This window comes from Ochotona curzoniae, unplaced genomic scaffold (genome assembly GCF_017591425.1).
Source record: "Ochotona curzoniae isolate NIBS_2020 unplaced genomic scaffold, NIBS_Ocur_1.0 contig_3622, whole genome shotgun sequence".
NCBI classification, from domain to species: domain Eukaryota; kingdom Metazoa; phylum Chordata; class Mammalia; order Lagomorpha; family Ochotonidae; genus Ochotona; species Ochotona curzoniae.
The window spans coordinates 8,742,120-8,809,880 of record NW_024465926.1 but is presented as its reverse complement, the minus strand read 5'-3'; the positions used below and the strand labels follow the sequence as shown (position 1 = coordinate 8,809,880).

Below are 67,761 nucleotides of genomic sequence, written 5' to 3'. Positions count from 1 at the left end.
GCAGGAATAGAAGTTCAGACTTGGGGTTTCTATTTTGTCCTGTGGAGTGGATCACTTAATGAACAGAGATTGGGCACGGTGCGATAGCGTAGTGGTTAAGATCCTCACCTTGAATGCGCCAGGATCCCATAAGGGCACCGGTTCTAATCCCGGCAGCTCCGCTTCCCATCCAGCTCCCTGCCTGTGGCCTGAGAAAGCAATTGAGGACAGCCTAATGCCATGGGACCCTGCACCTATGTGAGAAACTCGGAAGAGGCTCTTGGTTCCTGGCTTCAGATCGGTGCAGCTCTGGCTGTTGTGGCCACTTGGGGAGTAAATCATCGGACGGAAAATCTTCCTCTGTCTCTCCTCCTCTCTGTACATCTGCCTTTCCAATAAAAAATAAATAAATCTTTTAAAAAACATAAAATGAATGAATGGAGATTTCTTTCTTGCTGGGAAGGCCAGCGTTGAGTTGTCACCCTTAGTAAAGACCTCCTAGATGTGTCATGTTGTGGCAGAAGAGAGGTGAGCTGAGGGCTGAGAGCTTGTGGGAACCAATGTTGCCAGCCACCGCCTCCAGCCCTCTGTAAACGGTGTGAGACCATACCCGAGAGTACAGCTTTGAAGGTGTCATGGGACACATTCAAACTGGCACAGCTGAAACCGAACAGGATCAGGCAAAGCCAGGACCACCCAGTGTTGCCAGCACATTAACAGCAAAGAGTGAAGGCCAAGAGAGGCTGTGTGGAGGGAAGAACCTCTAAATCAAATGTCATCAGACACCTGCAGTCTGCATCTTGAGTCTTCAACATCTGAAGGATGATGTCTATGAAGAGAATTGAGAACTGCCAATACCAGCTGGGTAGGGGAGGACTAGTAAGCAGACATCTCCATTCTTTTTAGTGCGTGATGATGGCATTATCTTTAGGCCTGATACATGTTTGACACCCTCCTGGGATGTCTAGCGCCCTCTGGAAGGGCTCCATGCAGCCAAGGCTATTTTCATGTGTGTTGTTGTGGCCTTATGCTGACGCTGATACTGATGACAGAGCAGTTGGAGGGCCATAGTGCTGGCGCCAGCATCAGACTGCGCTAGTGCTAAGGTGAGCCTTCATGTGACATAGAATTTTGAAAAATCCACATATGCTTCCTGGTACTTGAAGCTTCTCCGATGAGGCCACTGGTGAGTATTAATGTGGCTGTTTAATACTGTGCAATTCAATGGATCAGTGTTTTGCAAGATCTGCCTGGCTCAGTGAACCAGTGTTTATCAACTGATCAAGGCATGATGTCACAGAGCATGCCCAGATAAAAGCTTTATTCAACGTACAAGGAAAAAAAAATCAACGAGTTTTAATGTAACAAAGGACAAAACCTTCATTGATGTGATCATGTGTCATGATCCATGATTGTGCCACATGGTGACCTCACTTTTGCAAGTAAATAAACATGGAAAAATGTTTGTGACTATCCTATGGACAAGCCCCATTATTGTTGACACTTTGAGCATTCGCTACACTTATTGTTGAGACCTATTATCATTACGGTCTCTTTATATCCTATAGTGTCACCCCAGCAAGCAGTGGGTGGTGCAACAGAAGTGGAATTGGGGGTGTGGGCATTTAGCTATGAAGACATCTATGCCCCTCACCAGAGTGGGCTCAGTTTTGGCTCTGGCTGCAGATTCCAGCTCCCTGTGGACACAGACCCTTGGAGGGTCTAGAGGATGGCCCAAGTCGTTCAGCTCCCACCACTCACGTGGGAGTTCCTGCTGGAGTTCGATCCGGAGTTCCTGCTGAGGATTTCCACTTCTCAGTGTCTGCGTGCCAGAAAGGAGAGTCAACAGCCACTAGGGCGAACAGGACGAGTGACCGGAAGACACACTGCTATCTTAGCGGGAAGTCAGTCAAGGCAATGTTTAAATACCCACTGGTTTCCAAAAACAAAGCAAAACAACCAACTTCCTTTATTTCTAAAGAGAGATCAAGAAAAAATGTGATTGTAAGTGGTACAAAGTCTTTAAAAAAAAAAGAAAGCAGGCCACATGCAAAGTGATTGCTTAGGGTTTGTCTGCATAAGGTGCTTAGGGGAAGTCATGGGGGGTGTGTGTGAGAGAGAATGTGTGGGTGGAGGGACATTTTCCCTTCATTTTGAATATTTTAGTGTTTATTCTGTTAAAACATGCACTTTTTTTTACAGAACTCAGATCACACACTTACATATTCTTGTGTGATCTGCAGTTTTTGATTTCTCAGTGGATTAGACACTTCCTTATGCGATTATTACCTGTCCTCCTCTCCAACAGATCCTCCAGTTCTGCTTGCTGTTGCCAGTTTATGTCGCTTAGACCAGCAGTGTAAGGAATAGCTTGTGCACAAGATCCAATGTGAGGATCATGGACCCTGTTACATTTTAATATAATGAATGATTTGTAAAGATTTTGATTTTACAGGTCGATCTGAATTGTGTAAACGTGTTTTTACCAATTATTCCTACCCACGGCATTATTACTCTTTAAGTGCTGGCCATCTGGTAGGTAAAAACAATGTTTTAATATTATGATTTTTTTTTAGATTTAGTAAAGATAAACATTTCTGATAAATATATCACTCTCTGTATTTCGCTAATTGTATATTCATATGTGTAGCCTATTTTTCTTATCGAAGGCCTTGTTTTTCTTTCTTTTTTTAAATTACAGAGCTAGAACTCTCACAACAATGCCTCATTTCCCCGACACTCACCACAGCCAGGCCGGATCAAGCTAAAACCAGGAGTCAGGAGCTCTGTCTGGGTCTCCCGAGCAGGTGCGGGCAGCCAAGCACTTGGGTTATTGCCTGTCACCTGGGCTGGTTAGCAGGCAACTGCACCAGAAGTGGAGGAGCCAGGAACTGAACCAGGCACCTGATACTGAGGCAACTTCTCATTCCAGTGCCTTGTTTGAATTCAAAGCCAGCTGACACCACCACACACACACACACACCTGTTAGAAAGGTCAAATCCAGAACCCCGACATCAGCAAATGTTGGTGAGGACACACAGGGCTCTTTGTTTGTTGGCACTGGCAATGCGAGATGGTATAGCTACTTTGGAAGATAGTTTGGTCATCTACCACAAAGCCAGACCTACTAACACCATCCCATCCAGCAGGCAGGCCAGAAACTTACCCAGATCAAAACCTGCAAGTAGGGCCCGGCGCGATGGCCTGGAGGCTAAAGTCCTCACCTGGAACACACCAGGATCCCATATGGGTACCGGTTCTAATCCTAAGCTCCACTTCTCATCCAGCTCCCTGCTTGTGGCCTTGGAAAGCAATTCAGGACAGCCCAGAGCCTTGGGACCCTGCACCCGCATGGGAGACCTGGAAGAGCTCCTGACCTGACTCCTGGCTTTGAATCGGGGCAGAACCAGCTGTTGCGGTCACTTGGGGAGTGAATCATCGGAGGGAAGATCTTCCTCTCAGTCTCTCTTCCTCTCTGTATATCTGGCTTTGCAATAAAAATAAATAAATCTTAAAAAAAAAAAACCTGCAAGTAGGTGTTTATGCAGAGTGGCTAGTGCTTGGATGAAAGCAAGATTTTCTTCAGTAAGAGAGTGGATAGACTGATATGTCCAGAAAGTAGAATACTATGCAGCAATATAAAGAAATGAGGTAGCAAAACATAAAAAGACATGGAGGAAACTTAAATGCACTTTAACCCATGAAGTCCCCGGTTTTCAATTCTGTGCATCCTTTATATAGGCTGATGGTACTTATGGGTTCATCAGTGAAGGTAAAAAGCTACATGCTCCAGCCAGTTGATAGTATGACAAGGCGGCACTAGGGAAACAGGAAAAAAATGAAGAATGTTCTAGATGACGTGTGTCATCAGCCATTTGACAAAACCTACAGCGACGTCTGTTGTGAAGCTTCCTCCATTGTAGCAACAGTTCCACTCCAGTGTGAGATGTTGTGGGTGGAGGGTTGGCTTGTGACTTTGTTACAGCAAAGGGGGTACTTCTGCTGAAAACTCAGTAAGTGCTCTAACAGTTGAAACAAGGGTTTGAGGGTGGGGAGAGGGGGTTGTGGGCCAAGGGATGTGAAGTCTTCCAGTACATTCTGAAGCCCTAATGTCCAACAGGTGATTGAGGTTCACCTTGTTTCCCTTGAATTAGCTCAGAAACTCTTAACTGGTCTCACTGCCCAATACACGAAAGTGGTAATTGTGTGAGGCGGGGCCGTGTTCATTACCTGTGGTATTTCACGAGTTGTATCAACTGGTCACCTTGTACACCTTAACTATATAATCTATACTTGGCCACTATAACGCTTTGTAATCTAAATCATAAGGTGTGCACTTTATGTAACAGTCTACTCTGCCTTCATAAAGCTGGTGTGTTTGAAAAGAAAGCAGCTGGAGCACGTTACAGCCAATTTTGTTAAAAGCCTGTGAGCCTAACGTCAGTGCCTCTGGAAAGCGCCAGCACGCGCGATAACTTGCTTCCTTATAGTTTCAAATGGAAATACAACGTTAGCTTTAAAAATGTACGATTTTTGTAGTTTGAGAGGAGGTGGTGGGTTGTAAACTCCGCGGGAAATGCTCACCCCGCCCTCTAACGGAGGCGGAGACTTTCCTCAGTGTCCCTGACGCGCGACCCCGAAGACTTGTGGGAAATGTAGGCCGAGGACCGCCAGACCCCTCCCCCGGAGGACCCTGGGAACGGCGAGCCGCCCCGTCCTGCGCATGCGTGGCGTGGCAAGCGGGCCGCGGGCCGCCCTTCCCCCGCCTCCATCCGCGAGCGGGTGACAGGGCCGCGGGCCCCGCGCGTGGCGGCCGCTCCCCGCCGTGACCCTGCCTGGCCTCGAGCCGCGCGTGGAAGCCGTGCCCTGCCAGGTAGGAGGGAGCCCGCGGGACGGCACTGTGCGGCCTGGGGCTGACGGGAAGGGAGTGAGGGATGGCTTCGTGCCCGGGCGGGGTGGGAACCCAAACTTCGGGCGACTCGCCGGCGCGAGGGACCCTCGGGGCGGCGTCCGCGGCTGCCCCGTGCCCTCCGACGGGCGGAACCGCCGCGACCCGCCCGGCCGGGCATGCGGGAGCGGGCGCGGCGCGGCGGCCGGCGGCTGCGAGAGAGCTCCCTTCTGCCCTTTGTCAGGAGACGTGCCTCCGACGGGCGGCGACGGGCAGCCGGGGTCCGGAAGCCTGGGCGGGCGGGACCGAACCGGGTCGAACCGGGCCGGCGGGAGCGGGACCGCCTGCCTGGCCACGCCCCGGATGCCGCGCTGCGTGGTAGACCCGGGAGGATAGCAGGTGGCGGCGGGTCCCTGATGCCCTGGACGTAACCCAGTGCGCTGGAGCTGCCGGCGGGTCCCTGATGCCACGGCCGTGCCCGGTGCGCTGGAGCTGCCGCCGGGTCCCTGATGCCACGGCCGTGCCCGGTGCGCTGGAGCTGCCGGCGGGTCCCTGATGCCACCGCCGTGCCCTGTCCTCCGCCGTCTACCCTGCGCCTTTTCCGTGTTTTATCAGCAAATGGAAAAGCTTCAGAAAGAACGACTTCCCAAGATCACGCAGCTGCCTGTCTAGCGCACTTGCATCTTTTTGTAGATTCCAGGTGGTTTCCATTTTTTAAATATAGACTTCTTAGAAATGTATTTAAAGATTGGTTTTGAAAGACAGAGAGGGAGAGACAGATCTTCCATCCTCTGGTTGCTGTCTCAAGACCTTTCAGTTTAAAAGCAAAAGGCAGAAATGCTTGATACTTTGTGAGCTCATTAATTGTCACGTTAGAGGTATACTATTCCGTCTTCCTATACTCCCTGTTTTCTCACCCTCGACCGTTTATGAACTTACTTTTTCTAACATTCATTTTATTTGAAAGGTAGAGTTAGAGACTGAGAGGCAGGGAAGGGTCAGTCCCTTAAAGGTTCTTCACAAATGGCGATATAGCTGGGGCCAGGCATCCACTGGCTGCTTTCCCAATGCCTTAGCAGGGAGCTGGATTTAAGTGGGGCAGCTGGGGCTTGAACCCATGTGTGTGTGGGATGCTGGTATCTAAGGTGTCAGTTTCACTGCTGTGCCACAACGTGACATCTCTACAATTCAAAAATTTTACTTTTCCTTATTCTTGTGTAGCATGTTACCACTCCCCAGGTCATTGGTTTTGTATTATTTTATCCTGGGCTTGCTGGTGTTCTCACTTTAGTATATTAGGCATTTTCTCCCTTTTGTCTTAAAGGGGTACCTGGTTCTTTATGGTGGCGGGGTACCTTCTTAATGTCTGTAACATCTATAGTAATGTCTCCTGGACTGTTTTAGAACACCTAGAGGTTTTTTACTTCTATTAATCTATTCTTATAACCAGATTGTGGGTTCACTATATTTCTCCATTGGGTCTTTTTTTCCCTCCTGGTTTCATGAGGTGGTAGTTGAAGCCATTCATTAAAACATTTTTTACAGGGCCAGTGTGATGGCTCAACTGGCTAATCCTCCACCTGCAAGCTCAGGCACCCCATATGTGCACTGGTTCGTATCCAGTCTGCTCCACTTCCCGTCTAGCTCCGCTTCCTGTCTAGCTCCCTGGGAAAGCAGAAATACGGCCCAAAGGTTTGAGACCCTGCAAATGTGGGAGAGACCTGGAAGAAGCTCCTGGCTCCCGGCTTCTGATGAACTCAGCTCCACTGCGGCTGTTATAGACATTTGGGAAGTGAACTAGCCAGTGGAAGATCTTTCTGTCTATAAATCTGCCTCTCCAATAAAAATAAAATAAATCTTTAAAAAAAAACAAAACATCACACACTGAAAATGTATAGATTATAAAATAAAAAGCTTGTCATCAGAGAAAATTAAAATTAAAAACAATTTTTACCAATATAAATATTCTTAATATTTAAAATGTCTCTGTAAAAAAAAAAACAAATAAAATGCCTCTGTAAATCTGTTTCATTATCATTCAGTTTTTTAAAAATACTTAAAAGATTTCTTGGAAGAGCAGAGTCACAGAAAGAAAGAGGGAGCTACTTGCCTCTGCAGGTTTACTCCCAAGTTGCTAGCAGTGACTGGATTTGAGCTAGTTCAAAGTCTGTTTTTCAAACTTTACTTTGTAGCTTCATTTTTTACCTGTTGCTGATTTATAAATGTATCCAGATCTCTGTTACTGACCTGTAACTTAATTATTATTTTGGTCAAAAAATAGATTGTAAATTTCAGTCCTTTAAGTTTGTTGTGATCTGTTTTGGGGCTAAGAACATGAAATATTTTGGGGCCAGTACTGTGGCGTAGGTGGCTCGTCCTTTACCTATGTGCTGGGATCCCAATGGATGATCAGCTGAACTGACCAGGAGCCAGGAGTTTCTTCCAGGTCTCCCATGTAGGTGCAAGGGCCCGAGGACTTGAGCCATCCTTCACTACCTTTCCAGGCCATGAGCAGGGAACTGGGTCAGAGATGGTGCCCTTATAGGATGCCATTGCTGCAGGCAGAGGCTTAGTGTGTTACACCAAGGCACCAGTTCCAAAAATGGAACATCCTGTTGAATGTTTTATGTATACCTGAGTAAATATTGTGCTTTGATGGTGGGGTCTTCTGTTAACTATTCACTGGGCAGGGGTAGTTGATAGTGTTGTTCAGCGTTTGTTTCTGTGGTTTTGAGAGAAAAGTGTTGAAGTACCCAGTTATAGTTGGGCTTTTATCTTTTTTTTCAGTCTATCAACATTGGTTGTATTTTGGCGTTACTGTGTCAGGTGCATGTTCGTTTGGGATTGTGAGGTCTCGACACATTCATGCTCATGTGATGTTTCTTCTTAATTCCTGGTAATTGGCCTTCTGAAGTTTACTGTGGCATTAATATGGTCATTCCAGCTTTGGTAGTCTGCAAGGTGCAGCTTTTTCATCATATTTATTTAGTTGTGTTATATTTAGAACAAGATGGTTATGAACAACAATTAGTGTGGTCTTTTTTTTTTTTTTTTTTGTAGCTTGACATCTTGTTTAACCGATGTGTTTATACCGATTGTTGATACAGTCAGGTTAAAGCCTACCAACTCACTGCTCGTTTCCTATATGTCCTACTTGATCTTTATTCCTAATTTCCTGATTTTCTCCCTTTTTTTTTTTTTTTTTGTATAAATGGGTACTTTTAATTATTTCATTTCACCTCCAGGATTAGCTTAAGGTTTATTCTTAGAAAAAGTTTATAAAAACTTCAGTGGTTATGCTAGGGTTCGTAATGGACGTTTAAAATTGATCAAGGACATGTATGTGTACTTAATAACAGTATGCTTTCAATTTCAGTCTCCCATTATTGTCATACATATTATTTTACATGTACTGAAAATCCATAATTGTTGTTACTATTTTTGCTTTACAAAATTTTTTAGACTCATTAAAAAATTTGTGAAAAATTTTATGGTGCAATTCCACAGGGTCTGGGATATTCCCCACCCCCCGCCACCAAATTCCCACCGCCCGACTGATTTTCCCCATGTTATCACAATAGTAGTCATGATTCCATCAGTCTGGTTTTGTTTGTTTGTTTTAGGTTTATTTATTATTCATTTTTTGGTAATATGGGCATTTTGATGCTGTGGATCCTGCCAATCCAGGAACATGCTAACTTTCTCCATTTTTGTTTTGGGCTCTTTGTTTTTGTTTTGTTTTGTTAAAGATTTATTTTATTTTTATTAGAAAGTCAAATGTACACAAAGGAGGAGAGACAGAGAGGAAGGTCTTCTGTCTGTTGTTTCACTCTCCAAGTGTCAGCAACGGCCGGAGCTGTCCCTGTTTGAAGGCAGGAGCCTGGAGCCTCTTCTGGGTCTCCCACACTGATGCAGGATCCCAGGGCTTTGGGCCATCCTCGACTGCTTTCCCAGGCCACAAGCATGGGAAGGGGGGCTGCCAGGACCACAACCAGCATCCATATGGGATACTGGTATGTGCAAAGTGAGGACTTTAGCCACTAGGCTACTGTGCCCCGCCCTAAGATTTATTTTTATTTGAAAAGCAGAATTACAGGGTTCAGTCACTCCCCAAGTGACCGCAACGGTCGGTGCTGAGCCAATCCAAAGCCAGGAGCCAGGAGCCTCTTCCTGGGTCTTTGTGCAGGTGCAGGGTCCTGAGGCCCTGGGCCACCCTCAACTGCTTTGCCAGGCCACAAGCGGGGAGCTGACTGGGAAGCAGGGTGCCAAGACACTAACCGGCACCCATATGGGATCCCTACATGTTCAAGGTGAGGACTTTAGCCAATAGGCCACCACGCCTGGCCCAAGATTTATTTATTTTTATTGGAAAGTCAGATTACAGAGAGAAGGAGATACGCGGGTGCAGGTTCCCAAAGCTTTGTGCCGTCCTCGACTGCTTTCCCAGGCCACAGGCAGGGAGCTGGAAGGGAAGTGGGGCTGCTGGGAATGGAACCAGCGTCCGTATGGCATCCCGGGCATGCAAGGCAAGGATCTTAACCACTGCGCCACTGCGCCGGGCCCTAGACAAGTTTTTTTAGACTCATTAGGAGACATTTTTAAAAAGATTTATTTTTATTTGAAAATCAGAGTTACAGAGAAAGGAGAGACATAGAGAGATCTTTCATCTGCTGGTTCACTCCCCAAATAGCCACAATCCCTGGAGCTGAGCTGATCCATGGTGAGGATACAGGAGCTTCTTCTGGGTCTCTCATGCAGGTGCAGGGTCCCAAGGTTTTGGGCCATCATCTTCTGCTTTCCCAGGCCACAGGCAGGGAGCTGGATGGGAAGTAGAGTAGCCAACACAAACCGGTGCCTGTATGGAATCTGGACACATGCCCACAGAAGTTCTCTAAATATAGTTCTGGTATAGATTTAATAATTAATTTTGATTTTATTTAAAAATAAATTTATTTCGGGCCTGGTGGCGTGGCCTAGCGGCTAAAGTCCTCGCCTTGAACCCGCCGGGATCCCATATGGGCGCCAGTTCTAATCCGGCAGCCCACTTCCCATCCAGCTCCCTGCTTGTGGCCTGGGAAAGCAGTTGAGGACGGCCCAAAGCTTTGGGACCCTGCACCCGTGTGGGAGACCTGAAAGAAGTTCCTGGATCCTGGCTTCGGATCGGCATAGCATCGGCCATTGCGCTCACTTGGGGAGTGAATCATTGAACGGAAGATCTTCCTCTCTGTCTTTCCTCCTCTCTGTATATCTGACTTTCCAATAAATAAATAAAATCTTAAAAAAAAATAAAAATAAATTTATTTCACTTTTTTAGAAAAAAAAATTTTGGCATAAAATCTTGGATTCATATTGTGTTGTGTTTTGCTGAGTGGAATTCTGGCTTAGTGGTTTTTTGCATTAGTTGCTTGTTTTCCTCAAAGCACTTAAAAAATGTCAGCGCATTGTCCTCTGGCGTGTGTGGCTGTGGTGAGCAGGGACTGTGGTCTGCCGGGAGTCCGGCCCCGTGCCTGCTGAGGGCTTTGTTTAGCCTTGGTTACCCCAGCTTTGGAGAAGATGTGGCCATTGTGTTTTGGTGTTGATTCCTTTTGTGCAAGATATCTGAGCTGTCCTAGTTTGATATCATGCATTAGTTTGAGAAAAGGTTGGACCCCTATATCTGCAAATATTTCCTTCCTTTTGGAATTCCCATTACATATTTGTTGTACCATTTGATACTGTCTGACAACTTTTGCATATAGGATTATTTTTTTCCCATTCCATTTCCTTTTATTCTGATTTTATATTTTTTTTAAAAGACTTATTATTATTTTAATTGGAAAGTCAAATAGAGATAGGAGGAGAGACAGAGAGGAAGATCTTCTGTCTGATTATTCACTCCCCAAGCGGCCACAACAGCAGGAGCTGAGCCAATCTAAACCCTAGAGGTTGGGAGCCTCTTCCAGGTCTCCCATGTGGGTGCAGGCCCCAAGGCTTTGGGCCATCCTCAACTGCTCTCCCAGGCCACAAGCAGGGAGTTGGATGGGAAGCAGGGCCGCTGGGACTAGAACTGGTGCCTACATGGGATCCTGGTGTATGCAGTGTGAGGACTTTAGCTTACAGGCTACAGCACCAGGCCCTATAATTTCTTTTGACCTATCCTCAGATTTATTGAAAGCTTCCTTATCTGTGTTGAATTTACTAATGCCTAGTAAAGGCATTCTTTCTTTTTTTTTTTTTTTTTTTTTTACTATTTTTATTTGATTTTTTTCTTACAATTTTTACCTTTGCTGAAATTTCTTGTTTGTCAGTAGACATGCAATAATTCCCATAAGAATTCAGGATGAAAGAGTGTTAGAAGGTTTTTTTTTTTTGTTTTCTTCTGATACAAGATATAAATTATCCTATGGAAACAGACTGGCCTAAATTTTAATGTTCTGTGGAGTCACAATGCCAGATTTCAAATGAATGCATAAAATAAATCCCTTGTGTATTGATTCATGTTGTCCACCTTTCCCATTAAAGCCTTAGTGTGTGGATCATAGGCGCTTTAAATTCTACGTCTAGGGAGGCCAGTGCCACAGAATAGCAGCCTCAGATTCCACCGGCAGTGCCAAAACCCCATGTAAAAGCAAGTTCAAATGCCAGCAGCTGCGTTTCTGATCAGCCCCCGGTTAACGACCTGGGAAGGCAGCAGAGATGGCTGAAGTCTTTGGGTTTCCGGACCCACGTGGGAGACCCAGAGGAAGACGCTCATCGTATTTTTGGACCAGATGCTCATCCTTTTTGTGTCCTTTTCGGGAGTGAACCAATGCATGGAAGATCTCTTCTGTGTCTCTCCTTTTCTGTAATTCTAGTGGCCTTTCAGACAAGTATAAATGAACAGGTCATTCCCTATCTGAATTCCAGCAGCCGAGGTTTCAGTTGATTGTGTTAATTGGGTTGCTGTGCCTGGCCTTTTTGGGTGTCTGAAGTTTGATGGAAGGTGGCTGTGGCCTGGGTGATCCTGTCCGCTCCTTCTGCCGGGCAGTGGACACTGCTGGGAGGTGGTCGCTTCTCACACAGAGGGTCGGGGTTTCCGAGAGGCAGGAAGAGGTCAAATGTTTATTAACATTCCTTCCTGTTTCCTCTATTGCAGTTCTGCCCACAGTTCTCTGCTTTTACCCTGAAACTGCAGAAAATGAACAAGTCCCAGGTGAGTTGTGTATTTCTTGCTTTGGCTTTCAGTGCATTTGGGAGAGAAAGAAGGTGAAAATGAATAAAACTAAAGAACGTAGCAAGAATAACTGACCAATACCAGCAGATGGAAAGCAAACCAGTGTCGATGCCTTGTACTAATACCAGGTCTCTGGTTCTTTCTTTTAGATGGGAATAAATTTTATGGACCTTCACACAGAGGATGTTTTGAGCTGTTAAGGACAGGCGTCATTTATTTTATTCTTTATTGGAAAGGCAGATGGATGTAGAGAAAGATCATTCATCTACTGTGGCTGCATTGGCCAGAGCTGAGCCAGTCTGAAGCCAGGAGCCAGGAGCCTCTTCTGGGTCTTCATGTGCATATAAGGTCCTAAGGATCTTGGCCTGTCCTCAGTTGTTTTCAGGCCACAAGCAGGGAGCTGGATGGGAAGTGAAGCTGCCGGGACTAGAACCAGCTCCCATATGGGATCCTGGCATGTGTAAAGCTAGGACTTTAGCCCCTTATCACACCAGGCCCAGTATTAATTAATTTTTAGTGATTATCTGATTAGTGGAGAGGGCAGAGAGAGCAGCACAGAGCAGCATCCAGGCATTTTGCCACTGTTGGACAACGGTTTCTGGGGAAACGTGCCCAGGAGCATCTCCAGATCACCATCTAGCTGTAGCTTACCTGAGCATTTGCAAGGGTCCCATTTGGGGAACTTGCTGTCAAGGTCACGAGAAATAGCAGGCCTAACACAGTAAGGGCCCTGGCAAGGTCATGCTGGATCAGGTACTGAATGTCTGACAGGAATGTGGGCATCATCAAGCGAGTATGATGCTCTGCGTGTTGTGCTTCTTGGCCCAGTGGTCACCTGCAGAGTCTCAGGGATTGATTAAAACAGGATGCTAATCTCAGATGAGATGAGTGTCCTTATGTGATTGGAAGCAGTCTAATTCAGAGTTTGGGCATTTGGCAGTGGTAAGTCCTGGCGACAGTTACCTCTTCTGAAGGATGTTGTCTCATCTGCTCCATTTCTAGTCCAGCCCCTGCTAATGCACACCCGGAGTGACAGCAGGTGGCGGCAACACAGGAGTCTGGGATTGAGTGCCAGACTCGCGACTCAGCTGTGGCTGGTGTGCACATTTGGAGAATGAGTTGGTGGGTGGGTGATGTCTGTATCTTTGTGTTTTAAATAAAATAGAAAACAAGTGAAATGTTAAACAAACAAAACTCAAGCCAAAATCTGGGCCAGGTTCACTAGGGCTGCGAGGTTAAAAACAAAAAATGGGACCCTGTGTGGTAGCCTATTGGCTGGAATCCTCAATTTGCATACACCGGGATCCCATGTGGCTGCCAGTTCATGTCCCAGCAGCCCTACTTCCCATCTGGCTCCCTGCAGTCGAGGACAATCCTAGGCCTTGGGACCTTGCACCTGCATGGGAGACCCAGGGGAGGCTGCAGGACGGAAGATCTTCCTGTCTCTCCTCTTCTCTGTAACCTGAGTTTCCAATAAAAATAAGTAAATCTTTAAAAAAGAAAGAAAAAAAAAAGGTACAATGGGGCCTGGTGCAGCTCAATGGCTAACTCCTCACCTTGCAAGTACCGGGATCCCATATGGTCGCCAGTTCCTGTCCCGGATGCCCTACTTCCCATTCAGTTCTCTGGGACAGCAGTAGAGGATGGCCTTGGACCCTACTTCTGCATGGGAGACCTGGGAGAAGTCCTGGCTCCAGTATGCTCAGCTCTTGTCATTGAGGCCATGTGGGGAGTAAGCCAGTGGGTGGAAGATCTTTCTGTCTCCTTCTCTCCATAAATCTGATTTGCCTTTCCAATAAAAACAAGTCTTTAAAAAAAAGAATTATTACAGTGGCAGTGACATCAGCTATCCTGTCATGTTTAAATACCTGTTCCAATATGTATTACAAACCATCTGCGTCAGTGGAAAATCACTGCCATTCAAACTGAGGACTGTGCGCCCGTGTCTACCCCTTTCCACGGCCGTGCCTCGTTTGGCTTCTGCTGCATTAGTGTGTGCAGTGGCAGCTTGAGGACGAGCCTAAAGGTGCCTCTGTGAAGACTTCATGTTCTCCGAAACGTCTTCATTCTGTCTTGGCATTTCATGGGTAAATAATGAATGGATTTGTCCTTTGCTGGAATTCTTCCTGGTTTTGCTTGGTGCAATTTGAAGCTATGTTACTTACACACTGAGAGTATGTTTTCATGAACATTTGGTATTCTATCTTGATGGATTTACCCTTTTATCATTTTGTAATGTGTGCATTTTTTAGTTGTCTGCCCTTCATCTGACATAAAGCCATACCTACTTTTGATAGTTAGTGTCTGGTAACTTCTGTATACTTTGCTCTTCATCAGAAGTTGCCCCTGACTCTATTTTTAGACTGTTTTACTCCTTAATTTTTTTGTGTATTTTATTGTGCGGTTTCGTGTGTCAGGTAATTTTTGTTTGTATGGTACATAGCTCACTCTCCAAGTGTAAAGCTTTATTCTGTCATCTTCTTATATTCTGCTGCTGAAGCTTGTTTTGTTTTTAGCATTTGTGAGCCTGCAGAAGCTGGCATTGTAGTAATGCTGCTATCCCACAAGGATGCACATTTGAGTGCTGGATGCTCCATTTTCCATCTAGGTTTGGTGTCTAGTAAAGGTCTGGTCTCTGCTTAAGCAACTTTGTCTTCATTTCCAGTGCTCTTGTAGTGGGTGGGTAGGGAGCAGGGCTGTGTTCTCAAGTGGCAGAAAGCAGAAGGGCAACACAGGACATGAGGTTCCTTCTCCAAGCCCTTTATAAGTGCACTGATGCCACTGGTGAGGGCAGCAGGCCTCATGGACCAGCTACCTCATCTCCCAGTACTGTGCCATTGGGAATGAAGTTTAAATGTGAATTTTGGAGGGGATGAAAATGCTTTTTTTTTTTTTTTTAAAGGATTTCTTTATTTGTACTGGAAAGGCAATTTTACAGAGAGGAGAAAGAGTGAAAGTTCCGTCTGCTGGTTCACTCCCCAAGTGGTCACAATGGCCAGAGCTGAATTGAACCAAAGCCAGGAGCCAGAAGCTTCTTCAGAATCTCCTATGTGGGTGCTGGGACTCAAGGACTTGGGCCATAATCCACTGCTTTTCCAGGCCACAAACAGGGAGCTGTAAAGGAAACGGAGCAGCTAGGGCATGAACTGGCACATGCAAGGTGAGGATTTAAGCACTGAGCTATCGCATTGGACCTGAAAATACTTAAATATTATTACCTTCCCTAAAATCCCTGTTGCTTTATAGACCTGAGCAGCACTTTTACTCAAGTCCATTCTTTTGTGTCAGGTCAGAAAAACCTTTGGGGACATTTTTACTAGCTGTAAAATCCAAGTTTTTTTTTGTTGTTGTTGTTTTTGTTTCTTTTTAATTCTTTGAACATCAGTGTCTGTGGGGGCTTCCCTCATAAATGAGGGGTCTTCAGAAAGTTGAGCTTTTTGGGCCCGGCCCGGTGGCACAGTGGTTAAGGTCCTCGTCTTGCACGCCCAGGATCCCATATGGGCGCCGGTTCTATTCCCGGCAGCCCCGCTTCCCATCCAGCTCCCTGCCTGTGGCCCGGGAAAGCAGTCCTTGGGCCCCTGCACCCGCGTGGGAGACCCGGAAGAGGCTCCTGACTTCGGATTGGCTCAGCTCCAGCCGTTGCAGCTGCTTGGGGAGTGAATCATTGGATGGAAGATCTTCCTCTCTGTCTCTCCTTTCTGTATATCCACCTTTCCAATAAAAATAAAATAAATCAAAAAAAAAAAGTTGAGCTTTTCTTGTTTGCTCATAAGGGCTTTTTGATTTGTTTTAAAAGACAAGCATCTACAAAGGCTCATCTTTTTCTTTTCTTTCTTTTTTTTTTTTTAAGATTTCTTAGATTTTTATTGAAAGGCAGTTTTGCAAAGTTCCTCCATCCACTGGTTTACCCCTCAGATTGCCACAGTGGTTGGAGCTAGACTGGTTCAAAGCCAAGAGCTTCTGGTCTCCCACATAGGTACAGGCGTCTGAGGGCTTGGGCCTGTCTTCCACTACTTTCCCAGGCATATTAGCAGGAAACTGAGTTAGAAGTGGAACAGCTGGGATTCGAATCAGCGTACCTATGGGATGCTGGTACCTGCCTAGTCTTTTGAAGTCATTGCTTTTTAGTGTTGTAGTCAAGAAATTCAAGCAAATACTGTTTGCTGATAAAGATGTGACCTGTTTTGTCTTGAAACTCAGACTTTTTACTTTGTATCCAGTGTTCTGATTATAGTTCCTATCTTTTGCTTTTTTACAATTTTGTGATGTATAAAAATGCTCCGAAGTACAAATGAAAGAGCATATCAGGTTGTGTTATGAAATTACCATTTTGTATGTTGAGCCAATGTCAACAATTTCACTATGGTGTGACCTAATAATTACCAGCTACTTGAGTCACCCCGTAGCAAGTAGTTACCATTTGGCAGATTTCCTCTTATACCTTTATAATAGATTGAGGTTGTTTATTTACAGTACACTGTCATACATGAATTCTGTCTACGTTTCTGTTTCTGGTGTGGAGCTACATAACATGTTCTTTTTTCTCTAAAGATGATGATTATTATCATTTTGAAAGTTACAGAGAGAGGAAGATAATTAGATCTTCCATCCTCTGGTTCATTCCCCAAATGTCCACAGTAGCTAGAACCAGGCCGAGCCAGGAGCCAGGCTGCTCTTACCAAGGGTCTCCCACTTGAGTATGGGGCCCAAGGATGGGTCATTTTCTGCTGCATTCTCAGGTCATTAGCAGGGAGCTAGATCAGAAGTGGAGCAGCTGGGACTTGAACTGGTACACATGTGAGATGCCAGTGTTGCAGGCAGAGGCTTATTTTAGTATACCACAGCACCAGCCCTATCTCTGTCTTTTTTTTTTCTTTTTTAAAGATTTATTTATTTGTTTGAAAGTCTTCAGGGAGAAGAGGAAAAAGAGATTCCATCTGCTGCTTAATTCCGCAAAAGGCCACAGATGCTCTTGCAGGGCCGGGCTGGAGCTAAGAGTCCCGTGTTTGTTTTATATTAATGCTAGAATTTTCTTGACCACTAAAGGGATTCTTGTAATTTAGAGGTAGCAGACATTAGACGTTGTATGTGGGTGTATGCGATGCTCTTTTTTTTTCTTGTTTGTTTTGTTTTTTTAAGATTTATTTATTTCTACTGGAAAGGCAGATATACAGAGAGGGGAAGAGAGAGAGGAAGATCTTCCATCCAATGGTTCACTCCCCAAGCGGCCACAATGGCTGGAGCTGAGCCAACCCAAAGCCAGGAGCCAGGAGCTCTTCCAGGTCTCCCACATAGGTGTGGATCCCAAGGCTTTGGGCCGTCCTCCACTGCTTTCCCAGGCCACAAGCAGAGAGCTGGATGGGAAATGGAACTGCTGGGATTAGAATTGGTGCCCATATGAGATCCTGGCACGTGTAAGGTGAAGACTTTAGCCACTATGCTAATGCACTGTGCCCTGATACTCACTCCCCCCCCTTTTTTTAACAGGTTACTGGGTTCAGCATTGTGGTATAGCTGGTAAAGCTAGAGCTATAGTGCTGACATCCCATATGGGTGCTGGTTTGTGTCCCTGCTGTTGTTCCACTTTGATGTGCCTGGGAAAGCCACAGAAGATGGCTCAAGTACTTAGGCCCCTGAAGTCACGTGAGACCCAAACGAAGCTCCTGGCTCCTGGCTTTGGTCTGGCCCAGCCCTGACTGTTGTGGCCATTTGGAGGTGAACCAGTGACAAGGAGTTTGCTCAGTAGCTTTCTTGTCTCTGTGTCTCTCCCTCCCTCCCCCACCTCCTCCCTCCCTCCCTTTTTTCCTTTCATTTTTCCTTTGCTGTGCAGAAACTTTTAGATTAATGTAATCCCATTTGTCAGCTTTTGCTTTCATTGTCCATAATTTTGAGGTTGCATCCAAAAAAATCCATGTTGAAATCATTAAGTCCTGAAGTGTTTCCCTTGGTTTTGAGCTTGCATTTGGATCTTTGATTCAAGAGCCTGTCCTTTGGCTGTCGGGGCGTGGGCTGGCTTCGGTGTTGTTCCGTGCCTGCTGCTTCAGTGTGAAGCATTGAGTGTGTGTTTCCCCACAGTTTTGGGAGTATTTTTTCCAATTCTATGAAGAATATGACTGGTATTTTTTAGGGATTACATTAAACCTATAGATTTCTCTGGGCAGATTACTGATTTTTTAAAATCCCTTTCCCTTCTGCTGGCCTGTCAGAATACTTGGGTATTCTTATCTTCTTTTCTTTGATATTTTAAGTAGCACCTTCCCAGATAAGGTGCTTTCTCCCAAACAGAACTTCCAGTGACTGGCATCCAGAAATTAACAGCTTCGTAATCAATGTCTCATTTCATAATTCCTCATTTTAAAATGTTTTGCTTACTTGCTGCACTCATTTTCATCTAACTGAATCTTAATAGGTTTAATTTTATTCTATCTGGAATTTTTAAAACATTGTAATAATACCTAACATAATGATGTTTATTTTATCCAAGTCCTGATCCTTGATCAGGCATTGTCAAATTGTGGCCCATTGACCAAGTAGGCTTCTTTCTTTTTTATGATCCATAGCCTATGATTGAGATCTTTTTTTTTTTTTTAATAAAAGACTTTTTCATTTAAAAGTAAGAGAAGAAGATACAAAGTGGTGTCTTCTATGCATTAGTTCACTCTGGAGAGGGCCACAGAGGCCAGAACCTAGCCAGGAGGAAAGGAACCAGGAGTTTCCTCCAGCTCTCCCACAGTGGTGGCAGGGGCCCAAACACCTGTGCCATCCTCTGCTGCTTTTCCCAGGCCAGGCAGGGAGCTGGATCAGAGGTGGAGCAGCCGGACAGGAACCAGTGCCCAGAGCGGATGCTGGCATTGCAGGGGGCAGTTCTATCCCCTACACAATCTCAGCTGGGGGTTTTCACATTTTTTATTTTTTTTTTAAAGATTTTATTTTTATTATTTTTTATTGGAAAGGCGGATATACAGAGAGGAGATACAGAGAGGAAGATCTTCCATCCGATGATTCACTCCCCAAGTGAGCCGCAACGGGTCGATACTATGCCGATCCGAAGCCAGGAGCCTCTTCCGGGTCTCCCACGCGGGTGCAGGGTCCCAAAGCTTTGGGCCGTCCTCAACTGCTTTCCCAGGCCACAGGCAGGGAGCTGGAAGGGAAGCGGGGCTGCCGGGATTAGAACCGGCGCCCATATGGGATCCCGGGCGTGCAAGGCGAGGACTTAACCACTTGCGCCACCGCGCCGGGCCCGGTTTTCACATTTTTTATGATCGGAAAAAGAATCAGGAGTATTATCTTTTGTGAAAATTGAGATCAGATTTCAGTATTGCTAATTCAGGTTTTATTTGGTTTATACCTGCTTTCGTGTATAGGGACAGAATTGGTTCATTTTTTTCCTGTTATTTTTCAGCAGGTTTATTATCATATACCAAAGTGTGGGGACTCTGTATTTACTTACCTGAAGTTAGTGGTATTTCAAGAAAGTTGGTGTGAGCGGTTCTGGACAGTTCTCGTGGTCTCTCAAATATGCTTGACTGCATTTTGCCATTCCTGCTAGAACTCTAGGTGCAATTGTGTTATACCTTTTTAACCTGGCCCTCACCCGTATGCTTTCTACTTCTGATGTATTTTTTATCCTTTATACCTTTAGTGTTTCAGTCTAGGTTTGTTTTTAAGATTTATTTTATTTGTGAGGTGGAGTTACAGAGGGGAAGATTGAACATCCCATTTGCTGGTTCACTCCCCAAGTGGCTGGGCTGAAGCCAGGTGCTAGGAGTTCCCTCCTGGGTCTCCCACTTAGGTACAGGAGTCCAAGGACATGGGACTTGAACCGGCATCAATGTGGGATGCTGGCACTGCAGGCAGGAGCTTAGCTTCTGTGCTTCAATGCTGGCCCCAAGTTGGGTATTTTTACTGACTTCTAGTTCACTAATCAGCTGTATCTAATATGCTGTTAAATCTGTTTTTAAAATCCTAAATGTGGTTGAGACTGTTTTCGAATTGGACATCCACTGTCTGCCTTTGTTTGAAAGCTTTAAGGAGCTCTTTGTTCTTGGGATTTCACAAGAACAACGCCTCCTTGAGGCTCAGTGCTATATTGTAACATCAGATGCTGAATCTTTACGTCCATGTCTCTCTGTACAAATGTCACAAGAGGAAATGCAATGAATGTGTGGACGGTAATGCTGAATGACTTAGAACACCTGGAAGTGAGATTTTAGGTCTCCTTTGCACATCACAGCCCCCTCCCGGCAGGCTGACTGACAGTCCACCCTTTCAGGGCTCCGTCTCATTCACGGATGTGACTGTGGACTTCACCCAGGAGGAGTGGGAGCAGCTGGACCCCTCGCAGAGGATCCTGTACATGGATGTGATGTTGGAGAACTACAGCAACCTGCTGTCAGTGGGTAAGGACACGTGGCCAGGGAGAGCGCTCGGTGTTCACAGTGCAGCTGGCCTCCTCTACTAACAAGCTTTCTGCAGTCTCAGGAGTTAAATTGTTATTCTCTAATGAGGTGTGAATTTCAAATCTGAACAATGGGAAGAGATTTGAATGTCACAGTTAGAATTCCGAGTTCAAAACTTTTTTTGTTAAGATTTATTTATTTTATTGGAAAAGCAGATGTACAGAGAGGAGGAGAGACAGAGGAAGATCTTCCGTCCGATGATTCACTCCCCAAGTGGCCACAGTGGCTAGAGCTGCGCCGATCCGAAGCCAGGAGCCAGAAACTTTTTCCAGGTCTCCTACGCAGGTGCAGCGTCCCAAGGCTTTGGGCCATCCTCAACTGCTTTCCCAGGCCACAAGTAGGGAGCTGGATGGGAAGTGGAGCTGCCAGGATTAGAACCGGTGCCCATATGGGATCCCAGTGTGTTCAAGGCGAGGACCTTTACCATTGCTCTATCGCGCCGGGCCCTGAGTTCAAAACTGTTTAGGGAAAGAAGAGATGGACAGTCAGGCAGAAGCCACTCGAAGCAGCATCCTAAGGACACTTTTTCCAGAATCTGCCCACTAGAGATGGCTGAGGGCAGATGAGCTTGGATTTGGGGCATCGCACCACCTGGTGCCAGTCTCCTAGCTTAACCTTTTCCCCTAGTAATTTGCTTCAGACCTCAGCTATGACACTTGGCCTAACCCTGCTAATCTTGCGGTAGTGGTCTTAGTTTTCCGGAATGGTTATGTTTGCGTTTTTACTCATGAAGATTGTTACAGTAGGCTCCAGGAGGAGACCAGTGTCGCACACAGAAGAGGTAGTGTTTTCCTGGGCAGGTTGGCATTAGGAATGCCAGTGTTGTGCTGTAGCAGGTAAAACCACTGCCCATGGGCCTGGTATGATTAGCCTAGTGGCTAAAGTCCTCACCTTGCATGCTCTGGGATCCCATCTGACTCCCAATTCATGTCCCAGCTGCTCTACTTCTCATCTAGCCCTTGCTAGCGCCCTGGGAAAGCAGCGAAAGATGATGGCTCAAACCCTGATGTTTGTGGCCATTTGGGGAATGAAGCAGTGGATGGAAGATCTCTTTGTAACTGCATGTTATTTTATTAAAGATTTTTTGGGGGCCTGGTGCGGTAGCCTAATGGCTACCTTATATGCACTGGGATCCCTTATGGGCGTTAGTTCATGTCCCAACAGCCCTGTTTCCCATCCAGCTCCCTGCTTGTTACCTGGAAAAGCAGTGGAGGGTGGCCCCAAACCTTGGGACTCTGCACCCGTGTGGGAGACCTGGAAGAAGCTCCTGACTTTGTATGGGTCCAGCTCTGGCCATTACAGCTGCTTGGGGAGTGAACTAGCAGATGGAAGGTCTTCCTCTCAGTCTCTCTACCTTTCCAATAAAAATAAATTTTTAAAGGATTTACTTTATTGGGAAGGCACAGTTACAGAGGAGGAGGAGACAGATCTTCAGTCCGCTGATTCACTCCCCGAGTAGTTGCAACTCCCTGAGCTGATCCGAAGCCAGAAGCTTGTTCTGGGTCTCCCATGTGGGCGCAGGGTCCCAAGGCTCTGTCCGCTGCGTTCCCCCAGACCGTAGCAGAAAGCTGGATTGTAATTGGAGCAGCTGGGACACAAACTGGTGCTTGGCATTTGCAGGTGGAAAATTCGCCTGTTGAGCCCCCAGGCTGGCCCCTTGAGTGCTTTTTTTTTTTTTAAAGATTTATTTTTATTTGAAAGAGAGACTTAGGAGCTCTGTGCTTGTGTCTGCTGGTCAAATCCAAAAATGTACACTGGGACCCTGTCAAAAGCCAGGAACTTCTTCCAGTACTCCCACACGGGTTCAGGAGCCCAAGCACTGGAGCGCCCCCTGCTGCTTTCCCAGGCCATGAGTAGGGAGCTGGATGGGAACTGGAACAGCCCGGACTTAAACTGGCACCCATATGGGATACCTGCCCTGCAGGTGGGAGACTTATCCATTACGTAATGGCACTGGTCCCCTGTAGCCATGTCTTTAATGTGAAGTACAAAATAAATGTCTTTTGAAACAATTTTTAGTAGAAACTTACCAGGTTTAAGCAGTAAAGCAGAAAGTCAAGTAAAGGTGATTAAAGGCCTGAATTGCTGAGTAACTCGATCCTTTAGGTCCATTCATATGAAAGGGACGAGTGGATTTAGGAAGAACCTAAATATGTTAAATGAGAACAACTTTATGAAGCTGCCAGCTGGGCTGCTTGTGTGCCTGTGTAGTGACAGGTGACAGTCCACACTGGCCTGGCCGGCTCTGGGCACTGCAGGCTGGCGGGGCAGGACCTTGGAGTGCTCTCTACCTTTCAGATAAGTTAGAGTTTAAGAAAGAAAGGTAAGCTATAATGGTGAAAATATTCCCTGTCAGGCCACTGCAGCTGGAAAGCAGTGTGGCTGACCTCCGCACCGCCGTCCTGGGGTGGCCTGTGCTCATGTCACTTCCATCGGATCACGGACTCGGAGCTGTAGAGCTGGATGACAGAATGTGCTCTGCTAACCTGTAGGAGCTGCTGCTGGTAGGAAATGCTGCTCGCAGCCCACAGCGGGGCGCGCCCGAGTGCCTTACCCCTCCTCCTCCCACCTGTGGCCTCGGGTGCCCAGGGTGCCCATGGTACCCCATGGTGCCCCCAGGACGCACTCCTGCCTCCCTGAATATATAGCCCACTGCCTTGATTTTAGCTCACTTTGTCATGTGCATTCTCAGTTTCCACTTAAAGTCTGAAAGAAAAAAAAATTATAGAAACTTTAACAGATTTAAGATAAATGCCTAGTGCAAGTATTTTCTTATTTTAAACCTTAAATTTTTAAAATTTATTGGAAATACAGAGATGCAGACACAGGTCTTTAAGTGTTCCATTTTCCCTAAGTGGCAGCAGCAGCTGTGACCTGGGCACTCAAGCTGGGTCTACCATGTATGCAGCAGGGACCCAGCCATGAGGGCCGGAAGCTGGGACTCCAACCCAAGTCCCTGCGTTACCTGCTGCTATAGGGACACTGGGGGTTTTTGAAACTGGGTCCCAGAACAAACAAACAAAAAAAAAACCTTTTATGGGCCATTTCCTCCCGTTATTTCTTCCTGCGTCCTGACGGGACATAGGCTCCCTGTTCAGTAACACTGTACTGAGAGGACTGACATCATGCGTTTTGTTTGCTCTGTCCTAGAAGTCTGGAAAGCTGATGACCAGGTGGAGGGCAAAGCCGGCAGCCCCGAGGCAGCAGCCAGGCCCTCCATCACCCGTGGGAGCCCCGGGGGGAGGCCGCTGCTGCTGAGCCCAGACTGTGTGTCCGCCAGACAAGTGCTCTACAAGTATGATTTGTACGAAAAAACTCTGAAATATAATTCGGACTTACTTACAAGTAGTAGAAGCTATGTCAAGAAGCAAGCTGAAGGCTGCAATGGGTTTGGCAAACCGCTGCTGTACCTGAAACAAGAAAAAGCACACCCTGGAAGGGAATGCCCTGAATTTAGTGAGAGTACAAACGTTCTCGGCCATAAAAAAGGCCTTTTTAAACACCAAAAAATGAAAAATTTGGTTCAGCCTTTTATCTGTAACTACTGTGACAAGGCCTTCTCCTTCAAGTCACTCCTCATTAGTCACAAGAGAATTCATACTGGGGAGAAACCCTACGAATGTAACGTATGCAAGAAAACCTTCTCTCATAAGGCCAACCTCATCAAACACCAGCGGATCCACACCGGGGAGAAGCCCTTCGAGTGTCCTGAGTGCGGGAAAGCTTTCACCCACCAGTCCAACCTCATTGTGCACCAGCGAGCGCATATGGAGAAGAAGCCCTACGAATGCAGCGAGTGTGGGAAGACATTTGCCCAGAAATTTGAACTCACTACACACCAGAGAATTCACACTGGGGAGCGGCCCTACCAGTGTAACGAATGTGCAAAAACCTTCTTCAAGAAATCAAACCTCATTATACATCAGAAAATTCACACGGGGGAGAAGCGTTATGAGTGCAGTGAGTGTGGCAAGTCCTTTATCCAGAACTCACAGCTCATCATTCACATGAGAACTCACACGGGGGAGAAACCCTATGAATGCACTGAGTGTGGCAAAACATTCAGCCAGAGGTCGACCCTGCGGCTGCACCTGCGCATCCACACGGGGGAGAAGCCCTACGAGTGCTCCGAGTGCGGGAAGGCCTTCAGCAGGAAGTCCCGCCTCGGTGTGCACCAGCGAGTCCACAGGGCGGACAAGCCCTGAGGCCGCCGCCTGGCCGCACTCCCAATCACGGCCGAGGAGAAGCGCTGCCTGCAGGTCCCGAGGGGACATGAGCACACGGTGATGGCGCCGGAGCAGCAGGCAAGAGAATGCCACCCACAGTGCAGTGCAGGCTAGCAGTGCTGCTCAGCTGGGCTGACCCAGGTGGAAAGTCTGGGCGTAGATACAGCCAGAGGCAGTCCACTGGGCCTGCCACCTGCAAGTGAGTGTGACATTCCTGACAGCGCAGGCAGTACCCCGCAGAATAGTGGCCACAGCTCAAATTGTGTTCTAAATCTGCACAGGTGAATCTAAGGAACAAGGTTGTGACAATTAGACACAAACAGGATTTCCCACGCTGAACGTGATGCCGTTAGAACCGTCTTACCCCGGTATGTGTTCCAAATGAACTATTCAACATGCGGTTCAGGGGTGCGAGGCCTGCAGCTGTGGCTGCTGCCTGCCGGGGTACAGAGGTTGGACCGCCCTTGGCATCAGACAGTGCTGCCCTCGGTCTGGGTGTGCTGAGGGCTTCCTGCAGGGTCCGCTGTGATCACGCAGGGGTGAGCCAAGGAGGCAGTACTGAAGGCCAGTGAGCGGCCATTCCAACGGCCCGTGCTCCCAACACATTCTTTTCAGTGGGGTATTCACATACAAGTGCATGTCTTTTACCAAAATATCGTGTGACCCAGAGACCACCTGTATTTTTGTGTATTTCCCTGTTTCTCTAGTATTTTATGAATTGTCTTGCAAAAGGCTGTAGGGTGCTTATGTAGTTGGCAGATGCAGTTACATATCAGAGTTTAGAGGCAAAATAAACTCAAACTGTTCATTGTTTTTAAAAAATGTATCTGCAGGGCCCGGCGCGGTGGCGCAAGTGGTTAAGGTCCTCGCCTTGCACGCCTGGGATCCCATATGGGCGCCGGTTCTATTCCCGGCAGCCCTGCTTCCCTTCCAGCTCCCTGCCTGTGGCCCGGGAAAGCAGTCGAGGACGGCCCAAAGCTTTGGGACCCTGCACCCGCGTGGGAGACCTGGAAGAGGCTCCTGGCTTCGGATCGGCATAGCATCGGCCGTTGCGCTCACTTGGGGAGTGAATCATCGGACGGAAGACCTTCCTCTCTGTCTCCTCTCTGTATATCCGCCTTTCCAATAAAAAAAAAATCTTAAAAAAAATGTATCTGCAGAATCCACTTTAGAAATGAATTCTTGCAGTATTCTGTAGTTAGACACTTCTATTTTGTGGGGTTTTCACTGCTGTCAAGCCAAAACATCAACTTAGTACATGTGCTTTCCTTTTAGACTTCTCAGTGGTCTCTCCCGTGAATCATTTTATTTTTAACAAAAAGTGTGTAACTCAAAGATAATGCCGTTTTAACTTGGGTTTTAAATTCACAAGTTTCAGGCTATCACGAGTCATGCATTGGAATCACGAGTGGCAGCAGCCCGCACGAGCTTCTCTCTTACTTCTGAAGATTGTTATTGTGACTACATCTGATCATAAGTAACAGAAAAAACCTGCGCGAATGTCTGTAAACCTAGTAATTATCTTTCTAAGTTGTGATTTTCCTACTAACAACAAGGAAACTAGGGGGAAAAAACTGACACGCTGCCATTGGAAGTGTCCGTTGTGACAGACTGGACAGCACTGTGACTCTTCCCTGGGTTGAAAGTGTTTGAGTCTGGTCTTAATGGATCTGCTGGGATTCTACACCGAAGGAAAAAAGTGACAGTACTAAGACCGTGTTCCTCAGCATGTAGTAGATTATGTTTTGGGTAAGGGCCAGGGAAAAGGAAAAAAAAAATCAGTAAGAAAATGGGTAAATTATAAAAATAGGTCACAGTTGAACAGCATTCCACTGAAAAGAATGTGTAGGAGTAAACTTGCAAATCAAGTGAAGAAATCAAGAAAAAATTTTTGTAAAATAAAGATATAAAAATATTGTATGTTTTCGTTTGGTTTTATAGTCTTGGAAAGTTCCAGTATAACCTGGAATATGCCAGCTCTATCAGTGAGGACCCCATTACTGAATTCTCTGTCCTCCATTTGAAAGGATTGGTTAGCGGGAATGCAAGGCTAAGGGAACACACACAGGAAGAGCGGCAGCGCCAACATGGTTGCTGACCTGTTGGAGACGGAGCTGCTCCGAGCCAGGCAGCCAGTGTGGGGAGGGCAGCAAAGCCATGGACCCTGGGCTGATGCAGTCCTGCTGGCACACAGGGCCCTGTGTCACCTGGGCCATCTCACATAGCAGCTCCTTTTCATCTTCTGTTCCTCCACATTTGTTTGTGGAGGTAGGACACCTCCACAGAAGCCCCTGTCAGAGAAAGGATACCCTTGGGAGTTAGTGCACAGATAACAGCGTAGGCCTTAACGCAGCTGATACTACTTAGAAAAACTAGTAGAAGGAAGGATTTAAAGAAGGGTTTAAAGGCCTGAGCCCTCAGGGCCGGCGTGATGGTGTAGTGGTTAAGGTCCTCCCCTTGCATGCCTGGGATCCTGGTTCTAATCCCGGCAGCTCCACTTCCCAGGTCCCTGCCTGGGGCCTGGGAGAGCAGTGGACGGCCCAAGGCCTATGGGACCCTGCACCCTGCACCCACGTGGCAGGCCCAGAAGAGGCTCCTGTCGGGTTGGCTCAGTTCCAGCCGTTGCAGCCGCCTGGGGAGTGAACTCTCATTGGAAGTTCTTCCTCTCTATAAAACTGGGCCCGGCGCCGGGGCCTGAAAGCCCCGGGATCCCATATGGGTGCCGGTTCTAACCCCGGCTGCTTCACTTCCCATCTAGCTCCTTGCTTGTGGCCTAGTGGAGGATGGCCCTAAAGCTTGGGGACTCTGCACCTATGCGAGATGCCCGGAAGAAGTTCCTGGCTCTGGTAGCATCGGACAGAAGATCTTCCTCTCTGTATATCTAATAAATAAATCATTTTTTAAAAATGAAGGAGCCCCAGTATTCACCACTGTTTATTAGAAAGGGACTGAGAAAAGGAACAGTCAGGGTTAGCATGAAAGTCGGACGAGCGTGGTGTTTGGGGAGCAGAGTAAGAAGTCCTCCAGGCAGTGAGCGAGGTCATCTCATTGTCTAGCTTGTGTGTGGGCTGGGATTGATCATCCCTGAGGTCTTTGGTGTCAGTTTCAAGGAAATGGATAAGGAGTAGACTCGCGGACCGACGGGCCAGAAGGGTTTGCCTAGGGTTTGCCTGTCTGCAGTCTAAAGAATGTGCCAGTCACGCAGGTGTTGGCAGAGCACATCGCACTGACCTGCACAGCTTCCTGTTTCGCTCACCACTCAGCAGCAGCTTCACCAGACCATCCCTGGCTCGCAGCGCCCACTTCCCACAGTGCTGTGCGACAGCCCCATACTGCCTGCTTATGGGAGAGCAGCTTTGATTGTAGGCAAACTAGGTCTTACCGTTTCTGTAAGCAACGCTCCCAAACTGGTAACTTGATGTCTTCACTGGGCTGGTGCTCCGCAGGCCTGCTTTCTGCTCCGGAGAGAACTGCTCTGGCTGCTTGCTGATCAGACATCCTGAAGAGGTGAGCTGGGACCAGGGCTGGTGGTTACAAAGGCAGAAACCTGAAAACCCAGAGAATTCTTCACAGCCAAAGACTGGTGCAACATTTTTTTTTAAGATTTATTTTTATTACAAAGTCAGAGAGGAGGAGAGACAGGAAGATCTTCTATCCGCTGATTCACCCCTTCAAGTGGCTGCAACGGCTGGAACTAAGCAGATCCAAGGAGCCTGGAGCCTCTTCCTGGGTCTCTGTGCGGGTGCAGGGTCCCAAGGCTTTGGGCCATCCTCCACTGCTTTCCCAGGACACAGGCAGGGAGCTGGATGGAAATGAGGGCACCAGGACACTAACCGGCACCCATACGGGATCCTGGCGTGTACTAGTTGAGGACTAGCCGTTAGGCTACCGTGCCAGGCCAGACATTTTTTCTTATTAATAAATATTTATATATTTCAAAGGCAGAGAGGTTAGAGGGATCTTCCATCCAATGATTTTACTGTCCAAATACCAGCACTAGCTGGGGTCAGATCAGGCCAGAGGCATGAGCCAGGAGCGCCACCTGGTGGCAGGGGCCTGAGCACGTGGCCCACTTCAGGGGCTTTGCCAGGTGCAGTAGCGGGTTGCATCTTGCTTCAGAGTGCCTGCCATGGTGCCCACCGCGAGGATTTCACTTGGAAGGTGTTAGGAAGTCTGAACTACTCTAATAGTTTATGAGCTCACAGGAACCAGCAATACCGAAAAATGGATGCCGCAGCAGGAGGGAGGGAAATGAACTGTGGCAAAATCTTGGAACAGGAGAAACGGAGTCAGTGTGCTGAAGAGGTCACCAGGGAGGGCAGGGGGGACAGCAGAGCTCGTGGGCATTACCCAATGATGGCTGCGCTTGGTTCTGCTCCACAGGAAACCTATTTTCCAGCCAGAGAACAGAGGAGGAGCTGTGACCTGGCCTGGAGGCTGGGAGTGGATGAAGGAGATACAGGCCCCCCCGGGGACGGTGGTCAATTCAACATTATGTCATCCTTGAAACAGTTTCTCCAGAGCCGAGAAGGATTGTCTGCTTTGGGGGAATGTAAAAAAGTGAACACCAGAATTCAACAGTTAAATTAGCCTGGATTCATTGGGGGTGAAAAACACACATTGGTGAGCCGTGGAATTTAAACTGGTTAGAAGAGTCTGCACAGGATGGTACAACAGGGCTTTTATCTAAGCGTAAAACATCTGTATGAATTCAAGTAAGGAACTACAGTCCTTGAGTATAGCACAGAAACAAGACATTGGAGTAAGAGTGACAGCTTAAAGTAATCGCCTCCAAGCCCACGTACCACCACGTGGAGAGACCTGTGCTTGGAGAAGCAGAGGGACTGAAGACCACACTTGCCTGGTACACCAAGACCAGCCGGCCCACCCAGTGAAACTCAGCAATGGGCAGAGCCCCAGACTCCAGATGGTACCCAGCGGCAGCTTCTGGGTCCACCAGGCTACCTCACAGTCCAGTGCCACCCCCACCCCCAATTGAAGACTGACCTGAGGCCAATCAGCACCCTGGGCTTCAGGCTGCAGGCCTGGGTGGTGCCCAGCCAGTCCCCACACGCTAGTGCCTAACAGCAGAACACTGCATAGACCCAGGTCCCAGAACTGCTTAGACTGGAATAAATCCCTACCTTTCCAGCCATTCAGGCATCAACACATGCGCACAAAGATCTGGAACTGAGAAACAACCCACCCCCACCCCCCCCGCCCAGGACAAAATGAAGAACCAGTAACTAATCCTAAAGAAATGGAGTATGGGAGCCTGGCATGGTAGCCTAGTGGCTAAAGTCCTCACCTAGCACACACTGGGATTCCACATGGGCACTGGCTTGTGTCCTAGCGGCCCTGCTTCCCAGCCAGCTCCTTGCTTGTGGCCTGGGAAAGCAGTCGAGGATGGCCCAGGGCCTCAGCACCCTGCACCTGTGTGTGAGACCTGGAGGAAGTTTCTGGCTCCTGGCTTTGGATTGGGTCAGCTGCGGCTGTTGCAGTCACTTGGGGAGTGAATCATCACACAGAAGATATTTCTCTGTCTCTCCTCTCTGTGTATCTGACTTTCCAATTTAAAAAATACAGCTTTAAAAAAAAGATGTATTTATTTTTATTGCAAAGTCCTATATAGAACTGGGCATCAGTTCTAATCTTGACAGCCCCGCTTCCCATCCAGCTCCCTGCTTGTGGCCTGGGAAAGCAGTCGAGGACGGCCCAAAGCTTTGGGACTCTGCACCCGCGTGGGAGACCTGGAAGAGGCTCCTGGTTGCTGGCAGATCAGCTCAGCTCCAGCCATTGCAGTTGCTTGGGGAGTGAATCATTGAGTAGAAGATCTTCCTCTCTGTCTCTCCTGTTTATATGACTTTGCAATAAAATAAATTTATATAAAAAAACAACCACCAACCAATAAAAAAGAACATTACATCTTAAGGAATTAGGAAAAGGAGGGCAAACTAAACCCAAAATTGGTGGAAGGAAATAATAAAGACCAAAACAGAATTAGAGACCAGAAGGACAATGGAAAAGAAGTGACTTTGTACCAGCCACGGGGCCGAGGTGGCAGCTTCGGGTTCAGCTGACCAGAACTCCACCAGCCACATGATCGCTGCTGCCTCGGATGGCCACGGGAGCAGGAATCAGAAGCCAGACTGGGTCCTGATCCCAGTGTCCCTGAGGTGTCATATGGGTGTATCGACTAGCAACCTAACACCTGTGTCAAACATCTCCCACCACCCAACCATGAACTCCTCAAACGGCCACCACAACCAGAGCTGGGCCGGTCCAAAGCTGGGAGCCAAGAACTTCTTCCGGGTCTCCCATGTGAGTGTAGGGACCCAAGAACTTGGGCCATCCTGCGCTGTTTTCCCAGGCTATAAGTAGGGAGCTGGGTTGGAAGAGGAGCCACAAGGACTGGTGCCCATAAAGGATGCCAGCACTAAGGGTGGAGGATTAGCATGCTTCCCCACTAAACCAGCCCCTCAACATCAACTTTTTGAAACACCCTCATAAACCACTACTGAATTATAAAGATGCAAAATCTAAATAGAACAGTTACTAGCAAAGAGATGATATTGCTTATTAAAAGTTTCCCATCAAGGAAAACTCAGGACTTCATTGCTTCACTGCTAAATTCTACCATCTTGAAAACACCAATCCTTTCCAAGCTCGTCCCTGCCCCCCCAAAAAGAAGAGGAGCACTCTGAGTGTTGTTTCTCCAGGCAGCATTGGCCTTAGTCCCTGCGCTAGACACGGAGATGGCAGGCCAGCGTCTGCAGTGATGCTGGATGCAGGAATCCCCACAGAATACTGGCAAAGCAAATGCAGCTACGTGCTGCAAGGCTCACGGGCCACAGTCAAGTGGATCTATCCCAGGACGCAAGACCAGCTCAGTGTGACCCTCATCTGCATGTGAGCACAGCACATCAACACAGGAAAGGCAGGGCTGCTGTGAGCATCTCGAGGGCAGAGCCCCGGATGAAACTAAACATCCTGTCATGATAACAGAATCAGACAGCAGAGCAGAATGTATACAAGACTAACCGTAGTTCACACCTACCGTGCTGAAGCTTTACACACTTCCCCTGACCAGGGCCAAGGTGGCACGTCCATTTTCACTGCTTACACTTACCCTAATGTTGGAAGCTTTGCCGCAGCTATTGGTCAAGAGCAAGAAATAAGGGGCATTCAAATTGGAAAATAAGTTAACTGTCCATATTTGTAAATGACATAACCTTATTTTAGAAAAATGACCTAAAAAGGCGATAAAAACCCATCAGAACAAATTTAGCAAGTTCAAGGGTACAGAATCAACATACAACAACAACAACAATGGTTTTTCAGACAGGATTTACTTACTCATTTGAAAGGTACTGGCTCGGGCCCTGCAGCGTGGCCTAGCAGCTAAAGTCCTCGCCTTGCAGGCGACGGGATCCCATATGGGTGCTGGTTCTAATCCCGGCATCCCTGCTTCCCATCCAGCTCCCTGCTTGTGGCCTGGGAAAGCAGTGGAGGATGGTCCAAAGCCTTGGGACCCTGCACCCGCGTGGGAGACCGGGAAGAAGCTCCTGGCTTGGGCTTTGGATCGGTTCAGCTCTGTCCGTTGCAGTCAGAGTGAATCAATGGATGGAAGATCTTCCTCTGTCTCTCCTAGTCTGCATATCTGACTTTCCAATTAAAATAAAGTAAATCTTAAAAACAAAACAAAAAACAAAAAAACAGACATCAATAGACAACACAGACAGGGGCTGGGGCTCTCAAAGAGCAGGGCAGAACTGGGGTGCGCACCCAGACCTGCCTGACCCTAAAGCCCAAGTGCTGTCAGAAGCACTGCGCTGCCTCATGGTGTGTCCAGCTTAGCAGCCCAGGTCCCACCTGCGACAAGTCCCCAGAGGGGCACAGCCTCCTGGTCAGGCTGTGCCCGGAGCTGCGCATGTGCCTTCCTGTCTGGGGTCATCCTGCCCCCTGCTGGCCAACAGACAGCACTCCTCATCCTCCCCTTGGTGCCTTTTTATTGAACCTCAGACTCTTGTCCTTGCGCTTTTTAACACCTTTTTTTTTCATAAGGAGATTTAATTATTATTTGAAAGGCAGAGTTACAGAGCTCTTCCAACCACTGGTTCACTCCCCAAATGGCTACTACTGCAGGGGTTGGGTCAGGCAGATGCTAGAAGCTTCTTTCGGGTCAGCCACATGGGTTCAGGGGCTCCAGGCTTTGGGCCGTCCTTGATTGCTTTCCCAGGCCACAAAGAGGGAGCTGGATGGGAAGCGGGGTGTGGGGGGAGCTGGGGGACAGTGCTAAATGCCTATGCCTATGGAACCGTATCATGAAAAATAAATTAAAAAACAAAAAGCAGCCAGGATCCGAGCAATACCCACGTGTGACTCCAGCTTGGCAGACACAGCCCCAGCTGTGATTTTGTGCTTTTTTGTTTGTTTTTAAGATTTATTTTAATTGAAAGTCAGATTTAGAGAGGAGAGACAGAGACAAAGGTCTTTCATCTGTTGATTTACTCCAAGCGGCTGCAACTTCCAGAACCGAGATGACCTGAAGCCAGGAGTCAGGAGCTTCCTCTAGGCCTCCCATGTGGGTGCAGGGTCCTCAGGCTTTAGGCTGTCCTTCACTGCTTTCCCAGGCCTTAGGCAGGGAGCTGGACGGGAAGTGGAGCAGCCAGGAAGTGAGCCAGCGCCCATATGGGATCCTGGTGCGTGCACGGTGAGGATTTACTCACTGGACCATCGTGCCAGGACCCTGTGTTCTGGCTTGCTCCCAAAATGCTTGCTACAGCCAAATCCTGGCGAGGCAGGACAGAAGCCAGGCCATCACGGGGCCCCCCATCACCTGCTGTTGCCCTTGGTGTGCGCTCACAGCAAACAAGGCATCAGGAGTGGAGCCAGGACTGGGGGCCACACTCCAACACTGGCTGCCCAGCTCCTCGCTGCGGTGACACAGCCCCTGCGGCTGCTTCTCTTAAAGTCTCCCTGCTCGTCCTCCCATCCCCCTTTAGTGATCCTCACGCTTGATCACACAGCAGAACCCCCTGCGGCGTCAGCACAGTCACACAGGACGGGGCCTCCCCACTGCCTCCAAATCGGTCCCTCCGGGTCAGGGCCTGAGAACCTGCATTGCTCCCACATTCCCAAATGTACGTGTCAGCTAACTCCTGCAACTGAGGCTGACAGCCCCTCCCTCACAAAGTGCACACTCGGATGGGAGCTGGCTGGGTCAGCTAAGCAAGCGAGAATGGAAGCGTATGATTCATTTACAAGGGGCCTGCTGGGCTGGAGCATCAGCAGGGCATGGTAAGCACTTGTTACTGACACCAGCAGCTCATGTGGGTGCCAGTACCAGCCGCAGCCACAGCCGATCCACTTCCATCCCAGAGGACAGCAGAGGATGCTCCATCCCAGTCTTGGGTCCCAGCACCCATGTGGGGGACCACAATGAAGCTTCTGGCTTTGACCTGGCCAAAAAGTTGGTGGAAGGGAAGCAGGCCGGGGAGGGCACCCAGCCCTGGTGAAGTCAAGAAAGGTGGATAGACCAGAATTCCTGCCTGAGGCATCCGCCACCCCTCTTCTGTGGCCCCGCCCACCGAGCAACACCGACCAGCCCAGGGGCAGCAAGCAGCTTGGCGAGGGCAGCCATGATGCCACACACTCCATCGCATCGCGGAGAAACTGTGCCTGCCCAGGTCCCTCAGTGACCAAGGAGTGCCCTCCCTTGCAGTCCTGCCCCAAAGGCTGGGCGAGGTCCTGGGATCTCACAGGCGACGTGGGCAGGCCCGCCCAGGTCCCGACACCCCCACCGCTGGGAGCAAAGGCCCAGTGGTAGGGAGCGCTGGACATCCCAGTGCCCTCAGGGTGCTCGCTGCCCCCTGGGATGCCATGGGGTGCATGGCCCCAACATCTAGGCCGCCTGCCCTGGGTCCTGCTCAGCTCAGCATGCCTGTCTGGATGAAGACCATAACTCCCCAGGCAAAAAAGGGCAGAGCCGTCCACACCGGGCGGCCTGGCTGACCCCCAGGCCGGGCCCTCTCTAAACCCACAGGCCCAATGCCGGGCAGCCCAGCCAGTGGGGGGACCTGCTCTCGGCCCAGCAAGTTCCCCAAGCTGACCCACTCACTCAAGGCAGCGAGGGGCTCTCACCAGTCCTGAAGGAGTGGGCAGCCACGCAGACACAGCTCCCACAGGCCGGGGCCTTCTCCCCTGGCTTCCGAGCCTTGGGGAGGAGAAAAGTTCAACCGGAGCAGCCGGCCGAGAGGCCATGCACTTTGGGCGCGCAGCATCACCCTTGGGCGAGCGTGCTGCGTCACTGTGATTTATCCCGGAGGAAGGGGCTGCACCTGGCCGAGCCCAGGACCTGCGCAAGCACCCTCACCTGCGCGTGAAGCCGGTGCGGCCCCAACAGCCTACTTAGCAAAGCTGATGCACTTGGTTTATTGGGCGTGAACTGGGTATTGTGGTTTCACGTTTTCAGCTGTGAATTTTAATAAGATTTCTGATGAAAATGCAAATCCCAGACTGAGTTTCAACGCAGAAATTTGTAAAAAGCACATCAGGGATTTTAATAGAGCGATCACACACTGGAATGAGAATGTATCATTGGAAGTCACCTGGAGCAGGCATTGTGGGACAGCGCCCACAGGGACCATCAGGGTGAGGGTTCGACTCCCAGCTGCTCTGCTTCTGAGGCTGCTCCCTGCTGGGGTGGGGGGGAACAGCAGGGGACCCTACTCCGGTCCTGGGGAAACAGCAGGGGACGGCCCCAGGGCCTGAGTACCTGCCGACCACCTGGGAGACCCGGATGGAGTTCCCGGCTGTTGGTTTCTACCCCATCCTCCTCCTGGCTGCTCTGGGCATTTGGCAGTGAACCAGCAAATGGAAGCTCTCTCTATCACACACACTCTCTTTCTCTCTCATTCTGCCTTCCAAATAAATAAAACACACCTTTAAAAGAGCACAGCTCATCTATTTCTTACTTCCTTAGTAAGGTTATCAGACAGTGTAAAACTACCCACTTGGCCCACGTTAGGCATCTTGCGGTTTTTTCTGAATGGCACTAGAATGAAGGAGAATGCAGGGGGGTCCTGGGCACAGTGACTGAGACGCCACCCGGGAGGCTTGCTCCTGGTCCCAGCTCCTCCTGCCCAACCTGCACCTGGGGAGGCAGCAGTGGCGGCCCAAGGAGCTGAGGCCATGCCACCCACACCACTTCTCAGCTCCTGACTTCAGCCTGGCCCAGGCACAGCTGGTGTAGGCATTTAAAGACAATCAGCAGGTGAGACTGTCTATCTTTCCAGGCCTCAATCCCTCCATCCCTCTCTGCTTCTCTCCCCATCTGTCCCTTTGAAATAAAAAGAAAGGGAGAGAGGGAAGGAAGGATGGAGGGAGCGCCAAGTCACTGTGGAGCAGTTCTCGCACTGACCACCAGGTGGCACCCTTACCCCGGACTGCTGGGGGAGGAACTGACCGGTGACTTATTTCAAAGATTTTTTTTATGGGAAAGTCAGATACACAAAGAGGAGGAGAGACAGAAAGGAAGATCTTCCGTCCAATGGGTCACCAGCTGGAACTGAGCTAGTCTGAAGCCAGGAGCCCACGCGGGTGCAGGGTTCCAAGGCTTTGGCCCCTCGTCGACTGCTTTCCCAAGCCACAAGCAGGGAGCTGGATGGGAAGCAGGACTGTTGGGATAAGAACCAGCACCCATATGGGATCCCGGCGCTGGTTCACAATAGCCACTAGGTTATTGTGCCAGGCCCAACAGGTGACTTTTGTGGAGAGAGGTTTGTTCCCTACTATGCTATGATATGAATCACACTTTGGGTTCACTTGCCTGTAAATACCTGTGGACATTAGAAATGCATGGGGCCCAGTGTGATAGCGTAGTGGTTAAAGCCTCGCCTTGCACACCCAGGATCCCATATGGGCGCCGGTTCTAATCCTGGCAGCTTTGCTTCCTATACAGCTCTCTGCTTGTAGCCTGGGAAAGCAGTTGAGGACAGCCCAAAGCCTTGGGACCCTGCACCTGTGTGGGAGACCTGGAAGAGCTCCTGGCTCCTGGCTTTGGGTTGGCTCAGCTCCAGCCATTGTGGCCGCTTGGGGAGTGAATCAACGGATGGAAGATCTTCCTCTCTGTCTCTTCTCCTCTCTGCATATTTGCCTTTCCAATAAACATAAATAAATCTTAAAAAAAAAAAAAAAGAAAGAAATGCATGCCCACAGCGTTCTGTATAAAGAACAGCTTTTGCCCTCTGCTTTCAGTTGGCTTGGGTCAACTTAGCCATGGACAGCTGCCTGCCAGAAGGCTCCCATGGTGGTGCTGGCCTGGATCCCCACCCAGGGGGAGTTCCGGGCAGAGAGGAAGGGTCACTTGGGTGGAGGCTGACAGCAGTGCTGCCCCTTGCTGAGTGACAGGGAAGGGACAGCTCCCTGGGCCACAGAGACATAGGCAGTGGGTGCTTCTGAACAGGTGTTTTTATTGGGGACTTGGCATGGAGTGGCAGGGCCCACAGGCTTAGTTGGCTGCCAGGATCTGCTGCACCCAGGAGATGAGGGCGGTGACACGGGCATACACGGCAGGGGTGGAGGTAGAGCAGGTGCTGCTGCCCCAGGACACGATGCCCACCAGGGTCCAGGCGCCATTCTTCTTGCAGACCAGGGGGCCGCCAGAGTCGCCCTGCAGGAGGGAGAGGAGCCTTGTCTCCAGTCCTGGAGAAACGGGTGCCAGGGCCCAGGGCATCCTGGCAGGAAGGGAGGAATGGGGAGACACCTGGCTGGTGGGGCATACACCTGTAGCTTTGCCATCTACTCCCAGAACAAGGCAGCTGTCTCCCTATCCCAAGCCTCCCTGGGGCACCTGCAGCTCCCGGGGCTTGGGGAGGACTAAGTCATTGTAGGCCACCAGCTGCCAAGCAGCCCAAAGCAGGCCCGCCCCATGGACTCAGTCAGCCTGGGTTCTGGCCTTCCTGGGCACAGGGGTAGGGAGCAATGGGAAGCTAAGGGGGCTGAGGGGTGGGGAGCCCCGTGGCTGTGCTGCCTACATTGCAGGAGGAGACACCATTGGCGCCGGCACAGATCATGACGTCGGTGATCCGAGTGCCCCAGTACTTCTGGCAGTCAGCCTTGGACACGAGCGGCAGGACAGCCTGCTGCAGCTTGTCAGGGGTCGTGGTGGCTGTAGGAACACAGGGGGCCAGGTCAGGGGCCCTCAGCGCTCCCCAGGGTGCAGCTGGGCCTCAGACAGCTGTAGAGCAAGTTGCGTTCCCACATGCCCCCCTGTGCCCTGCATCTGCCAGCTGCTTCCAGCCTGTCGGGCAGCCTCCCTTCCAGGCAAGGCTACCAGTCGAGCAGGGGTCACACCGGGGTTGGGGCAGGGGGCAGTTTGCCTTACCACTGGATTTGATCTTGCCCCATCCCGTGGTGACACACTGCGTGCCAGCGGGGAAGTCATCGGTTGCCTGAGGCAGGCACACGGCAGACACGGTCTTGGAGAAGGTGGCGGGCTTGGCCAGCTTGATCAGGGTGATGTCGTTGCGAATGGTTAACAAGTTGAAGCTAGGGTTCTTGAACACCTGGGCAGAGACACCAGAGCGCAGGGTGAGGCCCTGAGAGAGGACTGCAGGTGGGAGTGGGGGCTGGCGCGGGCGGGGGTGGTGGTCACAGGTAAACTCCGCCTCTGGCGGCCCTTTCAAGCAGGAATAGACTACAGGGGCCCCGAAAGGAGCATTGTGAGGCCCCCCCAGGCCCTTCTCCCTTTAGCCCAGAGGGTCTTCTCCTCGTTACACACCCCTCGCCCCCACTGAGCCTCCCTGCCCCAGCCAGCATCCCGGTATACCTTGGCAATCTTCAGCACCTGCACGGCCTCCTGACTGGAGCCCTGGTCAAACTCCCCGGCCACGACCAGGTGGGAGGTACTGCACAGCACCAAAGAGAAGAGCCATGTCCACCATCAAGGAGGGCACCGGGGCCAGCAGGCACGTGTGTGTCCGCGAGCACCTGCCCCACCCCCTCACCATGTGCTCACGCACATGCGCGCAGAACAGCTGCAGCCAGCAGTAGCTACGACCTTGGCAGCAGTCCTGCTACAGGACCCTGGGCAGAGCGAATTTTCCAGAGTTCCAATGAAGGACACCAGTGAATGGAGGGCTCACAGGAGTTGTCCTAGGTGGCAACAGCTTTCCTCCCCCAGCCCATGCCCACAACCCTCACCTGACCCCGCAGTGGGCGGCAGTGACCACCCAGTTCTCATTGATGAGGGAGCCCCCGCAGAAGTGGAAGCCGGTGCTGTCCTGGGAGGAGAGAGGGGGGTGATCAGGGCTCCCCCCTGGACAGCACACCCAGCCTGGCCCACCTCCTTCCCCACACCACCAATCTCCCTTGCAGAATCCCACTCTTACTTGCAGGGACACCTGCCAGGGCCAGGATCCAGGGACAGCGTCCTCTCCATTAACAATCCTGGTCAGGCCTTTCAGCACAGGGGTGATGGAGGGGTTCCCACAGCCTGGGGGCGGGGTGGAGAAGAGCTTACCTCTTTGCACCCCAGTTACCTTCTCTGCAAACTGCCCCGGACCCCCCCCAACCTTCAGACTCAAGAATCTTGGGCACAGCTATCTGGTCCCTGCCAGCGTCACCGTGCTGCCAGGAGCAGAAATGAGGCTGGGTCGTCCAGGGCTGCAGCTCAGCCTCCAGGCCCACACTCTGCCTGGGACCCTGACCAGGCACAGCTGTGCTGAGGCTCAGTCTCCCCGTCTCTGAAATGGGGGAATGCCAAGTGTAGAGCACACAGCTCCTCTGTTAGACCCGGGGTAACCCCAAATCCTGGGGAATCCCCAGCACTGACAGCCCCAGGATGGAGTGCGCCGTATCCCAATGTGGGGCTCATAATAAATTCTGTTTTCGTGTCTGTCAGTCTCACCAAACATTCATTGTATGTGTAATAAAAGGACTGTTTCGCACCACAAGTGGTGCCACCCTGCGGGCAACCTCGCTTGACCCCCCTCGCTTGGATTTGGCCATGTCCAAGCCATTTTGGACATTTGGAAATGGCCGATACCCAAGCAGATGGGTGGGAGTATACTTCTGTTTCTCAAATAAGAATTTCAAAGCAGTGTCTGAAGCGAGATTTACTAAATCTTAACGTGATGTCACAGACAGTGCTGCTGTTTAACAGATAGCCCAATGCTTAGTGCCTGGTGAGTAACCCCGTGACCACACACTGCCCCCAGCACCCCACTGGATCCAGGGCAGGGCAGACTCAACGGTTCTGAGCCAAGCCCCAAGGTCCTCAGGCCCCAACTCTGCAGCTTCTCTATTGGGACCTGACTAACTCTCACCTGGAGTTCAGGAACTTCCATGCTAATGCCCCGGCCCCAGCACTTACCGGAGGCAGCCCCCAGGAGGGCGAAGCAGGAGAGGAGCCAAAGGCAAGCCATGGTGCTGCAGTCAGCCGGGCAGGTGTGCAGCTCACCTGCAGGGCCACTTTTTATATCCTGGGGGACTCCCCAAACCCCACCCAGTGCCTGCGGCCCCACCCCACCAAGGATGCTGGAAAGAGCCCTGCCCCTGTTATCCAGGGACCTTGGGCGATAAGTGGCCCCTCATGGGCTAGCCTGGCTCTCAGCCTGGAACACCTCAGCAGACTCTGGGAAAAGGACACCTGCTCATCCCAGGGCCCCACCCCCACACCAAGCTTCAGCCCTGTCCGAGTCCCCAGGGCCCGTCAGCAAGGCCAGGAGCCTGCCGCCCTGCTGGCGGAGGCTGGAGAGGACTCACACTGTCTCTCAGTGTCAGGACCCCTGGGATGGGGCCCTGGGCCTTGGCTCTCAGCAGAGTGCTTAATGCAGATTACCCGGAAAAGCAAAGGAGTGTAGCATAGTGGGGACCAGTGTGGAGGGTCAGCTCACCAGACGCCCAGCCAAGCACCGTGTTGTTGCCCTAACCTGTGGCCATTGTCGGCCACAGGACACTGACTCACTGAGGGGCTGTCCCTGCTTCTCTCAGGGGAGAATCATGTCATTTGTAGCTTTGATGCACGTGGCTGGAGTCACTGAGGAAGCAAACACTCATTCCAGAAATGTCAGCAAGTACCCAGGGACATGGGCAGGAGGGGAGGCCACGGGACATTTCAGCTCCCTCCACACAGGTCCTGCCTACCCAGCCACATGCAGTCCCAGCACGGAGGCTCCTGGGTGAGCAGTGTCCCCAGGAGGGGACAGCCATGGCTGATGCTCAGCAGGTAAGAATGGATAAAAGGGAATGCCCATGGTCACTGGAGCAGGGCAGGGGGATGAACACTCTGGGACAGCGGCAGCAACAGACACTCAGGCTGAGCCAGGACAAAAGCCAGTCCACGGAGCACCCAGTGCCACAAACTCATGACCCCAGCCCTGCCACAGTGCTAGTTCCCAGTGTTTGATTTATACATTTGATCTTGTGGACTGGCACTATGGATAAAGCTGCAGCTCCTGGTGTCAGAATTCCATAGGGACACCAGTCTGAATTCCAGCTGTTGCACTTCTCATCCAGTTCCCTACAAATGAGCCTGGGAAAGCAGCAGAGGATGGCTCACATCTGTGGGTCCCTGCACCCATGTGGGAGACCCAGAAGAAGCTCCTGGCTCCTGGCTTTGGTTGCTGTGGGCAGTTGGGGAGTAAACTCCTGCTGGTCTCTGTATTTGCCTTTCAAATAAATGAAAAATAAACTTAGAAAAATGAACACATAGAAGAGTGCCTCCCCCACCCACGCCCAGCGTCTGCTCCCCACTTTCCCGAGGGCACTAGCCCGTACCTAGGTACCCTTAGGCTCCCACAGCCCCACAGCTGCCCGATTCCCATTCGCTCAGCTGCCTGTACCAGCTGCGTACTCCCACATGGGTCAAGGCCATGTGCTCATGGCTACGTGGCAGCTCCTGCCAGGCCAGGCCCAGTGGCCTCAGGCTCACCAGGGCCCTCCCAGGTCTGCCCCCTTCCTCTCTCCATGGGGGCCCCTGCCTTCCGAGCTCCTCAATCCTTGGATTTTGGGGCTTCTAGTAACCCCAGACACTTGTGCCCAGGCCTGTCAGTATGCCTGGAGAACCTGGGGACTACTTCCGCAAACTCTGTTGTTAACTGCCCGTAGGCATCCACCAGCGATGGTGATGAGGAGGAAGACAACGACAGATCCTTACTTTACTCTTCTCCGTAAACCCACCCAGGGAAGCTCGCCGAACGAAGGGGCTTCTGTTTCTGTGTTTGGTCTACTCCAGCAGGCAGCTGCTGGTTGCTGGTCACCAGGCTGAAGGGCAGGCAGACCTAGCAAGGTGGCAGCTCCAGCTGCCCTGTCAACGGACTACCTCTAGGACAGGGAAGGGGCCTGGCCAGGCCATTTGTTGAAGGCAGATCCACCTGCAACACCAGCAGCCCGTGTAGGTGTCCACTGAAATGCCAGCTGCTCCACTTCCAAACCAGCTCCTTGCTTATGGTCTGGGAACACAGCAGAACACAGCTCAGGTCCTTGGGGCCCCTGCACCCATATGGGGGACCTGGAGTAAACTCCTGGCTCCTGGCTTTGACTGGGCTCAGCACCGGCTGTTGGGAGTCTTCTGGGGGGTGAACCAGTGGATAGAAGATTCCTTTCTGCTTGCTTTTCAAGTAAATAAATCTTTAAAAAGCAAAACAAAACAAAGAATGAGCAGCCTGGCTGGTGTGCTGGGGCCCAGTCTGCACCACACAGACCCAGCACCACACAGCATAAGGAACATGACCGAGGCCCCACAGCTGTCTACCATAAACCTAAACCCAGCCTGCCCTCCTTGCGGCCTGCGCCCTCTGACAGGCAGCCCCAGCCTGCACCCTGCTCATGTTCCTGGGGCTGGGAAAGCACCCTTTCCTGCTGTCCCCACCACAGTTCAAGGTCCAGTCCAGCACCATCAACTGTCACCAGGGTGCTGGCAGGGGTCCAGTCCAACCCTCTACCCACGTCCCCCACACACACATTCTCCCTGTGCACACGGGCTGGCTCAAGTGAGCAGTGGGCACTGTGCCCTCGAGACACTGCAGGCCTCTATGACCATCCCGGGCACTGGCGGCCATGGCCCTGGCCACCCACAGTCTCCCTGAAGCCTCTGACCTACACCACAGGAACACAACTGCTCCCCAAACCTCGCCCTGCTTGGGCACTGCCCAGGGATTTTTGAGCAAATTACTTGTCCAACATCCTCCAAGCCATGAGGGGCTGGGGCTTGGACACTGGCCTTCCAGGCTCAAGTTCTGCAAGTGCCAGGGCCTGAAGGAGGAAGCTCTGGGTCAGGGTCCCCTGGATCAGCTCCATGTTGCCCTTGGCCCTGGCCTCAGGCTCAGCTGTGTGCCCTCTCAGGCTCTCTTGGCAGTGCCGCTTTGTGCTCCTGCTGGACCAGACATCCACGCAGAGAACGGAGTGTCACCTCAAGGTCTCCAGATAAATCTAGCACACAGGGTGCTGTAACAGGGAGCCTGGGCAGGTGCCTTCCACCTGTGCACACAGCATCATGGCCATCCTCTGGCTCTTTTCCTGCTGCGCCCTCCTGGGCACTACCTACAGTAGGTGTTAGACCAGGCAGAAGTTACCTTGCCCCAGTCTTGCTGGCAGCGGGGGTCCCTGCTCCTAGCACTTAGTATCCCCCCCCCCAGCCATATCTCTGCCAGGGGTGGCAGTCCTAGTGCCGCCTAAGGCCTTGCACCCTGGTGGGGGCAGCTGGGGCCTGGTCCTCCTCCTCACCCCTGCCCTTTCCACTCTGGTTCACTGTACATCTACTGGGTGCCAAAGATACAGCTAGGCCTCAGCCCGCTGACTTGCTCATAACCCTGGAAGGCTGTGTGATGCCACTCCATTGTCAGGTAGACTGAAGCTCAGCAGTGTGGCCAGGGAGCTGAAGGCCCAGGACTAAAGCCATGCAGTTCACTTCGCAGCTCCCTGTGGGTCTGGCCTGGGTCAAGGTGGGTGAGGGTGGGTCCTCTGCCCCTCACACAGCCTTGTTTCCAGGGCTGGATACAATTAAGGCTGACTTCGAGGAGGGGACCGCAGGCTAGGACAGGGGTGCAGAGGAGAAAAGCTTGGGCCTTGGGATTTCAGTCAGGGTCTAGAGTCCACCTCTGTTTCCAGTTCTCACCCCAACCCGCTCCCAGCTGTGGGGTCCCTGCCATCAGCCCTGTGCTGACTGGCCTGTCCAGGATCATCAATGGCAAGACCGCTGTCTGCCATTCCTGCCCTGGCAGGTGTCCCTACAGGTCAGAGTGGGATTCCAGGAGCATGGTGGGGATGGAGGTAGGCCAGGTTGGGGGTGCTGTCCAGGTGGGAGATACTGATATCCTTTCTCCCCCAGAACAACACTGGCTTCCACTTCTGCGGAGACTCCCTCATCAATGAGAACTGGGTGGTCAACCTACTGTGGGGCCAGGGAAGGGTCCACCACAGGGTCAGGTGGGGTTGGGGAAGGAAGCTCTCGCCACCCAGGACAACCCTGCAAGCCCTCCAATCACTGATGCCCTTATTGGAACTGCATGGAAAATTCTAGTGCATTCTGGGTCTCCAGGAGGGGCAGGAGCTGTGTGCAACACCATGGTCAGGTGCACGCATGGGCTTCTGGACCTGACACCCTCCCCCTCCTCTCCGACCCCCTGCAGTACTTCTGACTTGGTTGTGGCCGGGGAGTTTGACCGGAGCTCCAGCAGGAGGCCATGCAGGTGCTGAAAATCTCCAAGGTACGAGGGCCTTGGCGCGGGCAGGGAATGTGGGGAACCCAGGACAGTGGAGATGGAGGCTGGGTCATGAAAGCAGAGAATCTGCAGCCAGGGGTGCCCTGCCCTTCCTGACGCAGTAATCCACCACAGCGCAGAGGCTGGGAGCAGGGCCTGGGCTCCCGGGGTGGTGAGGGGAGCTTGGGGAACTTCCTTGGGCCTCCCATCCTGGAGTCTTCCCCACACTCCAATGGCACCTTGTTTGGCTGCAACCCACAGGTTTTCAGGCACCCCAAGTACGATGAGGCCACCTCCGACAATGCCATCACTCTGCTCAAGCTGGGCTTGTACGCCAGCTACTTGCAAACCCTGTCAGCTGTGTGTCTGCGCAGTGCCAGTGCCAACTTTGCAGCCTGCACTCTGTGCCACCATGGGCTGGGGCATGACCAAGCACACCAGTGAGAGGCTGGCCAGGCATGGGGTGGGTGGGCAGCAGGGCCACAGGCAGGGCATGCTATGCTGACTGCCTTCCCCACCCCACTCCACGCACCAACACAGCTAGCAAGCTGCAGCAAGCAGCCCTGCTATTGTGTCCAGCAGCCAGCACAGCTGGGGCAGTGAAATCAGCAATGTGATGATCTGAGCTGGTGCCAGTGCTGTCTCCTCATGTGTGGTACAGGGTCTTGTAGGGCTCTGCCAGCACTCTCTCCCCTCCCATCTGGGAACAGGGGCCACAGACTAGCTCTTTCCCTTCCTGGAAACATTTGTCCAAGTGTTGGGAGCGACCGGTGGCCTCAGCAGAGGGGATGCAGCACTGAAGGCAACGGCCTTAGAGGTGCCTGGATGCAGAATTCCATAGATGCCATGTTGAACAGGTGTCATGCCTGCAGTTGCACAATGTATAGCCTGGGCAACAGGACACAGTGGCCTGGACTCCAGACTACACTGACCCACCTCTCTTACAGTGACCTCAATGCCATCCTGCCCACTCTCCTCCTGGGATTAGGACAGACCAGTTTTACTGAGCCTCCCATACAGGACCCCTCCCCTAGGACTAGCCCACAGCCCCAGGGTCCATGACCACATAGGAACTGGAGCCTTCCCCCAGCCCACCCAACAAGCTTTGCAGCGCACCTGCAGAAGGCCCTGGGAACCATGTCCAGGCTCCTGGTCTGGGCTGCCTGGGTAGCCAGATTCAAGCCTGAGGTCCCTGTCCCATTTCCTTCCTGCAGGGCGACTCTGGTGGCCCCCTGTTCTGCAAGAACAGCGCCTGGACCCTGGTGGGCACTGTGTCCTGGGGCAGCAGCACCTGCTCCAACTCCACCCCTGCCATGTATGTCCGTATTACTGCCCTCATCTCCTTTACAGCAGATCCTGGCAGCCAACTGAGGCTGCAGCTGCAAGCATGCCCCTGCCTTGGAAACTATGCCGCTGCTGTCTGGGTCCTATCTGAAAGCTGCTGAGCCAGGGATTCCTGGTTGGACCAGGGTGGGGAGAGGGGTTGTCTCAAGAGTCCCTTTACCATCTCCTTCCTGCACCCCAGGATGGAACAGCACCTGCAGGAGATGGAGGAGGGGTACGGGGGGATGAGAGTGGCCCAGGAGACCCCTGGCCTTCCCACTCCCTGCATATACCCACCCCAAGGCAGTGGAATCCTCCCCATGCCTACCTGGAGGCCCGCCCCCCACCCTATCCCACCGGTATTTTCAGGGTACCAGGCCCTTGTACTCCTGAGCCCCTGCCCAGCAGCCCAACACCCTGTCCCTCTATTTCTTCCTGGCTGGTCTGCCTGCCCCTGCTGCCCCTGGCTGTGCCTGGGATACCCTGTCACCTGGAAACGACTCTCAGAACAAATACGGTCCCCTCACCTCCTGTCTTCTCTATTCACTGACACCCACGGCCCCACAGAAGCTGGGGGAGGCCCGGGCTGCTGCACTTCCCCATCCACCTGCTCAGCCCCTTTGCTGCCTCTCAACTTGCGTCTCCCTCAGGTGCCCCAAGCATCCCTCCGTTCCTCTCCCCACTAGAGGCTCTGACAGCCAGGCCCTATTCCAGGACCCTGAGCTCAGAGTGGGGTGGGCACTTGCTCAGGTTAGTGCTCCTCACACAGTGACCTCACAGTGACCTGGGGGCAGCTGCTGGCACCCTGCAAAAGCCAGCTTCAGGCACCCTGGAGGCGAGGCAGTGTCAACCTTTAACTGCTGGCTGCCTCAGGTCCCAGCCAGCCCTGCAGTGTGAAATGCTGAGCCTCACCCTCCAAGCCAAATCAGCACAGGGACTCCCCAGGACTTGGCATTACAGACCCCGAAGCCACTGCTGCCCACCTGCCTAGCAGAGGACGGTGCTGTTCCCATTCACGGATGGAGACAAGGCCAGCCCTGCCTCATTTCTGCTCCTTCAGGCAGTGTGAGTGGCTCCGGCTGGGGTCCGTGCTGCCCACTGCGGGATCAGGTGAACCTTGATGCTCACCCCTCCCACCCTCAGCAACGTGGCAACCAGGAAGAGAGGAGCAGGAGAGAAACAAGTGGCTCCCACCCTTCAAGGCAGCTGTCTGCTGGAGACCCTCACTCTAGTAGGCCCCTCCCAGGTGCCCCACCTGCCACCTCCCTTCCCCAGGAAGAGCTGCCACTTGGCAGCCATAGCACACGACCCTGCCTCGTGGGACATGCGAACATTGATGTTCCCCCATCCCGGAGCAGCTTCCCGTCAGCTGCCCAAACCTGTAGGAGGCACAGCCAGCGCTCCAGCTCCCCACCACGCCCCTTGGAGCTTTCCCAAGGTGTCTTCAGAGGGTGCTGGCCACCTCTAACTCTGACATCCACCCTTCTCACCACAGCTAGCCATGTTTTAGACACCTGGGCAACTATTTTTCAGTTTTTAGAATTTTATTTAAACGTAGATCATTAGTCAAATGATTGGAAAATCAATAATGAAAAATAGTTGTTTAGGGTTTTCTCCCTGCAAGGCCGAGAGCCTGGCTCCACCTGCGCTTTGAGGATGGGGTCCTCGCAGGCAGCAAGGTGTCCCTCCTGGCAGTAGTGTGCTGTTGGCACAGCTGGCCCTAGCCCGCTCCTGAGGCAGCGCCGTCCACAGCCTGCCCTGTCATAAATACACACACTCCCCAGATGGTCGGGGCGCTGCACCTGAGGCAGAGCGGGGAGGCCTGTCCCCATGCCTGCCACACACCCCTTGCAAGGCAAGTGCCTGCATGCCCTGGGCCACCACTGGCCCCTCCCCTGCCTTCATTCTCCGGTGTCAAGCAGCTGCCAGCTGACCCAGGACTCGGCGGAACTGCTGGGTGCTGTGGCCCAGCTCCTTGACCCTGTCCACCATGTCTTGGGCTGCAGAGGGTGATGGGTACTGCAGGGCAGCAGCCTTTGTGGTGGCCACGATGCCACGCAGGAGGTCACAGAGCAGGTTGCTATAGTGCGTGACCTGGCTGCGCACGTCAGCAGCCTTGGCCTGCCGTGACAGCGTGTCCCCTATGAACACCAGCTTGTGGGCGCTGAGGATGACAAACTTGCTGTGTGCCACGAAGATCTTGGGTGGCTGGTTGGTGGCCACGGCGGTGAAGAATGCGTCCACGGCGTTGGTCAGAGTGGTCAGGTTGGCCTCGCACTGCTCCAGGTAGAAAAGCAGCAGCTGGCGGTCCGAGGCCCCCAGGCCGCCCGCACGTCCCGGTGCCAGGGGTTGGGCCGGTGTCCAGTTGCTCAGGTCGTGGTCGATGGGCCGCGAAACCTCTTGCTCCAGGCACTCAAACTGCTTCAGCTGGGACAGCAGGGAGGCAGCAGCACGTTAGGCCCTGGGACAGCAGGGTTCCAGCCCGGCCGGAGAGCCAGGCAAATGCCCCCGCTGATTGGTACCACCACTCTAACAGGGGTCACTGGCAAGCTGGAAAAGTGCCCGGCCCAACAGGGGCTACAGATCTGAATTTCCCTCCCCCTGCCAGCAGCATCACACCCTTTACTTCACATTAGGAAATGAGAAGACACCAAGATGAAGCATGGTCAGGGGATGCCGGGAAGCAGGGACAGGGCGTGTCCTGTCTGTGTCCCACACGAGAGCTATGTAAGACAGAGCCACAGGGCAAAGTACTGGGGACCAGAGCACTGCCTGTGCAGCTTCCTGTGGGTCTGTACATGTCCCAACAGGAAGTGCTCAAGGGGCAGGCACTGTGGCACAGCAGAACATGCTGCTGCTTGCTAGGGGAGAGGGGCCTGTATCGCCTGGGAGATGGCAGATAACAGCCTAAACACAGGGGTTCCTGCCACCCAGGGGGAGAAGTGGATGAAGTTCCTGGCTCCTGGTTTTGGCCTGGTCCAGCTGATAATGATGGACATTTGGCAGATAGAAGATTCTCTCTTACGGTGTCCCCCCATCACTACTGGGTTGTTCACATACATAAACAACTTTGAAATTCAAATACACCCAGTAGAAGAAAAGAAGCCTGTCACCCATGACCTCGGGAAACCATTGTGGTTAAATCCTGAGTACTGACTGCTTAAGATGGGGCACTAAAACACCACGGGAATGACATGAGTGGCTCCCCATCTCCCTGGGGTAGGGGGAGGGCCATGCTGAGGACAGTGGAGAGGCCTGGGAGGCTACTGTGTAAGTGTAGAGATGTTTCCACATCTCCACAGTAAAGACTGGAAACAGGACTAAGGCATGTGGTGGCATGTGGTGCCATACAGTCCTTAGCAAGGCGATCTACATGTGTACAAAACTGCTGCATTTCCTTCCAAGGCAAACACTCCCAATTCCACCTGGGAAAATGGTGTAAGCGTGCAGAAATGTGGGAGCCACACGTGTGGTGACAGGTCCTCATCTGGGCCATCTCGGGACAGACTCCGTTCTGCTTCAAGCCCTAATTGGCAAAACCCACCTGAACCGACCCTGACGAACACCTCATAGGCAGCCTTCCCCGACTCACAGGTTCATGTGCCATTACTTGCTCTGCCCTTTCAACCCAGGGGACACACCTGGTCCCTGTCTTTCAGAATGAGTCTGGTGGGTCTATTCCCTGCACACTCCCCCTGACTGCAGGATGCTCCCATTTCCTGCAGTGGGCACCTGGGACAGGGGCAGGGGCAGGGCGGCAACAGCCACAGTGCCTTCTTCCTGGGCTCCCATTTGGCCCCTTATTCCTACCCTTCGACCCAGACTCTAGTGGTTCATGAGAGGCTCATCAGACATATGCATGAAAGCAAAATCTGGGAATCATCTAAATGTCCAATTACAAAGAACTGAGTCCATAAACACTGCACAGTACTTCTCACAAGTGACTGTGTGCATATGTGCACGTGCACGCACAAAAATGGATTCTGGGGTAGGGGGAGGACCTGGTGAGGGTTATTGTGGGTTGCTCCAACTAGGCTGCAGCTCCCACTGGTTTATGTGAGGGCCAAGTATGTGCTGGGCAGAACCAGGCTGGACTGAACCAGGCTGCAACACCCACTGGTTCCAGTGGAAGGCGGGGCTGAAAACAGAACCAACCCAGCAATTGCAATCACCAGCTGATGGGGCAATGCACTGTGCCAGGTCCTGTACTTGCTAGTACATACAAGAATCTGGTCTGAGAACACCTCAGACAAAGTTTCTTTGGAGATCTCCCCAATCGAAATGCTGGACTCAGAACCCTAACCAAAAAAAAGAGAGAAGACAGAACAGGTCAATCAACCATCTCAGCTATATGTTGGCAGCGAAATATGGGCAAACAAAGACTCAACGATGGACTATATCATTTAGTGGATTCTTCAAAGACCTCATCGTGCTTGGAGTGGCAAGATTGGCAACGATTCATAATTGGTAAACCATCAAAACCACTTGAGCAAGAACCTCGGAGCATACCCTACATCTGGGACCTGGGGTGGGAAACTGGGTGGGCCTTCTCTCTTAATATCCTCCTTGTAACATGAAGGAAACAATATGGAAGTAATAGTCTTACCCACTTTTTTGTAGCCCTTGAACCTTTTTACCCTAATTAACTATGTAAAGATTGCCAAAAATATAATAAAAAAAACCAAAACCAAAAACGGATTCTGCTGTTTTTCTTTCTCATCCCAGAGTCTCACAGCCCATCTACATCACACTCCCACCACCCCAAACCTGGGCCTCAGCACCAACCCTAGTGGCACAGCAGTCTCTCTCCTCTGCCTTCTTCCTCATGCCCAGGGAAAGGTGTGATATTTTTGGGACTAGTACACTGGCACAACTAGCTAATCCTCTATTTCCAAGTGCTAGCATCCCATAAGGGCACCAGTTTGTGTCCTGACTTCCCATCCAGCTCCCTGCTTGTGACCTGGGAAAGCAGTTCAGGATGGCCCAAAGCCTTGGGACCCTGAAACCATGTGGGAGACTGGAAGAAGCTCCTGGCTTCAGATCAGCCATGACAGGGGCCTCAGCAGCAGAGGCAACAACAGTACTGGGAGAAGTTGGGGCCCAGTGCCTTACCTGCTGCAGCTCCAGCTGGCCCTTCCCTTGCCGGATGATGTTGCCCTTTTCCAGCAGCTCCTTCTGTGTCTTCTCAAACTCTTCCTTGCCCTGGGAGAGACAAGGAACGGACTGAGGCCTGTCCTGGATCAGAGGGAGCCATTGGGCTCTGAAGGACACAGTAAGGGCCAGCAGCCACCAGATGGTGCTGCAAGCACACACAAACCTGGGGCGAAAGAGCTTTGACATGCCCTGGTCCCTAGCTATTGTGTCCTGTTCTAGGCACTGGGTGCTAACACTTACTAGCTCGTCAACCATCCCCGATGGCTCAGAGCCCCACTACTCCTTGCTGGACCTCCTCTAGTTTCCCAGCATCTCCCATCAGGACGTTTATTTCTTCTCTCCACACTGTCATCCCTGCTGTGGTCACTGGAGTATTGGAGCACCTGACCAAGCTTGGCTCACGGTGTCTGGTGACCCAAGGATAGAGACACATGGCCCTAAGGGTCAGCAATGGGCTTCTAGAGAGCCATCTGGCCTGGAGGGTCAGAGTGAGAGGTTGTAGGGTCTCCCCAGTGCTGGGTTCCAGTACCCCTCCTGAGCACAAGAGCCCTGTGTGTGAGGCCCAGATGAAGATCTCCAGGACAGACACCCACCTGCAGGTGAACGTAGTCATAATCTTCCATCCAGCCTCCCTCACTGTTCTCGTACTGCCCATCTGGTGAGTCCTGGGAGGTGAATTTGGGAGGGGAGGGCAGGGGCCGTGACTGAATGCTGCTGGCCTTGTCAACATGGTTGGGGTGCAGTGGGCCACTGCCATCGGGCCCTGGGACAGGGGCCTTGGTCCGTCTGAAGAGCAACGAGGCGTTACCATGTAAGAAGGAAGCCAGTTGCTTGGCATCCTCAGGCACAGCCCGGGAGCAGGCCACGAGGCGGTCCAGGTCTTCAGGGGTGGCCCCCAGGCCTCCCCGGCCACTATCAAGCGCCTGGCCATGTACCAGCAGAGTTTGGTACACATCTTCCATCTTTTGCAGTTGTCGGCTGAGCTTGGCATGCAGGGTGCGATCAGAAGTATGGGTGGCATTGCCCACAGCACTGCGGGCAAACTCCAGCAGCTCGTGCACAGCCCCCTGGACAGCGGCCACTGCAGCCCGCAAGTCCTGCTTCGGTGGCTCCTGGGACTCTGTGTTGCCACGCAAGCCCCCAGCCCCGCCAGCACTCCCTGCCAGGTCCAGGAGGTGGGCCACAGTGGCACTCACACCATGCTGCAGCCGAGCCAGGGCCTCCACAGCCACTTCAAGCTCCATGGGTTCCCGGCCTGGCACGGCAGCCTCCAGCGAGGAGGCCGACTGGCTGCTGCGTGTACTGCCCGTGCTGGAGGCTGACAGACGCTTGCCGTCAGCTGGACCTTCTCGCTCAGCTGGGGGGGGCACAGAGTACACCCCGTCATCAAGCATGCCACTATCAGCCACCTCAGGAGGTGCCCGCTCCCGGGGCACATCATAGAGTGTCCCAGGGCCTGGCCGCCTCAAGCCAGGGGGCACGTCATAGAGGTCGGGAGCGGGGGGAGGCACATCATACACATCCTCGGCAGGTGGGGAGTCTGGGGGTGGAGCAGTGAGGACCAGGGGGTGGCGGGCTGGGTCGAAGGGCTTGGCCTTGGCAAAGGCAGGCGGCACATCATAGGTCTCCTCACGCAGCAGCTGGCCGTCAGGAACGTCCTTGCTCACCGATGGGGGGATGTCGTACACCTGGGGGCCAAGTGGAGGTCAGGACCGAGCCACAGCACAGGCGCACAGGCTCATGCTGTACTCGTGGGCAGTGGTTACGCTCAGAGCCCGACTGGAACGGGGACACGTCTGTCTCTGGCTGTCTGCTCAGCTATGCAGCAGGCGCCACCCAGCGCTGTGGGGATGACACGCACATTAACAACCCTTGGGGAAGGGCTGACAGTCCCCACATCATCATTGACTGCCCCTACCACCACCCAGGGAAGCTGCACAGCCTGGATGACAGATGCGGCTGCAATCCTCTCCAGGAGGCCTAAGACAGGCTTGTAAGACAGCCGGACTTCCAAATTGGTCCCAGGCCAGAGAACGGGCAGCGCTACACAGGACTGGTTTCCACCTGACTGTCCCACAGCCACCTGCAGCCCGGGCACCTGCCAACAACCTACCGCGTGGTGGCTGGAAGGTTGCAGGCCCTTCTCCACACTGGGAGGCACATCGTACACGTCCAGCAATGGGTCTCGGCCATTAGGACCCTTGACTGCCATGGGAGGGGTGTCATATACCTGGGAGCAGAGAAATAGGTACATGATACAGATGTCAAGGCCACCTGGTATGATGGGAAGAGCAGGAATCCCCCAGCACCCGCCAACCTTGGGTCCTGGGTCACCCTGACCCTGACCAGAGCCAAGGAAATGAGCTCCCCAAGCAGGGGCTACAGATGTAGACTCATCACATCCCCGCGTCTCACCCCCTCCAGCCTCCTCATCCCAAACCTACCTCCTGGCCATACTGGTTGGGAAGCAATCCCCGAACAGGAGGCACATCATAGATGTCCTGGGGCCCAGGGGCCAGCAGGTGGCGCGGGGTGTCATACTCGTCCTGCTCCGGCTGAGAGGCCTCATACACATAGCCCTGCCCAACTCGGGTGGGCACCACCACCTGGGGATGGACAGTCCACTTTGCCACTGGCTCTGGCACTCAGTTCTCAGAGAGCCACTCCCACTAGAAGGTGAGCCAGCTGCAGAGTGCTGCAGAAGGGCCCTGAGAGAGGGCTGGGAGGCGCTGGGTCCGTCCCTTCAGAGACAGACCCACAGGGTGTGTCCATAGCTGGGCCTCTGGAGGCCCCACAGTGGAGGGGACGTGCCAGGGACCATCGACCCTGCAGGGTTCTCCAGAGAACTCAGTCAAGGTCTCCTGAGTCTTGCCTGTCAGGGTTTCCCAGTTTCTCCTCTTTATCAAGGCTTGTCCAGGAAGGGATGGCCCCAGTCATGGCACCTAGCAGCCACCTCTAGATGCAGGAGGTACCAAGCAGGCGATTCCTGACAACCAGGTGGAGACCTGGTACCAAGGGGCAACGCTCAACTCCCAGGTGTTTTTGTCCTGCCAAGGCCAGGGCTGCTGACAGCCCCCACCAGCCTCCTTCCTGAGCATGCCAGGAGGCAGTAAGGAACAGCTGCCCTGTTTAGCCTCCCCCACAGGGCTCTCTGCTCAGCTCTCCCCACAGAAAGGCCTTTTGTTTCCTAATCAAAGGGGACGTCTGGGCCGGGGTTGACTCGGGCCCTCCCTATACATCTCTCTTTCCACAGACTCAAAGCTCCCAGAACTCCACTCGGGCACCACTTGTGGCCATGTGCTGGCTGTCCTGGGAGCAGCAGAGATGTGGCACCCACAAGAAGTGGGGGCAGCGCAGCCCCAGTGCTAGTGGAGCCGGGGTGCTCCCCGCCCCACAGTGTGTCTGGAAGTGGAGTCAGGGCTGCCTCTGCAGACTCCTCTCTGTCCTGGAGCCCAGACTTGAGTCTCGGCCAGAGCTATTTTTAGCTGCTAGGACCTGCCAACACAGGGGCAGGCGGGGCAGGCGGAGGCTGGAGGGACGTGGCAGGTTGGCCTGCCCCCATGGCAAAGCCTGGGGCTTTTCCAGGACACACAGCAGCCTAGGGGAAGGCAGGACACACCTCTGCTGCAGGTGGTGGGGGAGCCAGTATGAGTGGGGCAGGGCTAGACCCCCAGACTAGGGCAGCCACACAGCAGCGGGGCAGGCAATGGCAGCAGGAATGGCCAGCCAGGGTTTTCTGTTAGGAAAACTGAGTGAGCTGCCACCAGCAGCAAAGCTCATTAGTAAAAAAGATTCTTCAGAGAAAGGAACCCGATAATCAGAGGCCCACACCTGAGCCCCATTACAAGGGTCTGGTGGTCCCTGGGGTTGGGGACAGAGCCAGAGTCCAGGAGGAAGAGACAGGGATAGATGCTGCTGACAGATGCACCAGCTACCTCTGCACCCCCATCTCCCCACACAGAACCAGGCAGGACAAGGGCCCGCTGGGGTCAGGATGTCTGTCCTTCCACATTCCCCTCCCCAACAACAGGCACCAGAGAAGGAACAGGTGACCCTAGAACCATGCTCCAGCATCCAGGTCAGTCCTGGGCAGGGTCAGCATCCAGAGCAGAGATCAGGAGCCCCTCCCTGCCTCTACGTAATTTGGAGCTCATGTTCTGCAGCCAAAAGGGCCCTCATTCCCTGACAGGCCAGCTCCTTGTTCTAGAGCACCCCGTCTCCTCCAGAGAGACCTCATCTTACCGCTCTGGGAAAGTGCCCACAGAGGCCTGGAGGCAAGGCACTGCAGCACACTTTCCCTCCCCTCCCAAACTCCTGGCACCTTATGGCTCTAGCAACACAACTGTCCCCTTTCACACAGCTGCAGCTCCTGGCCCAGGATCCCAACAGCAGCCTCACAGGTGCCTTCCTTTCTGGGGTTCCCAACTGTGCACCCAGAGCTTATGCCCTCAGGTCCTGGGCCCAGGCACGGGCACTAACCACCCAGGCCCCATTGGCTACCCAGCCTTCCCCTCTGGGCCCCAGCCTTACTACACTGAGTCAAGCCCAGCGTTCCCCAGTCAGAGCCTGTGAGGGACTGGAACTGAAGTGTCTCAGGATCAGTGTCCTCGACCCACACAAACCCATTTAGCAGGTGAGAACCCCTGAGCACATGGTGGCCAAGCTGGTCTCCAAAGCTTCCCCTTCCTCTTTAGAACCTAGTCACTGTCAGTGAGCCCAAAACATGTGGCCACCAGGGAACAGCATCATCTTCCACCCCTCTGGCAGCTGGGTGGAGCACAGGCTTAAGTCCTGGCTGACAGCAGGACCATCTTAGAGGGTGCATCCTCCCTCCTGCCCCCAGCTGCCCAGACACAGCCGCAACACCAGGAAACGTAGGCCCATGCTGAGGAGAGAACACGGGGCCGAGTGGCTCCTGAGTGGCTCCCACAGTTAGGGAGGGCTCCTTCACTCCGTCTGCTCACCTCCAGATTCGGCCCCCATGACAAGGCCAGTGTGTCTGTTGTACCATGCTGAACCCAAATGAAGGCTGCTCTGCACTTGCCTTTCTCCTAAGGGCCATCCCAAAGCTCCCGTTCTCCTCTCAGGGATCCCTGCCCCAGTGGTGATCCCTCCAAGCTCTGTAGTCAGAAGGATTTAATCAAGGCGTGGACCAAGGACCAGGACACACCATTCTGATGCAAAACCTTGCAGCCTGGGGGGAGCATCCAGCAACTAAGAGGGCCCTAGACCCCAGAAAAGTCTGTTTCTAGCTTGCAGCTCTGGCCTCACCTGCCAGGGCAGGGCAGCTCTGAATGTCTCCATGCCGCAGGCAGGCCACACCCTGAGTCTGGGGGTCTGTCTGCTCATAACCTCTCTTCTGGGTGCCACAGCCTGTTCATGGCTGTCACCACTCAACAAAGGAGCACAGTCCCTATGCAGCCCCCTCCCACCTGAAATCCAGCACAAACATGGAGTGTAGAGACCCCAAAGGCAGCAGAGCCCTGCACCCATCCACCAAGGAGGCCTTACCTTTGCCTGTGGCTTCGTTCCCTCCCAGCTGCGTGCGTCCATGGACGGGGGGACCTGGTAGATGTCATGCCCCATCCCAGCGGAAGGGGGCACCTGGTAAATGTCCTGTGCAGGACTTCCTGGTCCCGGGGGCACCTGGTAGAGGTCTGCAGCTGAGCTGGGAAACGGGTGATGGGGTGCCTGTTTGGCGAATGTGGATGTCTGCTTGGCAGGGGGGGACTGGAACTGCGGACTGGGCGCAGGCGATTGGTAGAGCCCTTGCTGAGTCTTGCTGGGCGTGGGTACAAGGTAGACACTGTCGGACTGGGGCTGGGACGTGGCAGGGAGCATGGGTGCGTACTGGGAGGTAGGGGGCACTGCAGTGTGGAGGCCCTGTGGAAGACCAGGCTGCGGCTGGGGTTGGGGCTGGGATGGGGTGGCAGGTGGGCCAGGTCCAGGCCCTGCTGGCTTCTTGTCATACATGCCCACCAGGATCTTGAGTCGGTTTCCAGGCACGATGCCTTGGCGTCCATGCAGTGAGCAGAGCCACCAGCCGTCCAGGCCCTGTGTGTCCCGCTCCAGCACCGTCATGATGTCACCTTTGCGGAAGGAGAGCTCATCTGGGGACTCAGCCACGTTGTCATAGAGGGCTTTGGCCAGCACGTTCTGTAGGGAGGCGGGGGAGGAAGGTAGGTATGAGGGCAGGGCATGTGCACGGTCCCCTGGCTACCAACCTCCCACCCATCTCTGGGGCCAGAACGGCCTCTGCTTTGGCTCTGGTGAAGTCAGAAACCTTCGTTCTGGGCCAAACAAGCTCAGGGAACCAGAGCATTTCTTCAATGAACCTAGACAACATTTCAAGGCCTCTCGACAGCAGCTGGCCCCAGGGCCATGACAACAAGGCCACCAGGTTAGAGTCCATGAATGAAGATGACCTGTTACCTCAGATTCAAGAAAGTAATCTGATGAAAATCAAAACTTATGATAAACTAACAGAGCCCATTTGCCAAAAAAGTTATCAAACTACTAGAAAACTACTAGAAAAGCTGTGAATACTTTCCCCCTGCTCCAGCCCCAAGTCCTGCTGCCCTGGCCAGCACAACTCAGCAAGAGCAAAAAGTGAGCAGAGGTGGGGAGTGGCCAGAGAAAGGCACAGCCCACACAGGCGAAGCAGCCCCGGGCAGCGCATGGGATGCCCTTGCCGAGAGGCATGCCGGGTGCGTGTGGAGGCAGTGCGTGTGAAGCTCCCGGCTGGGACGCCCTCATTCCACACCAGGTCCTGGTCTGAGTTCCTGCTACTCTGTTTCTGACCCAGCTTCCTGCTAATACGGTCCTAAAGGGCAGCAAGTGATGCCTCAAGCCCCTGGGTCCCTGACCTGAGGTCTGGCTGAACCCTGGCTGCTGTGGGCTTTCTGGAGAGCAAACCAGCGGACAGAAAATCTCTGTTCATCTATCTCTCTGCCTTTCAAATAAAATGGTAACAAAACATGTATCTGATAAGAAACGTTATCGTATAGCAACAAAAGATAGAAAATATCCAGAAATCAATCAAGCAACAATTAGTTAAGACCTCAGGAGAAAGCGTTACAGTTCTGCCAAAACACAGAAGTTTTTAAAAAGGATTTATTTATTTTTATTGGAAAATCAAATTTACAGAGAGAAGGAGAAACAGAAAGATCTTCCATGTGCTGGTCTACTCCCCAAGTGGCCACAATGGCCGGAGCTGAGCCAAGCCGAAGCCAAGGAGTCAGGAGCTTCTTCTTAGTCTTCCACACAGGTGCAGGGCTGTCCTCAACTGCCTTCCCAGGCCACAAGCAGGGAGCTGGAAGGGAAGTGGAGCCCATATCCTGGTGCATGCAAGGCAAGCATTTTAACCACAGGCTACTGCACCAGGCCCTTAAGGAAATATTAAAATAAAAGGAAAACCTACCAAGTTCACGGGGCCGGTTCTAGTCTCACCAGCCTTGCTTCCCATTCAGCTCCCTGCCTGTAGCCTGGGAAAGCACTCGAGGATGGCCCAAAGCCTTGGGACCCTGCACCCATGTGAGAGACCCAGAAGAAGCTCCTGGCTCCTGGCTTCGGATTGGCTCAGCTCCAGCCGCTGCGGCCACTTGGGGAGTGAACCATTGGATGGAAGATCTTCCTCTCTATCCTTCCTCCTCTCTGTATATCTGCCTTCCAATAAACATAAATAAATCTTTAAAAAAAAAAAGAGAGAAAGTTCAATGTGGACATGTTACAAACAAACAGCAGTCAAAAGGCCAAAATGCAAAGATAAAGCACTAGCACAAGAGTGATTAGCCTAGAATTGGGAGTAATACCCACTAATCAATCAGGAAAGAAAAGAACACAAACAGAAAAATCCACCAGAGCTCACGAACGGGGCAAGCAGCTCTGAGACCCTGCCCGGCGGCCCCGGCAGGTGCCAGCACAAGGAGGTAGCACTGAGAGGCCTTGCCACCGCCCCAGGACCTCCACAGCACCAAGCACTAAGGTGGTCGTCTCCCCCTGCCTGGCTTGCCAGCCACCCCTCCTGAGAGAGGGCATAGTACAGGAGATCAACGGTCTCCTTTGTAACTGTCTCCAAAACAAGCTTATATAGTTCAGACATTTATCCAAGAACAGATTCCAAGCACACTGCATTAGCATACCAGGTGCTTCTAGGAGGAGAATAAGAGAGGTAAGCACAGAAAATAAGAACTGGACAGGCAGCAGGTGCTCCCCGTCCTGGGAGCCCATTTTTTCAGAGCAATTCAGAAAGGCCCTGGAGCGGACAGCCCGGACAAGCAAGATTCAGGGGAGCAGCCAGGCCAGGCACAGTCCAGGTAGTGACAAAACATCACCAAGCTCGAGGCCGGGGGCTTCTAGTGACTCTATCATCACCCATACCATAATTGTAACAGAATGAATAGGCTCAGAAGTGTAAATCATGTCTCAAAAACACCACCTGAGGGGAACGGCACTGTGGCATAGAGTGAAGACAATGCCTGCGATGCCAGCACTCAGTGTGGGCACTGGGCAGGTGTCCAGCTGCTCCACTTGGGATGGCCTGGGAAAAGCATAAGAAACTGGTCCAGGTACTTGGACCCCTGTAGCCACATAGGAGATGCCTAAGACACACCTGGCTCGGGCCTAAAGTTGCCTCTGCCATTGTGGCCATCTAAAGAGTTAACCAGCAGATCAAGGATCTCTGTCTCCCACCCCGCCCTGTATAACTATGACTTTAAAACAAACAAATAAAAAAATAAAATTTAAAGCAAAACAAAAAACTACCACCTGAAATTTTCTAAGGGAGAGAGGGTCAGAACTGCAATGTTCACATTTTGAGACAATGAGAGATAATTTCTCTTCCTGTTTGGTAGAATTTTAAAATTTGTATTTAATGAGCATTTCTTGCTTTGGGCTGAAAAAAAATCCACATCCTGCAGAAGGAAATAGTGGGCTCCCTCCTAGGCTTTCCAGGCAGCACAGGACAACAGCCGCTGTAGTGTGGCAGATCCAGGGGCCAGAGCCAGTGGAGGGACAGGCAGGGGCCTGCTGTCATGCAGCCCACCAGGGCTCATGGCGCCCATCCCCAGGCTGCCGGTCGGCAAGGAAAACACATTTCCCAAATATGGTCTGCAGCCTGTCTTGGGGAATCACATCTCGTCAGGAGGGCGGGACACCCGGCCCATCCTCCCCTAGTGACCCTAGAATACAGCAGTCTGCTGGGTCCCCCCAGTCCCTGCCCTAGTGACCACAGGAAGTGCCAGCAGAGTGAGTCACAGGAAAATCCCCTCCAGCCGACTCAGACCGGGTGGGGGTGCAGGCGGGGGACCTGCCCCTTTGAGGCCTCTGAACACTTCACACAGCGACTCAGGGAAGGCTGGCAGAGGGGCCCCAACTGCAGCAGCACTGGACACCCAGGGGAGCAGGAAGACTCTGCTGAGTGCAAGGTCTACTGGGTGTGGAGTGGGGCGAGGGTGTTGTCACCTGACCCAGGTGAACTACTGGGACCTCCCAGGGCCGCCAGCGTCAGTCACGATGTGAGCTCAGGATATGAGCTCAGAGAGCTGACTTCATCCAAGGCTGTCGATGGACTGTAACTGTGTAGTCTGGGATAGCTGGAGCCAGCTGGGAAGCACCTCGCGGCTGGGCACGTGGCACCAGGCGCCTGGCACCAGGAGCTCCTCTGCCTGCGTCAGCTGGCATGCTCCTGCTCCTACCCAAGGCGTCAGGCAGCCTCTTTGCCCTGCTCAGCCCACATCCTGGGCACTGCTGGTGTCCAGCCAACCAAACAACTCTGACGGGCCAAGCCTCCACCCCTTTGGCAACTCAGCCTTCCCAGCTGCTCCCCAAGGTCAAGCTGCTCCTTCTTTCTCTCTCAAATCATTAAGCAGCAGCTAAGTCTCAGGCCTGGGCCAAGAGCTATGACCTCAGGCAAGTCCTTGAACCTCTCTGGGCAGCAGGACCGTCTCCGGTGAGGTAACAGCCCTAATTTCACAGGATTGGCCCTTTCTTAGTAGGAGATGCACCTGGCTCTTGGTTCCTGTCAGCCTGGGGCTTACACTGCTGTCGGGCAGGGACGCCAAGGCAATGGGTCATTAGCGAGGTGCCATCAACAGTGGGTGACAGGGTTCTGCACATGGGTGTGCACAGTGTACACAGGGGACTTCAAAGATCTTGCCAAAAATTTTCATTATCTTTTAATTCCAATTTGAACTTTCACAAATATCTATAGGCACAAGGGGGGACGTGTCTTTTTAAAAGTCTTTGGCAAAAACAGCATTAAAAGGTAACATAAACGTCAGCCAGTGGCACAGTAAGTCAAACTAGTGCCTCCATGCCAGCACCCCCCAAGCACTAGTTCTAGCAGAAGCTGTTGCACTTCCTGCTTATGCGCCTGCGAAGGTGGCAGAAGATGGCTCTAAGTGCCTGGGCCCCTGCCACTCATGTGGTTCCAATCCCAGGTATCTGGGGCACAAACCAGAGGACATAAACATCTCTCCCTCCGTAGCCCTCTAATTTGCAAACACATAATGAATCTTGAAAACAAGGATAGCTTAAGGCTAAGATTCCAGCTATGACACCCACTGGCTTCATCCGGCTCTGGCTCCTGACTTCAGAATCCTGTAGACTCGGGGAGGCAGCAGTGACAGGTCAACTAACTGGATTCAACGCATCCACATGGGAGACCCAGAATGAATTTCAGACCGCAGGCTTTGGCCTAGCCCAGCCTCAGCCATTCCAGGGACTTGGGAATTCAATTAGTGGATGAGCATTCTTTTTTTTTTTTTTAAATTTATGTATTTTTATTGGAAAGGCAGATATACAGAGAGCAGGAGAGACAAGAAGAACTTCTATCTGATGGCCCATTCCCCAAGTGGCTACAACGGCTGGAGCTGAGGCAATAGCAAGTCAGGAGCTTCTTCCAGGTCTCCCATGTGGTGCAGGGTCCCAACGTTTGGGGACATCCTCAACTGCTCTCCCAGACCACAAGTAGGGAGCCGGATGGGAAGCAGGGTTGCCAGGATAAGAACCGGCACCCATATGGGATCCTGGCACGTTCAAGGTGAGGACTTTAGCTACTAGGCTATTGCACCAGGCCCTCTTTCTGTTTTAATCTTGCATCTCAGATAACACATTTTCAGTCTGCAAGCTCACTCCCCAAATGCCTACAACAGCCATGGTGAGGCCAGGTCATAACGAGGGGCTGGGAACTCCATCCAGGTTGCCCACAAGCATGGCAGGGGCCCAAGTTCTTGGACTTCCCAGATACACTAGCATGAAGCATGGAGTAGTCCACACATACCAGGTCCTCTGAAATGGTATGCTTTCATCAGCTGGGCCACAATGCTCATCTCCACTAACTTTCTGAAGCTTTTTCCTTATATAACTGATCAGAGACGATCTCCCCAAAGAGGCATCGTTTTGGGTAACTCCTATTGGAGAAGAGCCCAGGGTCAGAGGAACAGCATAAGGCCAAATGCTGGAGTGGGGAGAGGCTGGAGGCACGACAGGCTACCAGCCTGCAGCACCAAGCAGGAGTCAGTCACGCAGTTCCACGGACTCGTGCCTGGGTGCTTCAACACGTGGCATCCAAATGCTGACTTCCAAGGCCAGATCAGGGAAAGCCCACACCACTCCAAGTATTCCTGCTTTGGACATGCAGTAAGCCTTCTGGGACCTTGTATGTTGAAAGTCACAGGACAGGGAGGCCCTGGTGTGATGGCTTAATTGGCTAACCCTCCACCCACGAGTGCCAGGATCCCATATGGGCAGTGGTTTGTGCCCTGGTTGCTCTACTTCCCATCCAGTTCCCTGCTTGTGGCTTGGCAAAGCAATGGAAGATGGCCCAAAGTCTTGAGATCCTGCATCCGCATGCGAGACTCAGGAAACTCCTGGCACCTGACTTCAGACTGGTTTAGCCACTGCGGACATTTGTGGAATGAACCAGTAAATGAAAGATTTTTCTGTCTCTCCTCTCTGTAAATCTGCCTTTCTGATAAATAAATAAATAAATAAATAAATATATATATAAGATACATATATACATATATCTTAAAAGAAAAAGAAAAAGAAAAAGAAAGTCACACAGACCTAGAGTCACGCCCCGAGGGGAGGAAGGACCAACTCCCTCACAGCTGGGCAAGCCAAGCTGGGCCAATTAGCACCCCATCTCAAGCTCACAGGGCATCAGTGGGACTCTGTAGGATACAAAGCTAAGAAAAACCACTGGTCCATGTTCAGAGCACCAAGGGCTGCAGGATGATCTGCTTATGTCAGGATACACTCACATAGAGGCCCTCTGGAAGGCTTTGGTGTTCCTCCCAGGGTATACCTGCTCTCCGTTGCCCTGATTTCACAGTACTAACCAACATGTGCCACTGTCACCCAAGTCACATCTCCTAATGCTACCAGCACGGAAACCCTGGGCACGCATACAACAGTCCTGGCATAGGATGCAGCATTAGTAAATGTCTGATAACTGGCTGGGGTGGAGGGCTCTTGTCCTGCAGGTAAACAAGGAGGAACCCTGGAAGTTGCTCTGAGATTCACCCATCCCAGAGGGCAGCGGCAGAGAAAAACTCTCAGGCTGCAGCCAGCACTCCCCAGCCAGCCGCACTCTGAACATCATGCTTGCGGTGCACGGCAGCCGACAGGACAGACAAGAGCAGCAGAGGGAGGATGTTCCCAGCCATTGATGGGGATGCAGGTCTCCTCCTTCACTGCACGAGCTCCCTCGGGAGCCTTGAGCAAGCTGTGGGTGTCCCTTAACTTTGAATCTGGGGAAGAGTGGCTGGCAGTGGCAAGGGATGGACACACCACAAGACCTCCTCTCCAGGGAGCCTTCCCATGGTTGCTGGAAGTGAAGGCTCCTAGCAACCCCTCCCAGCAGAGACAGCCCAGGCCACACTGACCACAGCCCCCTCTGTCAGGCCTGGCTCTGTGTCTGATGTGCATTTATTCACTCAGCAAATATGTTCTTTGCATCCACAGCCCAGCCGTGGTGGGCGCCACCAGCAAACTGGAGATCATGGGGACCAGTGTGGTGCCCAATTTGGAGACGGGCCAGCTCCTCTGACTGCTTTGTGAGCTCCTCACAAGGTGGGCCAATCATTATTCCAACTGCAAACTTGCAGGGCTAGATCTGATGGTACCTCCAGTCCCGTCCCAAGTTGGTGGGGATAGGGAAGGGGGGAATAAGCAAGAGAACAACAGTGACACAACTGACAAGTTCCTGACAGTAATCGAAACAGCACATAACTGCACGCCAGGGGCAGAACTGCGACATGCTCAGTGATTACCTCAGGGAACCCTCAAAACTACCCCATGAGGCATGTGTACCCCATATCCTAGACAGTGTCCCTGACCGGGTCCAAGGCAGACCTGGGGTGGTGAGATAAAGTGGAACTAAATGGAGTAGAAATTCCAGAGACTGTTCCCATCCCTGGCCTGTTCCACCCCTCACGCCATGTTCTTCCCCCTACCCCTCTCCCCCACCCTGGGCACTCAGGAAACACTGGCTCCCTTCACACCCCAACCTTGGCGAATGTGGGCCAAGTTCACTTCTGGAGGATTCTATCTGCCTGGTTGTCACTGGACACAGGTCCAATGAGTATGCTGCACCCCCAATCCAGCCTGTACCTGGAAAGGCCAGCAGCCACAGCCCTGCTGCCCAGCCAACTCACCCTGGCTCCACGCATGCGGGAAGGGGCAGGGGTTGGGGTGAGGAGCACAGGATCTGTCCCCCTCTCTGTTCAGATGTCCTGGGTGGAACACTGGGGCCTGCCCTGGGCATCCTCCTCAGCTACGGTCTGGGATCAAGTCCCCAGGCCCAGCTGGCAGGGAACAAGAGCCCAGATGAGCCCTGCACTCCAGAGGCACCTCTAGGGGACCACTGTTCCCGTCCTGTGCCCAGGAGTGCATGAGGCCCCAGAAAACAAAACAGAGGTGGCGTGTGAGATTTCAGTACTAGGTGAGGAAAGGCCACCTGTGTGGGCAGAGCCACAGCCTGGCCTCAGCTACCGCAGCTACCACAGCTGCCTCTGAGTCCCGGGTTGTCTGTGAGCGATCCTCCTGTCCAGGGGCTCCAGCCACTGTCACAAGAAGTTGGGCAGAGCCAGAGTTTGGTGACGATCTTCCTGTGGTTAACATGGTGACTGCAGCTCCCAACAGCACCATGAATAGCGGGGACAGGCCAGAAGGCCCCACTAGCAGGATTCACGGACTCTCTTGAGTGCACGGCGTGAGGCTGATCGTCACTCAGGGACAGCCCCAGATTTGTTATGGAGCGGTCCAAGGGCCAGGGAAGGGCCAGGAGGAACTTCATCCCTACAATTCTACAGCATCTCCATAGCTATACAGAGACTTCCCCAGCCCTAACACACCATTACTGCCTAAAACGAGATCGAAACTAAAGATTTCTGTGATGCTCCAGTAGAGATGAAACCCTGCAGAGCCCCACCCACGGAGGAAAGGATCTGCCACCTGCCGTGAGGACAAGAGACCACTCCTCCACATGCCTTAGCCTCTGGTCCATGGGAGGGTAGGGGACTGGAAGTAGCTGTCTCAGGGTCTCTCCTGACAGGAAAGATGCCCTCATGGCACTATGCTTACTCCACTCCCCTGTCCAGGGTTGAGGAGGCAGTGGCAGCTCGCAACACAAACAGGCCTCCTTCACCCAACAAAAGGTGGCTTTCCTGGCACAGCCTGGGACTGTACTGCCAGCTCTCACAGAGCAAGCAGCAGGTGGGTGCTGGTGCCCAAAGGAGATGGGGCAGCTCCTCTCAGGCTCCACCTGCCCTGGAGCCAGGATGCTCCCTGGCTTGCCAGCCCTCTGCCCCACCCAACCACCAGGCCCACAGCAATGGTAAACACCTCACCAGATAGAAATCAACAAGGGCACACTCACCGTTATTCAGCAAAGCCACCAAAGCAACAGCCAGGTGTGGGTGTGCCTCAGGTAAGCGTTACAAGGGAGGAAATCAAGTGCTCTCAGGGTCCCCAAGGGGGCTGCGGCTCTCAGACTGGGATTCGTGACCCCAACAGGCTGCCATGCCCAAATCTACACTTGGTCCTGAGCAGCCTCTACCCTGGCTTGGAATCGAAGGTGAAGTTGCCACTGACCAAGCCCAAACTAACAACCCAACTCTGAGGGACATCAGGCTGAAGGATCCCCAAGAAAGGACCCCAAAATTCCCATCTGATGCTGCAATGAGACCCTAACCAGTCAGTGACAATTCCCGCAGGCGAACCTTTTGGCAACCAGGGTAGGGAAAGATCGAGCAGCACCCTCCCGCTCCCGGAATCCAGCGCCGGGGGCCGGGGTGAATCATTAACCGACTCAGGCTGGGCGCTCTGGCAGTGCCGACTTCCCGACGAGTCTCTCCGCCATCAACCCTTGCCTGGTGACGATAGGCAACTCCATTCCCAAAGAGGCAGACACATCACCACCAGGCCTGGGAGCACGGTCAACCTCCTGGATCCTCGACCCTCCTCGCATCCGAGGAAAATGAGGCTCCAAGGCCAGCGCAGAGGCCCAAGGTCACCAAGCAGTGGGCGGCCGGCAGACGGAGAACAGGCCTCTGGGCAGCAACTTTCCCAGATCCAAGAACTTTCCGGCCCACAGCCCCGAGGCACGCCGGCTCCAGGAGCCCCCAGTCTTCGGCTTGGGCGCCTGGTCCACGAGCGGGCCCTAGCCCGGGTGGCCGCGCCCCCCAGCCTTCAGCCCGCAGTTCCCAGGACCCAGGGCCGGCAGGAAATGCCACTTGTTTAACCCCTTCCAGCCCCGGCAGGGCGGCCACTCGAAGCCCCAGCGCGGACCCCGCCCCAGCCACTGCCAGCGGCTTCGGGCCGAGGCGTCACACTCACCAGGTAGTTCATGGTGTCCCAGGGGCCAGGGGCCCGGCTTTCGGAGAGGGCGCACGCCGACAGCCCGAGCAGCACGCTCTCCCGGCTCCACAGCTGCCCCGGTCCCGGTCCCGGTGCGGGAGCCTCAGCCGCCCAGCGCCGGTCGCACCTCGCTCCGCCCGCCGCCACCGCCGCCCAGCCCGGCTCCCGGCATGCCCAGCCGCGCGCCCATTGGCCGCCGAGGCTCTCCATGCAAATGAGCCGCCTGGCCGGGGGCGCGGCGCCGGGGACGCGGGCCCAGCGCACTGCCTCCCACCCCAGGGTGCTCCCGCGGCTCGGGGGTGCCCGAGGCCGGCGTCAAGCCTACCACATGGGACGTGTTTTCCTCCAGGACACCGCCTTCACGGGGCCAAAACGCGCCCCTCCTGGAAGGCTGAGGCAAACGCCTCCACTCTGGGAGGACTGCCCGACGGCTCTCACCGCTGGCGCACCGAGGCACTACAAAGCTCCTTGCCTCTGCAGATGCCAACCTCACCCTCCTGCTCTCGTGAATCGGAATCTACAGGGAAGGGGGCGGGAGCATGCGCGGTCTGCAGGATTTAGTAACCAGCCTAAGGGGGCCCCATGAGCCGGCCAAAGGGGTAAAAAAGACTCCAAGCAAGGAGACTTTAACATGCCACACCTCCAACCCTGCATTCTAGGTCACTGGGAACGCCAGCTATCCCAGCTTCCCCATGCTGCCATTGAAGAGTCCAATCTCCCCCTCCACGCCTGAGTTCTTCCCTAGGGTTCCACACTGCCCCAGACCCCATTCTTGGGTTAGGCCTAAAATCTGTGCCTAGCATCCTCCTGGGTCCTGTTCCAACTCCTGTTTCAGCAACAAGGGTGGTGGGAGGGCATCAAAAAGGGAGATCAAGGGAGCGAAGAGCCTTGGCTCTCCTGAGCGCCCTCTGGTGCCGGGACTGCAAGTCGCCGACAGGCACCCCCTGCACAGAATCCTGGTGCCAGGGT

The 67,761-nt window shown here is 52.6% G+C and overlaps 3 protein-coding genes and 1 pseudogene across 3 annotated transcripts; 2 read left to right on the top strand and 2 right to left on the bottom strand.

Annotated features, from left to right (window-relative positions):
• The first annotated feature begins 4,786 nt into the window (after positions 1–4,786).
• Positions 4,787–25,412, top strand: ZFP1 (ZFP1 zinc finger protein). The gene is made up of 4 exons (XM_040982362.1): positions 4,787–4,853; positions 11,983–12,039; positions 20,333–20,459; positions 23,670–25,412. The coding sequence occupies exons 2-4, from the start codon at positions 12,025–12,027 to the stop codon at positions 24,722–24,724; spliced, it is 1,197 nt and encodes a 398-aa protein (XP_040838296.1). The 5' UTR covers positions 4,787–4,853; positions 11,983–12,024; the 3' UTR covers positions 24,725–25,412.
• Positions 25,413–37,256: 11,844 nt separating this feature from the next.
• Positions 37,257–40,173, bottom strand: LOC121157702 (chymotrypsinogen 2-like). The gene is made up of 7 exons (XM_040982038.1): positions 40,122–40,173; positions 39,139–39,242; positions 38,951–39,030; positions 38,577–38,655; positions 38,133–38,313; positions 37,783–37,916; positions 37,257–37,418 (listed from the first exon to the last, which is right to left on the bottom strand). The coding sequence occupies exons 1-7, from the start codon at positions 40,171–40,173 to the stop codon at positions 37,257–37,259; spliced, it is 792 nt and encodes a 263-aa protein (XP_040837972.1).
• A 3,071-nt stretch (positions 40,174–43,244) lies between these two features.
• Positions 43,245–45,822, top strand: LOC121157701 (annotated as a pseudogene).
• Positions 45,823–47,299: 1,477 nt separating this feature from the next.
• Positions 47,300–66,922, bottom strand: BCAR1 (BCAR1 scaffold protein, Cas family member). Its single transcript, XM_040982361.1, has 7 exons — positions 66,772–66,922; positions 56,440–57,084; positions 53,373–53,534; positions 53,042–53,158; positions 51,522–52,616; positions 50,887–50,976; positions 47,300–48,201 (listed from the first exon to the last, which is right to left on the bottom strand). Exons 1-7 carry the CDS (start codon positions 66,781–66,783, stop codon positions 47,689–47,691), a joined length of 2,634 nt encoding a protein of 877 aa, XP_040838295.1. The 5' UTR covers positions 66,784–66,922; the 3' UTR covers positions 47,300–47,688.
• Between the last annotated feature and the right edge of the window lie 839 nt (positions 66,923–67,761).

Excerpts from the sequence above, each read along its gene's own strand:
- ZFP1 (XM_040982362.1), top strand. Across the intron at positions 20,460-23,669 it reads CAGCAACCTGCTGTCAGTGG|AAGTCTGGAAAGCTGATGAC; the intron begins GTAAGGACACGT and ends GCTCTGTCCTAG.
- BCAR1 (XM_040982361.1), bottom strand. Across the intron at positions 53,159-53,372 it reads CCAACCAGTATGGCCAGGAG|GTATATGACACCCCTCCCAT; the intron begins GTAGGTTTGGGA and ends CTCTGCTCCCAG. Across the intron at positions 52,617-53,041 it reads AACCTTCCAGCCACCACGCG|GTGTACGACATCCCCCCATC; the intron begins GTAGGTTGTTGG and ends CTTGGCCCCCAG.
- LOC121157702 (XM_040982038.1), bottom strand. The coding sequence starts at position 40,173 with ATGGCTTGCCTTTGGCTCCTCTCCTGCTTCGCCCTCCTGGGGGCTGCC. Across the intron at positions 38,656-38,950 it reads GCCGCCCACTGCGGGGTCAG|TACCTCCCACCTGGTCGTGG; the intron begins GTGAGGGTTGTG and ends GGTGCTGTGCAG. Across the intron at positions 37,917-38,132 it reads GGGCAAGATCAAATCCAGTG|CCACCACGACCCCTGACAAG; the intron begins GTAAGGCAAACT and ends GTGTTCCTACAG.